This window comes from Bombina bombina, chromosome 6, assembly GCF_027579735.1.
Source record: "Bombina bombina isolate aBomBom1 chromosome 6, aBomBom1.pri, whole genome shotgun sequence".
NCBI classification, from domain to species: Eukaryota; Metazoa; Chordata; class Amphibia; order Anura; family Bombinatoridae; genus Bombina; species Bombina bombina.
Window position 1 is genome coordinate 733,542,633 of NC_069504.1, and position 72,089 is coordinate 733,614,721.

At 39.6% G+C, this 72,089-nt stretch overlaps 1 protein-coding gene across 1 annotated transcript; it reads right to left on the reverse strand.

The window, feature by feature from the left end:
• Window positions 1-37,216: 37,216 nt before the first annotated feature.
• Window positions 37,217-60,031, reverse strand: PBDC1 (polysaccharide biosynthesis domain containing 1). Its single transcript, XM_053717952.1, has 6 exons — window positions 59,963-60,031; window positions 58,069-58,134; window positions 57,169-57,228; window positions 56,937-57,077; window positions 46,581-46,692; window positions 37,217-38,471 (listed from the first exon to the last, which is right to left on the reverse strand). The coding sequence occupies exons 1-6, from the start codon at window positions 60,002-60,004 to the stop codon at window positions 38,371-38,373; spliced, it is 522 nt and encodes a 173-aa protein (XP_053573927.1). The 5' UTR covers window positions 60,005-60,031; the 3' UTR covers window positions 37,217-38,370.
• Window positions 60,032-72,089: the final 12,058 nt, after the last annotated feature.

A 72,089-nucleotide genomic window follows, 5' to 3' on the forward strand; every position in this document is an offset into this window, starting at 1 on the left:
ATCTCCATAGAGGTTTGGTGATTGTCATTAATGTCTAAAAATTCTAGCATCTTCTCCTGTATCTCCATTTTAATGAGGGGATCCGTAATAAGGTAATCTTTGAGCTTCCACATGGGAGGGGAGTGAAGGATAATGTGTGGGCTCGTAATTAAAGTAACAGTGTCATGATCTGACCAGGAAACCGGTAATATATTTGTATAAGATATTTTATCCAACATTCTGGTGCTAACGAAGAAATAGTCTATGCGGGTGAATGATCTGTGTGTGGGGGGGGGGAGTAGAATGTGCATTCCCTATCTTGTAGGTGAGTCGCTCTCCAGGGGTCATATAAGTCGTATTGACTAATGAGTTGTTGGAAAGCCCTGGATAGAGGGTGAGTTGCTCTCTCTAACATAAATATCTTGGGTCCTACCCTATCTAGATCCGGGTTCCATATCAGATTAAAGTCCCCTCCCAATATTAATTCTTCCTGTTTCACAGCCGACACCAACTTTAGTAGTTTTGTCAAGAATTTGATTTGTTTGGAGTTAGGGGAATAAATATTCACTAAGGTGACCAGATGACTATTTAGTTTACAAATATGTATGATGTAGCGGGCTTGGGGGTCAAGTTCCAAGTAAATAGACTCATATTGAATATCTTTGCAAAGATATATAGCTACTCCTCTATATTTAGACTGAAATGAGGCCTCCAGGACTATCGGGAATCCTCTAGCTGTGAGTATAGTATGTTTATTTAGTGTCCAATGGGTCTCTTGTATAAATGCCACATCTATCTTAGATTTTCTCAGAAAGTTCATCAGTAAACTACGTTTTGTAGGGGAGTTGAGACCCTGTACATTTATGGTTAGAAAACGAAGACTTTCCATAGTCATCCAGAACGGAGAAGGGAAAAAAAAAAAAAAGAAGGAAGGGAAGAAAAAAAGAGGATATAAAATTTGGGGGAGAGAATAAGGATGGGGTGGGGGTTTGGAAGGGGCTTGGATTTTCTTCAGACACTAAATACACTGATTTCTTCTCAACCAAGTAATAGGGAAAATCAAAATTGGAATCTAAGTAAGTGTATGATTCAGCTATACATAAGATAATGGTGGATATTATAAATATGTTCAGCAGACAAGAGCCGCTTAATAGTGAATAGAGGTAATCAAGGGGGGGCAGAGAGTGAGAAAATAATACTTCTGCTAATTACAAGTGGCAGAAAATAAGCCAGCGCAGAAGTAAAGCTAATAAAAAAAAAAAAAAGGAAATAAAAGGAAAAAAGAATAAAGAAACGAAAAAGAAAGTGAGCAGAGTGGAGAGCAGATTGATAATATTCCCAAGCTAAAATAATCAATAGGTCGGGTTAATATAGAATAAGGGGTACATAAGGGAAGCCTGGTGGGAATAGAATCTCCTCTGACAAGCGAAGTAGTAGAGCGGTGATAAGAGAAGAATTACAATAGAGCTTGAGGAACAATGTTACATTTGAGCATCATAAAAGGCACTATCTAGACTGTCCGCCTAGGAGATCTCGCAAAAGGTTGGCCTCTTTTGTGGCTTGTACCTATATTTAAGTAAAGCAATAATTGGTATATACATCAGCCATCATATAACAAAAGTAGGCTAAGGGTAGTCACTGGAGGACATAATTGGTGTTAGTTATTAACTAGAGTATCATGGCAAGCTTAAGTGGTTAAGAGGAGTGGAGGAAGTGGAGGGAGTCTTATTAGGCACAAGGGAGGCGAAGAGGAATCATTTAAATGTGATGTCTAAGATGAGTCTTAATATGTATGAGAGGGAAGTTAGTCTTATTCTGATAATTGCTCTTAAGTATCGTCCCCCAGTGACTTACCTGGTACAACAGTAGTCTCAATACATTAAAGATACAATAATTAGAGTATAACATGACTAGTAAATATAATGAAACATTCAAAAACAGAGAAGTCTATCATCTACATTTTTATCTACATTCTGCTGCCTGTCAATAAAAATAAAAAAACAGTTATAAGGTTGTAGTATACATGTGCCTCTAATAGTTGAGCATAGATATATCGATAGAATTCCATCCACTACAAACTCATCTATGGACTCCCATTTTTAAGTGTAGAAGAGATATGAAGTTTATAAAACAGGGATGTGCTGAAGAGGATCAGATCTATTGTATGCATATTAGAGGGTGTAAGTAATTGGAGGAAATATAAAGAAGTCGCCAGTGTGCCATTCTATAAACGGTGCACCTATTGCAAGTGCGAGACATAAGTATGTGTAATGAGTGTGTTCACAGCTGTATGTACCTGTTAACAAGGACACCTACACTGTGCAAAAATCAATGACATGAATTTCTGTGAGGAGAGATAACAAAAATATATGGAGTACACAATTTATAAACAAATAAAAACATAACAGTGTCAAACAGAGTGAAAAAAAGTGGGGCGTACCCCTAAATTCAGACCTGTCTGGCGATAGTGGTTGCAAAGGATAGAGAGCAATGTTTAGAATAATAAGTAAGTGGAGTACCCGTTTGTGAGCTCATCTCATCGAGAGACGTTGAAAGGCCCCTTCAGAGGAGAGGAGAGGTAATAAGGAGCGTAAAGGGTAAGAGAAGTACCCGTATGTGGGCTCATACAATCTCCATGGGCAGTTTTAATCAAATAACCTCAAGTTGAAAAAGGAGACAGTGTGTCAGGGTAAGGACCTTCTGTTCTTTTAACTTGTGAAATGGATCTTCTGGGTAACAGTTGCCATTCTGGTGCAGTTGAATTTAAGGATCCAGAATGTTTCGGGTCCTGGAGGTTCTGATCTGTTGTCTGGGTGAGTTCCAGTGATTGCAGAATCTTCATCCCTTGATCAGGTTTGGAAACAACATAGGAGCGATCTTTGTGCAGGAAGAAGATCTTTACAGGAAATCCCCATCTATACTTTATATTATGGCGTCAAATAAGTTGTGTAAGCTGTTGGAATGTCCTATATTTAGCCAAAGTATGTGGGGAGAGATCTGGAAATAATTGTACTGTATCGTATGGTGCTGTCAAGTTCTTATTTAAGAAGGAGGCTTTTAGAATTTTTTCTTTAAACGTATAGTAATGTAATTGGACTATAATGTCTCTTGGCGCTTCTGATGAGTTTCGTGGACGTAGGGCTCCATGAGCTCTATATATTAAGGACTCTTGTTCTGAAAAGGATCCAATAAGCTCAGTGAAAAGTCCAGAAAGGACGTCGGTCGGGTTGACTTCTTCAGAGACCCCTCTGATGCGAAGGTTGTTGCGCCGAGACCTATCTTCGAGGTCCGCCATCTTTGTCTCCAGGTCAGAGATCTGTTCCGCTAGATTTTGGGAGTATGCAAGAAGATTAGAATGATCCACATGGAGATCCTCGAGCTTGCGTTCCAGCATCTCTGTGCGCTCCCCAAGGGAAGCGATGTCTCTCTTCAGTTCACTCACTGATTGTCTGAGATCCTGTTTGAGAGAAGAGTGGTGAGTGTCCATCTTATCTGCTAGGGCTTTAATGGAGTCAAGAATGTCTGTTTGGGAGACATTACGCAGATCTTTCAATGAGGTAGCAGGTTTGGTGGTTTCACTATACAAAGAGGTAGCATCTCTGGAGTCTTCCTCTGATCCCTCTGGGTCAGAAAAATGTTTACTATGAAAATGATCATTTAAGATCCTTTTAGGATGATCCTGATGCTTTTGTTTCTTCCTCATGTTGTGAGCCATTTGAAATGTGAATATCTTGATCCCAGAGTAGACTCAGTAGCAAGAGACTGAAAATGTATCCGAAGTAAAGATCCTTTCTTGGTGATAAATGAGTCAGGGGGGTATACACCACCCAGCTTCCCTACATCTGAGGGTCTAACACTGCATGTTGGGTATAGTTACTACAAATGTGGAAAGAGTATTCTGGAAGGGATTAGAATGTTCAGATAGAAGACCTCTAATGAAAAAAGAAAGTTGCTAAAAAGTATAGGTTCTACAGATGCCTTTCTATTATACAGCTACCCTCCAAGGGAGTTGCCCCCTATAAGCGAAGTGGGTAAATGGAAAAGTGAATATGACCCGCAGGTATAAATACCATGCAGGAAAGGGAGGAGGGTACAGTTTTACAAGATTTGTTAGATGGGTCTCTAGTGAAACTGAGTAGTAGGTGCTCACTGAGGTGAGACAGCTGTGGAGTTGGCTCTATACTTCCAGAGACAATTTAATTATATAAATATGGGGTGAATATGCTTAGTGCTCTTTAGTATATAAGATGAGGTTGAATATACCTTAGATAAATTAGGCTGCTTTCCCACGTGGCTCTTGTTATACTGTACCACTACATTTTTGAAGATCTCAGAGTGTAAGTGCAGGTGTTTGGCCTCAGGAAAGTAAATGCATAGGACGCTGCACAGTTAATAAGAAAAGGGAAGTAAAATGTCCACCTCGGAGCTGTAGGATGCCTCCACTATATACAGTTAAAGCACTGCTATGTACTTCCTCACTGATGGCTCATAAGTGATCTAATTTAGGCTAGGGAAAGAAAAAGAAGGTAGGCCGTGAGCCTGCAGGGTGCTGTATGCAGAAGGTCTCAAGAGGCAAGCTCAGAGATTATTGGTAAGGTACAGTCTCTGTTTTCTTGTATTTTAGATTAAAGTCAGTGTGTAATATATTGACTGAGTCTTGCACGCTGCTTTGTTGTACAATAAGTTCCCCTAAATGAATATTGGGCAAGAATGGCTGCTCACCTACATCTAATCACAATTGCTGGGGAACTGAATCTTATGAGAGCTTGCGTGACTTGCACTGTGGTTGGAGTTGTATGGGTCCAAAGTCTGAGGATTGGGCTTACAGACTTAGCAGAACAGAACCCCCTTGGCAATATTTAAAAGTACCTGTATTGTGGGTCCCTCAGTGACCAGAGGTCCAGCATGATCTCTAAACTGAAGAGCCTGCAGGGTTTCTTCTGTGTCTCCCGGCTGGACCGGGGAGGGAATAGCCTCAGATGGGTGTCCGGCGAGTGGGCTAGATCTCAATTGGGCTTTAGATGCCGGTCCATTCCCACCCAAGACTCACCCCTATCGGAGTCTGAAGTACAGGAGCCGGAGGTAAAATGGCGGCCGTTCGCGCCGCTCCGATTTATCTGTGTCTTCTCAGCAGGTGGTGGCTGGGCGTCCTATGGACCACAAGAGGGTCTTCTTACTGCAGACCAGTGCTACAGATCTGGTGTTAGCCTCGAGTTCGTTGTAGCGGGCGACCAGGTCTTCTTGGGTCTCCTGCGTTCACAGAGTTTTACTCCGTCGCCTGCTTGCAGAGGGGTTTTCCCCCGGGCTCTGGTCCCAGAGCTCATCTCTGTTGTAGTGATTACAACTCCGGAGAGGAATCTCTACCCTCCGGAGCTGTCGGCAAATCTTCTGCTGTCAGGCCACGCTGTATTGCTCCAGGGGAGTCTTTAGGAACTAGCTCTGGGTTGGGATCTAGTAGCTAGAAAGGGCCACTATCCTCGGTTCTAAAGTGCCTACAGTGAGGTGTAAATGTATAGGCTTATTGATGTTAGCCTCCACAAGTAAAAACTAATACTTTCTGTCAGCTTTTTTAAATGAAATAAACTTATTCGTGATGGAGCTCTCCTTCAAGGCTGCCACTCTGCTCGGCAGTTAACTCCGCCCCCCTGGATGTTTAATTTTAAGTATGTGAGTGTTGGTGCTGTAGGATCTAACAGTTTCTGGAGTATGTTTTCTGGCTTGCAAAATTACAGTGCGGGTAAATAGTTTAATTTCTTTTAAATTTATTTGTTGAGGCTCAGAAAGACAACAGCTTAAGGGGACAATTCTACCCCAATGTGAAATGTAGAATCTAGTCAGTGTGTCATCGTACTCCAGAATTTGTATAATTTATGGCATTTCCAGATTATATGTGGTAGGTCTGCTTCTTTTAATAAACATTGCGGACAATATCCTGTTGCTCAGATATCACAATTTTTATATAATTTTGGTGGAATGTAGGCCTTTTGTAGCAGTTTTACATGTGTATCTCTTATTTCAGCTGACAGGGTAGCTTTTCGTACCTTTTGTATACTCTGTTGGGTTAAGGTTATTGAGACCTCACTCAAACACTCGTAACTCTGTCTATCTGTTGCTAACGTAAGTCAAGGTGTCTTCATTGTGTTCTATCAGTGTTTTGTATGACGGAGATATGGAAGTTACTTCCAGAGCTGACAGATGGAGCAGTCTGTTCATACTATTAGTGGGCATCTTTAGAAAAGCAAATTGATGTGTGTGTGGTATTCCAAACTGAGTTTGCAAATCTACAAATTTACACACTCTTGTTCCTTGATCAACAATAACCTGTGAATTAGTATTTAACCCCAACCTCTTCCAAGTTTGAAATACTTCTATACTAATGCCTGCTGGAAAGTCAGGATTCCCCTGTAGAGGAAGATATCCTGTGGATTGGTAATTGACCTTCACTTTGCAGAAGATTATCCTCCATGCCTGCAATAGTTGTTGCATCAGAGGATAATTATTGAGATATTTATCACCTTGACTCGGTCTCATGTTTGGTAGTGTTTTGAGATACCAGGGTGCAATGGGTTGTTCTTCTAATTGAGGTATACAGTACTTTTGGTTGATTTTGGGGATGTTGGATGTATTGCTGCCTGATGTTTAAAGGGATACTAAACCCACATTTTTTTTATTTAATGATTCAGACAGAGCATGCTCCAATTATCAACTTTTCTTCGTTCTCTTGCTATATGTATTTAAAAAGCAGTAATGTAAAGCATAGGAGCCAGCCTATTTTTGGTCATTGAAACTCTGATGCAAACTATAAAGCAAGTTACACAAAAGATTTGTCATAAAATTTGGAAGGCCTATTTTGAGTGGTGCTCTTCCAAAATTATTTTCTTGGTATTCCTTTATGATTCCTAGAATCCTTAAATTTTTACAGGGTAGACTTGAAAAGGGTTTGTTCACTAATTTCCTAAAGGGTCATATGTATGCTTAGGGCAAGACTACATATGCGGCGATGCCAGTTTTTATGCGGTTTTAGTATCACATATACAGCGCCGTGTATATTTCACCCGTCGCCCGCAATTTTTACTCCCATAAACTAACATAAAACCGGGTTGCAAATCGGTATCACATATTCAGCGCAAGGACTTACACAGCGAAATTTGAGAAATTTTACTCCATTTTCACCTCGCCACACATAGGCAGGCGCAGCAAGCCTTACTCTTAATATATGAGCACAGTAACTCCCGTGACTGCCTGAAAATAATTACTAACACCTAACACATGTGCAATATCTACCTGTCAACCGCCAACCTCCACCACAATAATTGATAAAATATATTAACCCCTAGTCCGCCATTAACCCACATAGCAATATGCCTAATAAATGTATTAACCCCTAATCCGCCATTCACAACATCGCAATCTACCTAATAAAACTATTAACCCCTAATCCGCCATTAACCCACATTGCAATAAACCCAATACAACTATTAACCCCTAATCCGCCATACCCACACAACACAATAATCCTAATAAATCTAGTAACCCCTAATCCTCCAAAAGAAAATGTAGTTTTAAACAACTTTCAAATTTACTTTTATCACCAATTTTGCTTGGTATTCTTAGTTGAAAGCTAAACCTAGGAGGTTCATATGCAAATAACTAATTAAATTACTAAGCCCCCTAACCTAACACCCCCTAAATTAACCCCAAATACCTAAATTAAAAATTAGTAAATTACAAACAATTAAAATAAAAAAGCTAACATTACTTAACAATAAAAAAACCTAAGATTAAATTAATCTAAAAATACAAAAAATAAAAAAGTCTAACATTACATAAAATAATAAACCAAATTATCAAAAATAAAAAATGTAAACCTAATCCCTATGAAAATAAAAAAGCCCCCCCCCCAAATAAAAACACCCTCTAATCTAATACTAAACTACCAATAGCCAGGGCCTTTTGTAGGGCATTACCCTAAGTTAAACAGCTCTTTTCCTTAAAAAATACTAAGTCTCCCCTCTAACAGTAACCCCCCCCCCCCCACCAAACCCCCAAAATAAAAAAAACACTACAAAAATCCTAAACTACCCATTGCCCCTAAAGGGGCATTTGTAAGGGCACTCAGCTCTTTTAAGAGTGCCTAATAAATCCCTAATCAAAAAAAAAAAAAAAAAAAAAAGCCTAAATCTAACCCCCCAAATAGGTACTCACAGCTCCTGAAGTCTGGCAGAGAAGGTCCTGTTCCAGGCGGTGAAGTCTTCTTCCAATCGGCCGACATCTTCTTCCAAGCGGAACCTCTTCCTTCTTCATCCAGGACCAATCCGGAGCGGAGAAGAGCGCAGAGCAGGAACGGTGACCGTGGATCCATGGAGCGTGGAGGATCCTCTTCATATGGCCGGCTCCTAAATTTATATTTCTGATTTTTCAAATAAAGATACCAAGAGGAGAAAAAATGGAGAATAGGAGTAAATTAGAAAGTTGCTTAAAATTGCATGCTGTATCTGAATCATTAAACAAAAAAACATAATTTATGTAAGAACTTACCTGATAAATTCATTTCTTTCATATTAGCAAGAGTCCATGAGCTAGTGACGTATGGGATATACATTCCTACCAGGAGGGGCAAAGTTTCCCAAACCTCAAAAAGCCTATAAATACACCCCTCACCACACCCACAATTCAGTTTAACGAATAGCCAAGAAGTGGGGTGATAAAAAAGTGCGAAAGCATATAAAATAAGGAATTGGAATAATTGTGCTTTATACAAAAATCATAACCACCCCAAAAAAAAGGGCGGGCCTCATGGACTCTTGCTAATATGAAAGAAATGAATTTATCAGGTAAGTTCTTACATAAATTATGTTTTCTTTCATGTAATTAGCAAGAGTCCATGAGCTAGTGACGTATGGGATAATGATTACCCAAGATGTGGATCTTTCCACGCAAGAGTCACTAGAGAGGGAGGGATAAAATAAAGACAGCCAATTCCTGCTGAAAATAATCCACACCCAAAATAAAGTTTAATGAAAAACATAAGCAGAAGATTCAAACTGAAACCGCTGTCTGAAGTACTTTTCTACCAAAAACTGCTTCAGAAGAAGAAAATACATCAAAATGGTAGAATTTAGTAAAAGTATGCAAAGAGGACCAAGTTGCTGCTTTGCAAATCTGATCAATCGAAGCTTCATTCCTAAACGCCCAGGAAGTAGAAACTGACCTAGTAGAATGAGCTGTAATCCTTTGAGGCGGAGATTTACCCGACTCAACATAGGCAAGATGAATTAAAGATTTCAACCAAGATGCCAAAGAAATGGCAGAAGCTTTCTGGCCTTTTCTAGAACCAGAAAAGATAACAAATAAACTAGAAGTCTTTCGGAAAGACTTAGTAGCTTCAACATAATATTTCAAAGCTCTAACAACATCCAAAGAATGCAATGATTTCTCCTTAGAATTCTTAGGATTAGGACATAATGAAGGAACCACAATTTCCCTACTAATGTTGTTAGAATTCACAACTTTAGGTAAAAATTCAAAAGAAGTTCACAACACTGCCTTATCCTGATGAAAAATCAGAAAAGGAGACTCACAAGAAAGAGCAGAAAATTCAGAAACTCTTCTGGCAGAAGAGATTTCCAAAAGGAACAAAACTTTCCAAGAAAGTAATTTAATGTCCAATGAATGCATAGGTTCAAACGGAGGAGCTTGAAGAGCCCCCAGAACCAAATTCAAACTCCAAGGAGGAGAAATTGACTTAATGACAGGTTTTATACGAACCAAAGCTTGTACAAAACAATGAATATCAGGAAGATTAGCAATCTTTCTGTGAAAAAGAACAGAAAGAGCAGAGATTTGTCCTTTCAAAGAACTTGCGGATAAACCTTTATCTAAACCATCCTGAAGAAACTGGAAAATTCTCGGAATTCTAAAAGAATGCCAAGAAAAATGATGAGAAAGACACCAAGAAATATAAGTCTTCCAGACTCTATAATATATCTCTCTGGATACAGATTTACGAGCCTGTAACATAGTATTAATCACAGAGTCAGAGAAACCTCTTTGACCAAGAATCAAGCGTTCAATCTCCATACCTTTAAATTTAAGGATTTGAGATCCTGATGGAAAAAAGGATCTTGCGACAGAAGGTCTGGTCGTAGCGGAAGAGTCCACGGATGGCAAGAGGCCATCCGGACAAGATCCGCATACCAAAACCTGTGAGGCCATGCCGGAGCTACCAGCAGAACAAACGAGCATTCCTTTAGAATCTTGGAGATTACTCTTGGAAGAAGAACTAGAGGCGGAAAGATATAAGCAGGATGATACTTCCAAGGAAGTGATAATGCATCCACTGCTTCCGCCTGAGGATCCCGGGATCTGGACAGATACCTGGGAAGTTTCTTGTTTAGATGAGACGCCATCAGATCTATTTCTGGAAGCTCCCACATTTGAACAATCTGAAGAAATACCTCTGGGTGAAGAGACCATTCGCCCGGATGCAACGTTTGGCGACTGAGATAATCCACTTCCCAATTGTCTATACCTGGGATATGAACCGCAGAGATTAGACAGGATCTGGATTCCGCCCAAACCAGAATTCGAGATACTTCTTTCATAGCCAGAGGACAGTGAGTCCCTCCTTGATGATTGATGTATGCCACAGTAGTGATATTGTCTGTCTGAAAACAAATGAACGATTCTCTCTTCAGAAGAGGCCAAGACTGAAGAGCTCTGAAAATTGCACGGAGTTCCAAAATATTGATCGGTAATCTCACCTCCTGAGATTCCCAAACTCCTTGTGCCGTCAGAGATCCCCACACAGCTCCCCAACCTGTGAGACTTGCATCTGTTGAAATTACAGTCCAGGTCGGAAGCACAAAAGAAGCCCCCTGAATTAAACGATGGTGATCTGTCCACCATGTTAGAGAGTGTCGTACAATCGGTTTTAAAGATATTAATTGAGATATCTTTGTGTAATCCTTGCACCATTGATTCAGCATACAGAGCTGAAGAGGTCGCATGTGAAAACGAGCAAAGGGGATCGCGTCCGATGCAGCAGTCATAAGACCTAGAATTTCCATGCATAAGGCTACCGAAGGGAATGATTGTGACTGAAGGTTTCGACAAGCTGAAATCAATTTTAGACGTCTCTTGTCTGTTAAAGACAGAGTCATGGACACTGAATCTATCTGGAAACCCAGAAAGGTTACCCTTGTCTGAGGAATCAATTAACTTTTTGGTGAATTGATCCTCCAACCATGATCTTGAAGAAACAACACAAGTCGATTCGTATGAGATTCTGCTAAATGTAAAGACTGAGCAAGTACCAAGATATCGTCCAAATAAGGAAATACCACAATACCCTGTTCTCTGATTACAGACAGAAGGGCACCGAGAACCTTTGTAAAAATTCTTGGAGCTGTAGCTAGGCAAAACGGCAGAGCCACAAACTGGTAATGCTTGTCCAGAAAAGAGAATCTCAGGAACTGATAATGATCTGGATGAATCGGAATATGCAGATATGAATCCTGTAAATCTATTGTGGACATAAAATGCCCTTGCTGAACAAAAGGCAAGATAGTCCTTACAGTTACCATTTTGAACGTTGGTATCCTTACATAACGATTCAATATTTTTAGATCCAGAACTGGTCTGAAGGAATTCTCCTTCTTTGGTACAATGAAGAGATTTGAATAAAACCCCATCCCCTGTTCCAGAACTGGAACTGGCATAATTACTCCAGCCAACTCTAGATCTGAAACACAATTCAGAAATGCTTGAGCTTTCACTGGATTTACTGGGACACGGGAAAGAAAAAATCTCTTTGCAGGAGGTCTCATCTTGAAACCAATTCTGTACCCTTCTGAAACAATGTTCTGAATCCAAAGATTGTGAACAGAATTGATCCAAATTTCTTTGAAAAAACGTAACCTGCCCCCTACCAGCTGAGCTGGAATGAGGGCCGCACCTTCATGTGGACTTAGAAGCAGGCTTTGCCTTTCTAGAAGGCTTGGATTTATTCCAGACTGGAGATGGTTTCCAAACTGAAACTGCTCCTGAGGATGAAGGATCAGGCTTTTGTTCTTTGTTGAAACGAAAGGAACGAAAACGATTATTAGCCCTGTTTTTACCCTTAGATTTTTTATCCTGTGGTAAAACAGATACGTGGTTTACCTAATACAATGCCGATGTGGCAAACAGTATATAGGTGAATCGGAAAGACCATTACGTGACCGTATACGGGAGCACATATGGTCTATAGAAAAATATGATTTAGACAGGAATAAAGACCTCCCTGTACCAAAGCATTTTGCTGCATGTAACAATGGGAATTTAGCCCATTTCTCATATATAGGAATAGAGAAGGTTAAACCACATTGGAGGGGTAGCAATATTCAATCTGATTTAATTAAAAAAGAAACAAAATGGATCTTTGAATTAAAGACACTACAACCCAATGGTTTAAATATTGATTTTGATATAGGTTGCTTTCTTAGAGATTAGAATTAATTAGGTCAAGTAATTTAAATTTATTTTTATTCCACGTCTTTTATATATTCTTTACGTTTTAATATCAAACAACTTTTGAAAATCAAACAATTGTCTGAAAATATGAGCACATGTATATGTGGACAAAGGAAAAAGATATGCACAACTATTGTTTGGTTATTGTGCTTAGTATATCCCTTTAAGTACCATTATATATGTGTATATGTGTTGGTCTTGATATATGCAAACATATATTATATAATATTGCGATTGGTTTAATTCCCCCTATTTTTAAGATAATCACTCTTATATGTATAGGTCTATTTAGTGTTTTTATAAAAATTGTTTTAACATTTTAATGGATATATACATATATTTTTTTCTTTTTCTTTTTATATATATATAAGTTGTCTTTACAATAGTTTTATAACGATTAATTGGATGTACTGTGATTGATTTATTTATTTGTTTATTTTAGTATAGCTCTTTGGTCTTGGTGATAACAAATTATGTATCGTTTCTGAATCATGATCATACATCACTGCATATCTTTGTCTTTAATATAGGAAACTTTTTTTCTACTTTCTGCAGCTGCCCTGTTCAAATATGATCGTTACTATTGTATATAAATACTAATTGAGACAGATAAGGTAATATGCTGTATAGCAACAAATTTGCACTCATGAACAACGTATCATTATTTTGTTACTGTTTGATCGCACACTGCCATTACTAACCTTGTCTTTAAATTGCAAGACACTCCTACTTATGGCACTCAACCAATCAACATAAAAGTTATAGGTATAAAAGAACCTACCACACTCTCTTCTGGAGCTTGACAAAGGCCCTGAACGGGCTGAAACGCGTTGCTCCGCCCACTCTGACGTTACGTGACGTAGTCATTACAGACCGGCTTCGATACTGTGAGAATCCCTGAGTGGAGCAGTTACTTGACATCAGCTTCTACATTAAAGAAACATCCGCTTCCACTGTTATCTTTCAGTGTCTGACCGCTGCTGCAGAGACCAAAACACGGTGTAAGTAAAATTGAACACCTTAATTTTGGTTCCCTGCTGTTCTTTTGATTTGGATTCATTGTCATTTCAGCTCCCTTCCAGCTACAATTGGCATTCGACATCTCAGCTGTTAAAGGAGTTTTTTATTTCGTTCCGCTCTGGATCTAACCTATATTAACCCTTGAAGGCTTATGAACTTTCTTTGGATCAAGTTTTATTGTGTATTTCTGTTGTGTTTATGTTATTTCACTTTTTGATACTGCACTTATTTATTTTTAATTGTACTAGCTGATCAGCTATATTTTTTATCTGCATATTTTTTTTATTTTTATTTTGTTTGTTTATTTTATGTAATAAAAATATATTTTTGCACATGTAACAAACGTTGTTAAGTTATCACTAAGACCAAAGGTTGTTTTATAATATTTTAATATCGTTTTTTAACCAAGTAGGTCATATCATATTCATCCAATTTTCTATTTTCCAATTTTAGCAGCAAATCTTTTGTAGCGCCAGAGGTTTTAAAATATCTTATCCTTTTTTTAAGGTAGTTATTTTATTATCTTTTCTAAAAAAGTTCCTTTCCCACCAGTAACAGTTGAGATAATGGAATCCAACTGAGAACCAAATAATTTGTTACCCTGGAAAGAAATGGAAAGTAGAGTTGATTTAGAAGCCATATCAGCATTCCAAGTTTTAAGCCATAAAGCTCTTCTAGCTAAAATAGCTAGAGACATAAACCTGACATCAACTCTGATAATATCAAAAATGGCATCACAGATAAAATTATTAGCATGCTGAAGAAGAAGAATAATATTATGAGAATCATGATCTGTTACTTGTTGTGCTAAAGTCTCCAACCAAAAAGTTGAAGCTGCAGCAACATCAGCCAAAGATATAGCAGGTCTAAGAAGATTACCTGAACACAGATAAGCTTTTCTTAGAAAGGATTCAATTTTCCTATCTAAAGGATCTTTAAACGAAGTACCATCTGACGTAGGAATAGTAGTACGTTTAGCAAGGGTAGAAATAGCCCCATCAACTTTAGGGATTTTGTCCCAAAATTCTAATCTGTCAGACGGCACAGGATATAATTGCTTAAAACGTTTAGAAGGAGTAAATGAATTACCCAATTTATCCCATTCTCTGGAAATTACTTCAGAAATAGCATTAGGAACAGGAAAAACTTCTGGAATAACCACAGGAGATTTAAATACCTTATCTAAACGTTTAGAATTAGTATCAAGAGGACCAGAATCCTCTATTTCTAAAGCAATTAGTACTTCTTTAAGTAAAGAACGAATAAATTCCATTTTAAATAAATATGAAGATTTATCAGCATCAATCTCTGAGACAGAATCCTCTGAACCAGAAGAGTCATCAGAATCAGAATGATGATGTTCATTTAAAAATTCATCTGTAGAGAGAGAAGTTTTAAAAGATTTTTTATGTTTACTAGAAGGAGAAATAACAGACATAGCCTTCTTGATGGATTCAGAAACAAAATCTCTTATGTTATCAGGAACATTCTGCACCTTAGATGTTGAGGGAACTGCAACAGGCAATGGTACATTACTAAAGGAAATATTATCTGCTTTAACAAGTTTGTCATGACAATTAATACAAACAACAGCCGGAGGAATAGCTACCAAAAGTTTACAGCAGATACACTTAGCTTTGGTAGTTCCAGCACTAGACAGCGAAGTCTTCCTGAAGTATCTTCTGACTCAGATGCAACGTGAGACATCTTGCAATATGTAAGAGAAAAAACAACATATAAAGCAAAATTGATCAAATTCCTTAAATGACAGTTTCAGGAATGGGAAAAAATGCCAATAAACAAGCTTCTAGTAACCAGAAGCAAAGAAAAAATGAGACTGAAATAATGTGGAGACAAAAGCGACGCCCATATTTTTTGGCGCCAAATAATACGCCCACGTTGTTTGGCGCCTAAATGCTTTTTGGCGCCAAAAATGACGCCACATCCGGAACGCCGACATTTTTGGCACAAAAGGACGTCAAAAAATGACGCAACTTCCGGCGACACGTATGACGCCGGAAACAGAAAATATTTTTTGCGCCAAAAAAGTCAGCGCCAAGAATGACGCAATAAAATGAAGCATTTTCAGCCCCCGCGAGCCTAACAGCCCACAGGGAAAAAAAGTCAAATTTTTAAGGTAAGAAAAAATGATTGATTCAAATGCATTATCCCAAATATGAAACTGACTGTCTGAAAATAAGGAATGTTGAACATTCTGAGTCAAGGCAAATAAATGTTTGAATACATATATTTAGAACTTTATAAATAAAGTGCCCAACCATAGCTTAGAGCAGTGATTTTTAACCTTTTTTTTGCCGTGGCACACTTTTTTACATTAAAAAATCCTGTGGCACACCACCATCCCAAAATTTAAAAAAAAATCACACATTGTAGCCTAATACAGCATAGATATATACACATACACACACACACACACATACTGTATGTATTGTGCTGTTATGTCATGTCTCCTACAAACTCCCCATGCACTGGGAGTAAAAAACAAGCAAAGTTTAAAAAATATGTCACACTGTTGTCAGTCTGCCGTGGCACACCTGAGGATCTCTCACGGCACACTAGTGTGCCACGGCACACTGGTTGAAAAACACTGGCTTAGAGTGTCACAGAAAATAAGATTTACTTACCCCAGGACACTCATCTACATGTTTGTAGAAAGCCAAACCAGTACTGAAACGAAAATCAGCAGAGGTAATGGTATATAAATAAGAGTATATCGTCGATCTAAAAAGGGAGGTAAGAGATTAATCTCTACGACCGATAACAGAGAACCTATGAAATAGACCCCGTAGAAGGAGATCACTGCATTCAAATAGGCAATACTCTCCTCACATCCCTCTGACATTCACTGCACGCTGAGAGGAAATCCGGGCTCCAACTTGCTGCGGAGCGCATATCAACGTAGAATCTAGCACAAACTTACTTCACCACCTCCATAGGAGGCAAAGTTTGTAAAACTGAATTGTGGGTGTGGTGAGGGGTGTATTTATAGGCATTTTGAGGTTTGGGAAACTTTGTCCCTCCTGGTAGGAATGTATATCCCATACGTCACTAGCTCATGGACTCTTGCTAATTACATGAAAGAAATGTGGGTCTCATATCCCTTTATTATTTCAGAATCTCAATGGAAAGAAAGTCATAGAAATCTTTATTAACAGACAGGCTTTATGTTAAAGCCAGCTGTTGGCATTGCTTGTGTAGAAACAGTGCCTACTCTTGTAATTACATTTGAGGACTTTTAAGATCTTCAAGATTGCTTAAAGGGACAGTCTAGTCCAAAATAAACTTTCATGATTCAGATAGACAATTTTCCAATTTACTTTTATCACCAATTTTGCTTTGTTCTCTTGGTATTCTTAGGTGAAAGCTAAACCTAGAAGGTTCATATGCTAATTTCTAAGCCCTTGAAGGCCGCCTCTTCTCTCAGGGCATTTTGACAGTTTTTCACCACTAGAGGGTGTTAGTTCACGTTTTTCATATAGATAACACTGTGCTCACGCACGTGGAGTTCCAGTGAGCAAGCTCTGATTGGCTAAAATGGAGGTCTGTCAAAAGAACTGAACTAAAGGGGCAGTTTGCAGAGGCTTAGATATATGGTAATCACAGAGGTAAAAAGTGTATTTATATATATATATATATATATATATATATATATATATATATATATATAACTATGTTGGTAATGCAAAACTCGGAATGGGTAATAAAGGGATTATCTTTTCAAAGAATAAAAATTCTGGTGTAGACTGTCCCTTTAAAGGGACAGTCAACACCAGAATTATTGTGGTTTAAAAAGAAATATAATCCCTTTATTACCCATTCCCCAGTTTTGCATAACCAACCCAGTTATAATAAAACACATTTTACCCATTTACCTTGTATCTAAGCTTCTGCTGACTGTCCCTTTATTTCAGTTCTTTTGTCAGACTTGCCTTTTAGCCAATCAGTGCTCACTCTTAGGTCACTTCACGTGCATGAGCTCAATGTTATCTATATGAAACACATGAACTAATGCTCTCTAGTCAAAATGCATTAAGAATATAGGCAGTCTTCAAGGTCTAAGAAATTAACATATGAACCTCCTAGTTTTAGCTTTCAACTAAGAATACCAAGAGAACAAAGCAAAATTGGTGATAAAAGTAAATTGGAAAGTTGTTTAAAAACATAATTTATGCTTACCGGATAAATTTATTTCTCTTGTAGTGTGTTCAGTCCACGGGTCATCCATTACTTATGGGATATATTCTCCTCCCCAACAGGAAGTTGCAAGAGGATCACCCAAGCAGAGCTGCTATATAGCTCCTCCCCTCACATGTCATATCCAGTCATTCGACCGAAACAAGACGAGAAAGGAGAAACTATAGGGTGCAGTGGTGACTGGAGTTTTAATTAAAATTTAGAACTGCCTCAAAAAAGACAGGGCGGGCCGTGGACTGAACACACTACAAGAGAAATAAATTCATCAGGTAAGCATAAATTATGTTTTCTCTTGTTAAGTGTGTTCAGTCCACGGGTCATCCATTACTTATGGGATACCAATACCAAAGCTAAAGTACACGGATGATGGGAGGGACAAGGCAGGAACATTAAACAGAAGGAACCACTGCCTGAAGAACCTTTCTCCCAAAACCAGCCTCCGAAGAAGCAAAAGTGTCAAATTTGTAAAATTTTGAAAAGGTATGAAGTGAAGACCAAGTTGCAGCCTTGCAAATCTGTTCAACAGAGGCCTCATTCTTAAAGGCCCAGGTGGAAGCCACAGCTCTAGTGGAATGTGCTGTAATTCTTTCAGGAGGCTGCTGTCCAGCAGTCTCATAAGCTAAACGTATTATGCTACAAAGCCAAAAAGAGAGATAGGTGGCCGAAGCCTTTTGACCTCTCCTTTGTCCAGAATAAACGACAAACAGAGAAGAAGTTTGCCGAAAATCTTTAGTTGCCTGTAAGTAGAACTTCAGGGCACGGACTACGTCCAGATTATGCAAAAGACGTTCCTTCTTTGAAGAAGGATTAGGACATAATGAAGGAACAACAATCTCTTGATTGATATTCCTGTTAGAAACAACCTTAGGTAAAAATCCAGGTTTAGTACGCAGAACTACCTTGTCTGAATGAAAAATCAGATAAGGAGAATCGCAATGTAAGGCAGATAACTCAGAGACTCTTCGAGCCGAGGAAATAGCCATCAAAAACAGAACTTTCCAAGATAAAAGCTTAATATCAATGGAATGAAGGGGTTCAAACGGAACACCCTGAAGAACTTTAAGAACCAAGTTTAAGCTCCACGGAGGAGCAACAGTTTTAAAGACAGGCTTAATCCTATCCAAAGCCTGGACGTCTGGATTCTCTGCCAGACATTTGTGTAAAAGAATAGACAGAGCAGAAATCTGTCCCTTTAACGAACTAGCGGATAAACCCTTTTCTAAACCTTCTTGTAGAAAAGCCAATATCCTAGGAATCCTAACCTTACTCCATGAGTAACTCTTGGATTCACACCAATATAAATTTTTACGCCATATCTTATGGTAAATTTTTCTGGTAACAGGTTTCCGAGCCTGTATTAACGTATCAATAACCGACTCCGAAAAACCACGCTTTGATAGAATCAAGCGTTCAATCTCCATGCAGTCAGCCTCAGAGAAATTAGGCTTGGATGGTTGAAAGGACCCTGAATTAGAAGGTCCTGCCTCAGAGGCAGAGACCATGGTGGGCAGGACGACATGTCCACTAGGTCTGCATACCAGGTCCTGCGTGGCCACGCAGGCGCTATCAGAATCACCGATGCTCTCTCCTGTTTGATCCTGGCAATCAGTCGAGGTAGCAACGGAAATGGTGGAAACACATAAGCCATGTTGAAAATCCAAGGGGCTGCTAGTGCATCTACCAGCACCGCTCCCGGGTCCCTGGACCTGGATCCGTAACAAGGAAGCTTGGCGTTCTGGCGAGATGCCATGATATCCAGCTCCGGTTCGCCCCAACGAAGGATCAGTTGAGCAAACACCTCCGGGTGAAGTTCCCACTCCCCCGGATGAAAGGTCTGGCGACTTAGAAAGTCGGCCTCCCAGTTCTCCACGCCTGGGATGTAGATCGCTGACAGGTGACAAGAGTGCGACTCTGCCCAGCGAATTATCTTCGAGACTTCCAACATCGCTAGGGAACTCCTGGTTCCCCCTTGATGATTGATGTAAGCCACAGTCGTGATGTTGTCCGACTGAAATCTTATGAACCTCAGTGTTGCTAACTGAGGCCAAGCTAGAAGAGCATTGAATATTGCTCTTAATTCCAGAATGTTTATTGGGAGGAGTTTCTCCTCCTGAGTCCACGATCCCTGAGCCTTCAGGGAGTTCCAGACTGCACCCCAGCCTAGTAGGCTGGCATCTGTTGTTACAATCGTCCAATCTGGTCTGCGAAAAGTCATTCCTTTGGACAGATGAACCCGCGACAACCACCAGAGAAGAGAATCTCTGGCCTCCTGGTCCAGATTTAGTAAAGGGGACAGATCTGAGTAATCCCCATTCCACTGACTTAGCATGCATAGTTGCAGCGGTCTGAGATGTAGGCGCGCAAATGGCACTATGTCCATTGCCGCGACCATTAAGCCGATTACTTCCATGCACTGAGCTACTGATGGGCTTGGAATGGAATGAAGGACACGGCAAGCATGTAGGATTTTTGATAACTTGGACTCCGTCAGGTAAATCTTCATCTCTACAGAATTTATAAGAGTCCCTAGAAAGGGAACCCTTGTGAGTGGGAACAGAGAACTCTTTTCCATGTTCACTTTCCACCCATGCGACCTCAGAAATGCTAGAACTATCTCTGTATGAGACTTTGCATTTTGAAAAGTTGACGCTTGTATCAGGATGTCGTCTAGGTACGGAGCCACCGCTATGCCTCGCGGTCTTAGTACCGCCAGAAGCGAGCCCAGAACCTTTGTAAAAATTCTCGGGGCCGTAGCCAACCCGAAGGGAAGAGCTACAAACTGGTAATGCCTGTCTAGAAAGGCAAACTTTAGGTACCGATAATGATCCTTGTGAATCGGTATGTGAAGGTAGGCATCCTTTAAGTCCACTGTGGTCATATACTGACCCTCTTGGATCATGGGTAGGATGGTTCGAATAGTTTCCATTTTGAACGATGGAACCCTTAGGAATTTGTTTAAGATCTTCAGGTCCAAGATTGGCCTGAAGGTTCCCTCTTTTTTGGGAACCACAAACAGATTTGAGTAAAAACCTTGCCCTTGTTCCGTCCGCGGAACCGGGTGGATCACTCCCATTACTAAGAGGTCTTGTACACATCGTAGAAATGCCTCTTTCTTTATTAGGTTTGTTGATAACCTTGACAGATGAAATCTCCCTTGTGGAGGAGAAGTTTTGAAGTCCAGAAGGTATCCCTGAGATATGATCTCCAACGCCCAGGGATCCTGGACATCTCTTGCCCAGGCCTGGGCGAAGAGAGAAAGTCTGCCCCCCACTAGATCAGTTTCCGGATAGGGGGCCCTTTCTTCATGCTGTCTTAGGGGCAGAAGTAGGTTTTCTGGCCTGCTTGCCCTTGTTCCAGGACTGGTTGCCTTTCCAACCCTGTCTGTAACGAGTAGCAGTCCCTTCCTGTTTTGGAGCGGAGGAAGTTGATGCTGCTCCTGCCTTGAAATTACGAAAGGCACGAAAATTAGACTGTTTGGCCTTTGATTTGGCCCTGTCCTGAGGAAGGGTGTGACCCTTACCTCCAGTAATGTCAGCAATAATTTCTTTCAAGCCGTGCCCGAATAAGGTTTGCCCTTTGAAAGGAATATTAAGCAATTTAGATTTAGAAGTTACATCTGCTGACCAGAATTTAAGCCATAGCGCTCTGCGCGCCTGGATGGGAATCCGGAGTTCTTAGCCGTTAGTTTGGTTAAATGCACAACGGCATCCGAAATAAATGCATTAGCTAGCTTAAGGGCTTTAAGCTTGTTCATAATCTCATCCAATGGTGCTGTGCGAATAGCCTCTTCCAGTGACTCAAACCAGAATGCCGCTGCAGCAGTGACGGGCGCAATGCATGCAAGGGGCTGTAATATAAAACCTTGTTGAACAAACATTTTCTTAAGGTATCCTTCTAATTTTTTATCCATTGGATCTGAGAAAGCACAACTATCCTCCACCGGGATAGTGGTACGCTTGGCTAAAGTAGAAACTGCTCCCTCCACCTTAGGGACCGTCTGCCATAAGTCTCGTGTGGTGGCGTCTATTGGGAACATTTTTCTAAATATCGGAGGAGGGGAAAAGGGCACACCGGGTCTATCCCACTCCTTGCTAATAATCTCTGTAAGCCTTTTAGGTATAGGAAAAACGTCAGTACACACCGGTACCGCATAGTATTTATCCAGCCTACACAATTTCTCTGGGATTGCAACCGTGTCGCAATCGTTCAGAGCCGCTAACACCTCCCCTAGTAATACACGGAGGTTCTCAAGCTTAAATTTAAAATTTGACATTTCTGAATCCGGTCTCCCCGGATCAGATCCGTCACCCACAGAATGAAGCTCTCCGTCCTCATGTTCTGCAAATTGTGACGCAGTATCGGACATGGCTCTCGTGTCATCGGCGCGCTCTGTCCTAAACCCAGAGCTATCGCACTTGCCTCTTAACTCAGGCAAATTAGATAATACTTCTTTCATAACATTAGCCATATCATGCAAAGTGATTTGTAAGGGCCTTGATGTACTTGGCGCCACAATCTCACGCACCTCCTGAGCGGGAGGCAAAGGTACTGACACGTGAGGAGAGTTAGGCGGCATAACTTCCCCCTCGTTGTCTGGTGATAATTTCTTTACCGGTAAAGACTGACTTATTTAAAGTAACATAAATACAATTGGTACACATATTTCTATTGGGCTCCACATTGGCTTTTAAACATAATGAACAAGTAGATTCATCTGTATCAGACATGTTTAAACAGACTAGCAATGAAGGCTAGCAAGCTTGGAAAAAATCTGTCAATAAATTTACAAGCAATTGAAAAAAAAAACGCTGCAGCGCTTTTAAAAACACAAAAAACTGTCACAGTTGAAATAACAATGAACTAATTCAGTTATAGCCAACAATTTTAACAGTAATTGTATGAATTTAGCAGAGGATTGCACCCACTAGCAAAACGGATGATTAACCCCTCAATACCCAAAAACGGATAATCAATTTAAAATTTAACGCTTTTATCACAGTCAAACCCACTGTCACAGGTCTGCTGTGACTGATTACCTCCCTCAAAAAAATGAATTTTGAAGACCCCTGAGCTCTCTGTAGACGTCCTGGATCAAGGAAGAAGACTGTGCAAGAATTTTAACTGCACAACAAGGCGCTAAAAAAGGCCCCTCCCACTCATATTACAACAGTGGGAGACCTGTTACAACGGTTTCTATGCAGAAATACACGTTAGCCATATGGAAAAAAATCATGCCCAAAAAGATTTATCACCAAAGTACCTCACAAAACGAATAACATGCCAGTAAATGTTTTAAAAACAACTTTCCAGTGTTATGCAAAGTTATCACTAAGCCTGCTACCAGTCGCTTCTACTGCAGTTAAGGCTCACACATTTATTTCAGTATTAACAGTATTTTCTCAGACAAATTCTAGTCCCTAGAAAATAACTCAACTGCGCATACATTTATCAGCCTGATACCAGTCGCTACTACTGCATTAAAGGCTGTACTTACATCATATGGGTAACAGCAGTGTTTTCTTAGTCAATTCCATTCCTACACAGAAGTTCCCTTTTCTGAAGTTACCCCACTCCTCAGAATGTGCGAGAACAGCCAATGGATCTTAGTTACGTCTGCTAAGATCATAGAAAAACGCAGGCAGATTCTTCTTCTAAATACTGCCTGAGATAAAAAAAAACAGCACACTCCGGTGCCATTTTAAAATAACAAACTTTTGATTGAAGAATAATTAGGTAAAAAACTCCTATCTCCTCTCGCGACCTCCTTCTTTGTTGAGACTTGCAAGAGAATGACTGGATATGACATGTGAGGGGAGGAGCTATATAGCAGCTCTGCTTGGGTGATCCTCTTGCAACTTCCTGTTGGGGAGGAGAATATATCCCATAAGTAATGGATGACCCGTGGACTGAACACACTTAACAAGAGAAATGGCATGCCCTAATTAAATCATGAACTTTTTTTTGGACTTGACTGTCCCTTTAAAACTTTGCAATGCTATTATTGATATTGTTTGCTTTGGAAAAAGGATATGGCCTTTTTGACAAGGAGAGCATTATGGCAAAAATATAAAATTTGTAAAACTTCATACAAGTATGCAACGAGGACCAAGTAGGAGCCTTACGGATCTGTTCAACTGAAGTCTCATTCTTGAAGACCCAAGACAAAGACACTGCAATGGTAGAATATGCCGTAATCCTTTATGGAGGCTGCTGACCCGCTTCAACATATGCCATGCGAATCAAGTTTCTGAGCCAGAAGAAAAAAGTAACCGCAGTGGCCTTCTGACCCTTGTGCTGCCGAAATTCCTTGGTAGCATGAAGGTAGAACTTTAAAGGGACAGTCAACACCAGAATTTTTGTTGTTTAAAAAGAAAGATAATCCCTTTATTACCCATTCCACAACTTTGCACAACCAACACTGTTATAGAAATACACTTTTTACCTCTGTGCTTACCTTGTAGCTAAGCCTCTGCAGACTGCCCCCTTATTTCAGTTCTTTTGACAGACTTGCATTTTAGCCAATCAGTGCTGACTCCAGGGTAACTTCACGTGCATGAGCTTAATATTATCTATATGAAACACATGAACTAATGCCCTCTAGTGGTCAAAATGCATTCAGATCTAAGTCTAAGAAATTAGCATATGAACCTCCTAGGTTTAGCTTTCAACTAAGAATACCAAGAGAACAAAGCAAAATTGGTGATAAAAGTAAAATTGAAAGTTGTTTAAAACTACATTTCCTTTTTAAATCATGAACGTTTTATTTGGACTTGACTGTCCCTTTAAGGCTCTAACTACATCCAGATTATGTAACAAACGTTACTTATGGGAAGAAGGATTGGGACAAAAGGACGGCACAACAATCTCCTGATTGATATTGTACGTAGACATAACCTTAAGTAAAAACCCCATCTTAGTACGTAACACAGCGTTGTCTGCATGAAAGATGAGATAAGGCAAATCACACTTCAGAGCAGATAACTCTACGAGCAGAAGCAATAGCTAACAAAAGTTTAATATCAAGAGAATGCATAGGCTCAAATGCAGCTAACCAAAGTATTGAAACTTTTGCAACATTGGTCCAATCAGATATAGCTAAATTACAATAGAAAATAAAAAGCTATAGAAATAATGGTACTAAATATAAACCTAACGTAAAGAATCTGTCTGAGAAGCATTATGTTGCTCTTCAAAGCTTGCAGAATCAACCTAACATCATTTTAAAAAGGGCTGATAAGGGTGGTGCGATAGTTGTGCAAGATAATAACGAATATGTACAAGAAATTAGGAAACAACTGGGAGATGTTAATGTGTATAATCCTGTATTTAAAATACAGAAAGAAATTAATATTATTTCAATTGCAGTTAAAAATAATATTATAGGTAAAGATGTAGTATATTTTCTGAAAATTGTAAAACCATGTACCCCAGTTATTTATACACTTCGTAAAGTGCATAAAATCTATCGGTCGCCCTATAGTGGCAAGTACAAATTTGGTATTAACCAATATATCTATATTTCTTGATAAAATATTACGTCCATATGTAGAAATATCAAATTCCTTCATTAAAGAAGCAGGGGATTTTTCGCTGAAACTCAACTCCCTAGATCTCCCTACCACGAAATGTTACATGTTTAGCCTTGATGTAGAGAGTGTATACACCAACATTAAACACACTAGTGGAATAGATTCTGTTAAAACTGTTCTAGAATCGGATAAGAAGTATAACTCTGCTCAAATTATACCAATATTTCTATGAATTTATATGAAGAGAGGTATGTGTTTGCAAACCATTTGTTCACGCGATGTGGCAGTATATCAACAATATTTTTGGAGTATGGTGGGGTGACGTTGGAACCCTGCAACAGTTCGTTAATGAGCTGAATGTAGCTACAAATTATATACAATTTAAGCTTACCTGGAGTGAGGCATTTATTGATTTTTTGGACGTTAGGGTCATTAAAATGGGTAACTCCTTTGAGACAGACTTATTTAAAAAGAGTACAGATCGTAATAGCCTTTTTACAATATGAGTGCCCATCCCCCTTCATTGATTAAAAGTCTCCCTCATAGTCAGATGCTAAGAGTCAGAAAGATTGTCTCTAATGGGAGTCTAGTACACATAAGATTAGAAGAAATGGGAGTAAGATTCAAAGAGTGAGGTTATCCTGAAACATTAATTGATGAAGAAATATAAAAAAAGGGAAACTTAATTCAAGATCTAATTTAGTGAAACCTAAGAGTGTTAATACAAAATTAAATACAACAGATAAAGATGATAGATTGATATTTGTGACAGAGTACAATGCTCAAAGTTCATAAATACAACGTATTAGGAAGCATTGGGGAATATTAACTAACTGTAATCCAAATATACAGGAGTTTAAAAAATGTTCTATGCTCGCCTATAAAAGAGGGTCTAATGTACAGACTAAGTTAGTGAAAGCAGATATAGGGTCTAAAATTAGAAGGGGTGATGGATATATTGGTTCTAAGAACTTAGGATGTTTTCCCTTTTTAGGTTGCTCATGCTGCACTAATATTTCCAAAGGTTCAGTTTTTTACCATCCACACACTGGCAAGAAATATGACATAAAAGGGTTTTTACCTGTTCGACCACTTTTATTATTTACATGGTCAAATGCCCATGTGAGGGGGTATACATCGGAGAGTCCACTAGGAGTGCTAAGGATCGCATAATTGAGCATAAAAGTGACATTCATACAGGAACCTAAAGGCCCCACTAGCTTATAATTTTTTTTTTTTAAATTGTTCACTCTATATGTCAACTTAAGTTTCAAATAATAGATCACATAGTTAAACCACACAGAGGTGGGATTAGGGAGTTGTTGCTTAAGCAAAAAGAATCCTATTGGATATATGAATTATGAACTCTAGAGCCAAAGTGTTTAAATAAAGAGTGGGATTTGTCAGTATTTTTGTAGAATTTTTTCAAGTAAATATGTATGATTATGCTATCTGCTGTTTAAATTTAGCTAAACTTAATTATTTTGTAATTCTTCTGCTCCTTGTCTTTGGATGGATGTATATGTATATATATATATATATTTTATTATTATTATTTTTTTGTATTTTGTTTATATACAGTTTAGGATATGAAGTGGTTAAAATACCTGTTAGCACCACCTAGTGGTATTATGGTATATAAGTGTACACTGTTTGTTAGGCATGGCATGAGTAGGGGATAAGATCCCGAGACGTCGCCTGTTTGCTTGTCTCCTATTATTCTTTGAATAAATAAGGATTTGTTGTCACCTTTGTGTTTTCCTATGATATATTTTGGGTCCTGGGCGGTGACCCATAGATGACGTGCAACACCTGCTTGAGTGCTGGAACATTACTTTTTTATTGTAGGCTCAAATAGAGCCTGTTTAGAACTAAAAGAACAAGATTAACGCTCCATGGAGGAGCAACAGGTTTAAAAACAGGTCTAATTCTATTAATAGCCTTAAAAGGACTGAACATCTGGCAACCGAGCCAACTTTAATGTAACGAAACAGACAAGACAAATAAGTTCTCCGCACCTTGTGGTAAATATGTCTGGTTACAGGTTTTCCAGCCTGAGCCAAAGTGGCAATAGCCTTTTCAGAAAATTCACTAAGCATTCAATTTCCATGCAGTCAGCCTCAGAAAATCTAGATTTTGTTAAAAGAAAGAACCTTGCTGAGGAAGATCCGACCTCTGAGGTAATCTCCTGGGAGAAGCAGATGACATTCTCACTAGATCTGCATACCAAGTCCTGCGTGGCCACGCTGGTGCAATCAAGATCGTTGGAACACCTTCCTGTTTGATTCGAGCTATAACTCGAGGAAGAAGGACCATTGGAGGAAAGAGATATACAAGATTGAATTTCCATGGAACTGCTAAGACGTCCACCAACTCTGCTCGAGGGTCTCTCAACCTTGACCTCTATCTCAGCAGTTTGGCATTGAGATGGGAAGCCATCAGGTCTATCTCCAGGAACCCCAATCTGCAGTGATATAAGCCACCGTTGTGATATTGTCCAACTGGAATCGGATAAAACTGATGGAACGCAACCAGGGCCACGCTATTAGAGCATTGAAAATGGCCCTTAGTTCCAAAATGTTTATAGGGCGCTTCCCTTCCTCTGGCTGCCAAGTCCCCCGAGTTCTTAGAGGACCCCATACAGCTCCCCAGCCTATCAAACTTGAGCCCGTTGTCAGAATCTCCCAAGATGGTCGCAGGAAGGACACACCTTGAGATAGATGATCCTGAGATAGCCACTAAGAGAGAGTCCCTCATCACTGGGTCCAAACGGATTATCTGAGACAGATCAAAATGGTTTCCGTTCCACTGTCTGAGCATACACAACTGAAGAAGTCTCTGATGAAATTGAGCAGAAGGAATAATATTCAAAGCTGCTACCATAAGTCCCACCACTTCCATATATTGAACCACCGAAGGGAGAGAAGTGGACTGAAAGACACGGCAGGAAGTCTGACTTTTTTCTCGATGTTGATCTGTGAGAAAAATCTGCATGGCCACTGAATCTATGATGCTTCCCAGGAAGCACACTCTTGTATTTGGAATGAGAGAAATCTTTTTCAGATTCACCTTCCAGCCATGAGTCCGAAGGTACCACAGTAGACTCTCCATGTGAGAATTTGCTGAATGTAAAAAGGGAGCTTGAACCAAAATATCTTCCAAATAAGGAGTTGCAGCATTCCCCTGTAATCTGATTACTGCCAGAAGAGCGCCCAGGACCTTCGTAAAGACTCTTGGAGCCGTCGCTAAACCGAAAAGGTAGAGCTATGAACTGATAGTGATTGTCTAAAAAGGCAAACCACAGAAATTGATGATGATCTCTGTGAATGGGAATGTGGAGGTACGCATCTTCAGATCTATAGTGGTCATAAACTGTCCCTCCTGTACTAAGGGAAGAATAGACCTGATAGTTTCCATCTTGAAGGAACTCTCAGAAATTTGTTAAGACACTTCAGATCTAGAATGAGAATCTGAAACTGTGGGAAAAAAACAAATTTGAGGAGAAAAATCAAGTCCTGGCTTCTCCCATTCCTTGGATATAATATCCACCATGAGAGAAGGGATGGGAACACCTCCAGAGTCTTAAACTTAGTTTGATAAACCATATCCAGCTTGTGAACCCTTTTTTCCGCAGCGGGACGTTCAAAGTAGATAAAACCTCTTTAAGCAGGTATTTTAAATGTTCAAGCCTGAACCTAAAATTAACCTCCTCTGAATCTAATAACTTTCTTCCTTTAACTCATCTAATGGAAAGGTAACTCTCAGGCGCTACCGAGAAATGATCTTAGTCAGAATATTGAACATGACTAACCATAGAAGCTTCCAGAGTGATACTGGTCCCAACCTCAGAGGTGCAATGTTTCACCTTCAGCGCAGCCAAAACTGCAGATTGTAATTGCGCTGCAAAATCAATAGGGAGGACTATAATCCCTGATGAAGTATGGGGAACAGTGTTGCAGGGGGACTGCATATGAGGGGCCTGGGGAAGGAGACTGAGATAAAAGTACAGCTATATCAGGGTTAACAGAATCCTGCAAGGTCAAAGGGTCTAGAGAGTTAACCTGGACTACAGGGGATAATGCAGGAGTCTTAGCATTAAGTCAACTAGAATGACACTGCAATACAAAGGCCAGGCATACAGAGCACAGTTGAACAGGGGACACAAACTGTGGACAGTCTGCAAAGCATACTTTTATTTGGTTCCAATAAGGAAGCAGGGTTTACCGCCTCATGGGAGAAATTAGATTGTGAGTCCTCCATTATCTATAGGCAGTAGCGCTTAGTAAAGTATGGCAACCTTAAAGGGACACTGAACCCATTTTTTTTTCTTTTGTGATTCAGATAAATCATGCACTTTTAAGCAACTTTCCAATTTACTCCTATTAAAAAAAATGATTTGTTCTCTTGCTATCTTTATTTGAAAAATAAGGCATCTAAGCTTTTTTTTTGGTTCAGCCTCTGGACAGTACTTTTTTATTGGTGGATGAATTTATCCACCAATCAGCAAGAATAACCCAGGTTGTTCACCAAAAATGGGCCGGCATCTAAACTTACATTCTTGTGTTTCAAATACATATACCAAGAGAATGAAGAAAATTTGATAATAGGAGTAATTTAGAAAGTTGCTTAAAATGTCATGCTCTATCTGAATCACGAAAGAAAAAAAAATTGGGTTCAGTGTCCCTTTAACCCCTTAATGACAAGTGACGTACCAGGTACGTCCTGCAAAAACTTGCAGTTAGTGACAATGGACGTACCTGGTACGTCACTTGTCTAAGAGAGTGCTGGAAGCGATCGCAATCGCTTCCAGCAGCTCTCAGGGTATTGCAGTGATGCCTCGATATTGAGGCATCCTGCAATACCCTTAGAAAGCATCCGATGCAGAGAGAGCCACTCTGTGGCCCTCTCTGCACCGGTAGCGATGCGGCCGGTTCGTTGGTGGGTGGGAGCGCAACTGGGAGGCGGGTGGGCGGCCCATCGCTACCCGGCATCCGGCTCCTGTTAGTGCAATGTGCACGCCGGGTGCCGGGAGCGTGCGGGTGCGCGCGTGCGCGTGCGCGTGCGCGCGCGGGTGCGCGCGCACGCCCGCGATCACCTACCCACACTGACACCAATGAGTGGGAAGAGGGGGGGAAATATATATATATATGAGGATCTGGGAGGGGGAGGGGGTTGGGGTATTGTGGGGGGGCTGCTACACTACAGAAAAAAATAAATTAGTAATAAAAAATAATTAAAAACACTTTTTTGGGGGGCAAATTGGGTACTGGCAGACAGCTGCCAGTACCCAAGATGGCGGCAATTAGGTAGGGGAGAGGGTTAGATTGCTGGGGGGGGGAGATCATGGAGGTTGGGGCTAAGGCAGGAGTCCATCACAGCTAAAACATTTTATTTTTTTTTTATAAAAAAAAATAAAAACTCCTTTTATTTAGTACTGGCAGACTTTCTGCCAGTACTTAAGATGGCGGGGACAATTGTGGGGTGGGGGAGGGAAGAGAACTGTTTGGGAGGGATCAGGGGGTGGGATGTGTCAGGTGGGAGGCTGATCTCTACCCTAAAGCTAAAATTAACCCTGCAAGCTCCCTACAAGCTACCTAATTTAACCCCTTAACTGCTGGGCATAATTTACGTGTGGTGCGCAGCAGCATTTAGCGGCCTTCTACTTACCAAAAAGCAACCACAAAGCCATATAAGTCTGCTATTTCTGAACAAAGGGGATCCCAAAGAAGCATTTACAACCATTTGTGCCTTAATTGCAGAAGCTGTTTGTAAATAATTTCAGTGGGAAACCTAAAGTTTGTGACAAAATTTGTGAAAAAGTGAACTTTTTTTTATTTGATGACATTTGGCGGTGAAATGGTGGCATGAAATATACCAAAATGGGCCTAGATCAATACTTTGGGTTGTCTTCTAAAAAAAAATATATACATGTCAAGGGATATTCAGGTATTCCTGACAGATATCAGGGTTCCAATGTAACTAGCGCTAATTTTGAAAAAAAGTTGTTTGGAAATAGCAAAGTGCTACTTGTATTTATGGCCCTATAACTTGCAAAAAAAGTAAAGAACATGTAAACATTGGGTATTTCTAAACTCAGGACAAAATTTAGAAACTATTTAGCATAGGTGTTTTTTGGTGATTGTAGATGTGTAACAGATTTTGGGGGTCAAAGTTAGAAAAAGTGTGTTTTTTTCAATTTTTTCCTCATATTTTATATTTTTTTTTATAGGAAATTATAAGATATGATGAAAATAATGGTATCCTTAGAAAGTCCATTTAATGGCGAGAAAAACGGTATATAATATGTATGGGTACAGTAAATGAGTAAGAGGAAAATTACAGCTAAACACAAACACTGCAGAAATGTAAAAATAGCCATTGTCATTAAGGGTAAGAAAATTGAAAAATGGTCCGGTCATTAAGGGGTTAATAAAACAACCCCCAGCAATACTTTATTCAGTGTGTCTCACCAACTCCTGTCTAACCGGAGTTATATGGATCCACTGACTGTCACAATACCAAGCACCAACGCAGATTTAGAGCGGAGTAAAAGCATGCCGAAAAATAGTGGTGTCACACCCCTCTGTATGAGCATTTCCTGTATTAAGTGTTGGGCATGTAATAAACACTTTTTGCCATTGCTGAACAATCCTTACCAATAAAGCCCTAATATACCAGAATGGCAAGTAGCCCAAAGTAGCTGTGCTTGTCAGCTTCACCTTGCTTTGATAACTAAGAAGCCACCAATAAGCATTGCACCCACGCATTCAGCTCCTACTAGGAGCGCCATAAAAAGGGTGATCTCACTGCACATAAGTCTGCCCACCAGAGGCTATCGGCATATTCTTAAAGTGTTCCCTGAGCCCTTTGGACAAGTACAATGACCCCATAATTTGGTAACCAGTCCTTATATAACTGGGCAACAAGCCATCAGAGGGGATTTCAGGGACAAACCCATCATAGGACTTCTAGAATCAGGCTTCCCTCTGCTGTCGTGCAGGCACAGAAACTTCCAGGTCTGACAGCAAAATCCTTCATCTGAGAGGGACCTGTGACACAAAAGTAAATCAGTGTAACCAACTAGAAGGGGGTAGCATCAGTAACTGGAAGGAGGCATGGGAAGCTTCCCTGCGACATCCAGTAGCTAACCTTCACCAAAACTCTACTAAGAGAATTACATGGCTACTAAACACTTCCAAGTCCTGCCTTGCAGGAAACAATCCATTAAGGAACTTAGATTTAGTCTTCAGCAGAGCACCTCTCTCTGCCAACCTCCATGAGACTAGGCAAAGAACTACTGAGAGGATAGGGGAAGTGGAAGGGATATTTAATGCTTTGTTCGGGGTATCTTGGCATCCTCCTCGTGCCCAGGTGATGTACTTCCATAAGTAAATGAATGAATTTGTGGACTCTCACTGCCATTAAAAAGAAATATAAAACTAGATGATTCTGTCTACAGTGGTAGAAAACTCTAAAACAGTAGAGGTGTTGAAAATATATGAGCTACTCTTGAACATCATATGTATAGACGTCTAGAGAATCGCTAGTCTAAAGAAAACTAAGCTACCTCTGTAATCATGAGGAATATCCGTCATCTTATTGTTATCCATGACATAGATAAATATTATATTCTCACATCTAATTATACATCACTTATGTATCAGTACATGGACCTTTGCTACCACCTAGTGGGGAGAATCTGTATAGTTACTATTCTTCAGTACAATCCACTGTTGGTCTTTAAACCATGACAATACAAAATAACCTGAGAAAAGTTTTATCTCTGAGTGATAGCAAAGAGAAAAAAATAAACTATCAGCTATATCTTGTACAGATGACATGAGAACCTGAGAGTAAAGAAGACATGGCGGTCCATTTATCATTGTGCGGACGGACATGATCCTCTATAGCGAACCATGTCCGCCGCACATCGATAAATGCCGACAGCATACTTTGTCTGTATTTATCATTGCACCAGCAGTTTTTGTGAACTGCTGGTGCAACGTCGCCCCCTACAGATTTGGGGCCAATCAGCAGGGGGTGTCAATCAACACGATCGTATTGGATCAGTTTGATTTTTGGAGATGTCTGTCCGCCGCCTCAGAGCAGACGGACAGGTTATGGAGCAGCGGTCTTTAGACCGCTGCTTCATAACTTGTGTTTCTGGCGAGCCTGAAGGCTCGCCAGATATACACGACATCAAGCTCCGTTCGGAGCTTAATAAACAGATCCCATACAATATAAAATTAGCCATGAATGCAGAAATTTTTTTGTGCTTCTAGAAAATAATATAATCTCATACTCTAGCTACAGCTCTATCTTACAAAATGTTAAGCTTAAAGAAATTATACTGATACACACACTTCGGGTTAGATTACGAGTGGAGTGCTAACAGTTACGAACGAGCGAGCAGGAGTTTATCGCAGGGATTTGCGTGCGCTGGGTTTTCCACTTATATTACAAGTTGAAAGTAAATGAGATTGCTTGAGAGCAATTGAAGTTAACATTCATTGGGATAGCGCAACCTTTAGAGCTCTGGTTAACTGTTTCACAAAACATATCAAAAATACATTTAAAAGTTGCACAAACCTCATAAAATTATATTTGAAAGTACAGTTACACCAATGTACTGTAATTCCCCCATCTACACTAATTTATTTTGCTTCCGCCTGGGGGAGATCTACTGTAAACCCCCTTCTACACTATTTATTTTGCCTTCAGCTAGGGGGGTTCAAAGAAGGTGCCCTGCTGATCCTCTCCAAGTGAACATTGGGGAATGAGGTTTACAGGGGATTCGCCCCCTTAAACCCCCCCAGATGGAGGTAATAAAAAAAGATAGTGAAGATGGGGGAAATTACAGTGCATGCTATATATTTTTGATGCGGTGACTCCGCACTCTGAGGGGATTTATGATCATACATCAGGCTTTACCCACAGCCGCTTGGGTAATGTCCGATTTACCTGGGTAATCCTAGGATTAAAAAAATTCAAAAACCTTTATTCTTTCACATATAGGGTCCCAGCAACATATACAATGTTTCAAGCCTGCAATATGCTCTTAGTCATGTACACTTTAATTACACAGGTAATTAATATACCTACACCTGTTGTCCATTAACCCATTCCATGAAAACACAGCTATTACAACAGCGGCATCTTGTGGATGCAAATAATATTGCATCAATATTTATTTCTTATGTTTCCTAAATGAAATAGGTAAGTGACATCTGTATAAAAATTAAAAACAACATAAAACCTATATACACAATTAAAAGAGGAGCATAAAAATTTAACCCAATGTCTGACTTTACCCGCAAAATATATATAATTTTTGTTTTACATATGTATTTATCTGTGTATATATGTATTTACAAAAAACAACCAGAGAGATTGCCGGGTGAGAAAAGGGTTAATGCAGTGTTCATGGAGACAGACAGTCTAGTAGATTGGAAACAAACTTATGGTAAATCCAATTCAAAGGGATATACTGTCACTGAGTAATAATGACATCCAGGGGCATTCAAATCCACACACGTAATAAGCCAGCAGTGTAACAGCAAGTATCAAAACAGAATACCTTTGTGTGTAGAAATCTCAACAGCTGTGTGCTCCAACCTGTCTCCGATACACATACCAAACTGCCAGCAAGAAGACCGTGCTTCATCCACAGGTGGTCCAGATGGAATAACGCTGCACAAGTGTGCTGCTTCGTCCGCTCCACGCTGAAGCCGGAAGTTCCACTCTCACCCTGTGATCCAATAGGACGCCGAAAGGTAGGAGGCTCGTCTGTTGAGGCTTGTCACTCATCGGCAATTACAGGTACCGATACGTCCTCGGTCTCAGAGAGTTCCAATCATAGCCAAGCTCAGCGGCTTTCACTGAGGAAGTTGTGCTGCTTAATGGGCATAGGAACTTAAACCCAAAGAAAGAGATGAAAGCAGCAACATTATATATATATATATATATATATATATATATATATATATATATATATATATATATATATATATATATATATATAAATAAATAAAACGTAGCATTTATTCTTGTAACAAGTAAAAAAGTCCATGGAGGGACATAGGTACATAGAGGAAAAAACAGTATACGTGTTTCGGCTAGACGCCGTATTCACTACTGCTAATACATGTATATATGTATTTACAGACATGTATACATTATAACAAAAATACAAGTGCACTGATACTGAAAAATATACAATCACCAAATTAGTCCTTCAGATGAATAAAAAGTTTTATTCCTCAATGATCGTCAACATAACAGTTTCTCAAAAGAAAAAAGCAGGGACATAGCGTAACTTTGTAACAAGCTTCCAATATATTAAACAGGTAGTAAAGTACTCACATTTATCAGTCACGATAGCTCTGTGCCAGTTGGCATATTCAGGAGATGCCTTCAGCATAATATTTTTCCTCTAACTTACGTTTCCTCCATACTATCTGACCCTTCAGATGCTAAAGAAAACTTACCAAAACAAATCAAAGTAGTTGTAATGGCACCCCTTTCGTCTGGTAAAACTGTAGATAAAGCATAGACTCTGCGTCTTACCCTGTTATTTTTTTCCTGGGTATACAAGCTCTATGTTTTAGCTTTAGAGAGTATGTACTGTATATGTAACATTTTCTTTGTTGCATTTATTAGGGTATTTTTAAATAATTAAGATTTGTGGATAGGTGTCCCTCTGTCAAACAATGACCAAAGCGGGAGTTGTTCAAGGCAGGAAATAACCATTAATGAAGCCTTAGAAAATAGACGCATGCATCAATATAAAGCAGAAATCAGAGTGACTTTTGAAACAAGAATTATTTTTTATGTTTTTTAATGCAAAAACAAAAGTCTATTCATGTTTAATTGCTAGGATTTTATATATACAATGGAACATTTGCATCTCCCATGTCATTTAAAGGGACAGAAAACCCCCAAATTTTCTTTCATAATTCAGATAGAGCCTGTGATTTCAAACAACTTTCCAATTTACTTCTATTAACAAATTTTCTTAATTCTCTTGTAATCCATTGCTTAATGAGCAGCATTGCACTACTGGCAGCAATCTGAACACATCTAGTTAGCCAATCACAAGAGACAAATGTGTGCAGGCACCAATCAGAAGCTAGCTCCCTCTAGTGTAGGATATGTGTGTATTCTTTTTCAACAAGGGATACCAAGAGAACAAAACACATTTTAAAATAGAAGTGAATTTAAAAGCTTCTTAAAATTACATGCTCTATCTGAATCATGCATGTTTAATTTTGACTTTCCATCCCTTTAAGTTCCTCAAACACTAGCACAATTCTGTGTGTAAAATTAATAAATAAAAAAAATAAAAAGTGCACTAATATAGTATTGCAGGTGTGTTGTAACATCTGCAAATAGTAAGGGTTTAAAGGGACAGTCTACACCTTAGTCATCTTAAAGTCTTACCTTAGATTAAGCTGCAAATAGCCTCCTGCACCCTTTCTAGATCATGCAGCAGGAACAGTAAAAAAAGTGATTTTAAAATGAATATTGTTTCTGGCCATCTTGAAATGGTTGCCAAGCTCCACCCACTGATGACATCATGATATGGGCTACATCTAGGCATTCTGCTAAATAGCATTGACAGTCTGTTGAATCCAACTAGTGAGCCTTTTGTGATTGGATGCCATATGAAGCCCAGATTAGGATGTCATCAGTGGGTGGAGCTTGGCAGCCATTTCAGGGGCCAGAAACAATATTCACTTTAAAATAACTTTTTTTACCATTCATGCATGATATAGAAAGGGTGCAGGAGGCTATTTGCAGCTTAATCTAAGGTAAGACTTTAAGATGACCAAGGTGTAGACTGTCCCTTTAAGTATATATTACACATACACACACAGTAAATAAAACTTGGACCAGTTTGCAATTGGTCTTGTACCAAAAAAGACAGTCGTTGTGCTCCTTAAAGAGACATGAAACACAGATTATAATAAAAATGTTTAATTATGTGTAGTAAAAAAACATATGCAATTTATTTAAATACTTAAAGAATTAGACATGTACAATGCAGACTACACCAGACTAACCCTGCTAAATATCTGTCACTAAATTTGTCTCAGCATATGCAATATAAAAACTGCCTGGCGGTACTGTAACAAAATAACAGGGTCTAGCCTTGTCTACTTAAGTAAGTCAGTCTATATTGGTTTCTCCAAATAGGGCAAGTGATGGTTTTGGTAGTTGAACATGAAACCCAAGATTTCTCTTTCATGATTTAGACAGAGCATCCAATTTTAAACAACTTTCCAATTTATTTCTATTATCTAATTTGCTTAGTTCTCTTGGTATTCTTTGTTAAAAAGTATACCTAAGTAGGCCCAGGAGCTGGGAACTAGCTGCTGATTGGTGGCTGCATATATGTCTCTTGTCATGGGCTTACAGATGTGTTCAACTGACTCCCAATAGAACATTTCTGTTCCTTCAATAAAGGATACCAAGAAAATAAAGCCAAATTGATTAAAGAAGTAAATTGGAAAGTTGCTTAAAATTGGATGCTCTATCTGAATTATGAAGGAAAAATATTGGATCAGATATCCAGAAAACTTTCCAATTGTCTTACATTATCAATTTGTGCTAAGTATTTTTATAAGCACTTTTTGAGGCAACATCTTTTACTGAGCATATACAAGAGTTCAAATTATATATGGATGAGTCTGTAATTGGCTGATGGCTGTCACGTGGTACAGTGGGAAAGGAAATTGAAACCATTTTCAGTAAAGAAAATCTACTTATAATTTAAAGTTCAGAGTAAGTGCTATTGCATTGTCTTTTTGCTGTGCATTTATAGATTATGCAACTCTTCTGTATTTAATAGTCCTTTAAGCAATTGCACCAAACAGGTTAACGTATTCAGAAAGTTTCAAACTCAGCCAATCTGTTAATTTGTTGCAAGACTACCAAAAAGTCTTGTTGTTATTACAAGCTATTTTATGTCCCATTAAACTTAAATGCACACAGCCACTGCCAACATGATGTAGATGAATACCAAATAGACAGAAAGAAAATAGGATTAATTAAATCTCCTCCCAGGACCCTATTGTCTTAGTTCTTGGTACAAGGTTATCAAATCTGCTGAGTCTCATACTGTCTTAGGTGCAGGCGTTATGTGACGAAAAACGGCGTCATTAAATCCTTCCCTATTCCGAGCTATTTCAATGGCGAAAAACTGGATCCGAGTAGCTACAGGTGGGAAATAAAAGAAATATTGAATCAGTCACATGTACAGAATGTTTAGTAATCCACAATGATCACATTGGATCAAAAATGTTTACCGTGTTTATGAAACACTAACAAAACATAAGCCATCCAAAGTAATACTTGATAAAAGTTCCTTATAACAGGCAGAAAATATAACAGTCACTGTTATCTGCTTGCAGTTCCAGATGTAGACTACTCTGTTCATGCTGCATGGTATTTTCTTTATATATATATATATATATATATATATATATATATATATATATATATATATATATATATATATATATATATATACACACACACATACATATATATATATATATATATATATATATATATATATATATACACACACACACATAAATATATATATATATACACACACATACATATATATATATATATATATATATATATATATATACACACACACACATAAATATATATACATATAACACACACATACAGAGAAAGTCCAGCGCTCACTTACAAGCTCTCAGCTAAGATTAAAAGCAAAAATGGAAGGGTTAGTTGCAGCATTTGGCCAAATGAGACAAGCCCAGGTACCTCGTCAAGGTCCCTTCCAAAAACCTGGGAACCTAAAACAGCCAGACAATGCAAGCTCTCAATCCAACAAACTAGGAACAAGTGATGGGTTCACAGGCTTATGTAATCACCCTAGACATATACAAAGCACTCTCATACCGGACCGGGTACACATCCCATGCTGCAACATGCTCAGTCCTGGGCACTCACTGTCACAAGCAGTTAACCCCAGACAGGTCTGGGTGCAAGGACCATAGGGAAAATTACAAAACAAATTAATACAGCACACAGAGAAAGTCCAGCAGTCACTCACAAGCTCTCAGCTAAGATTAAAAGCAGAAATGGAAGGGTTAGTTACCGCATTTAGCCAAATGGGACAAGCCCAGATACCACAACAAGGTCCATTTCTGCTTTTAATCTTAGCAGATAGCTTGTGAGTTCTGGACTTCCTCTGTGTGCTGTATTAATTGGTGATGTCACCTTTAAAAAAAGGGTTGTTTGTGCCTGTGCATTGTATAGGAACCAATATAAGGGCTCTCTAATAGTGCCCCTACACCATCAGCAATTAAGTACATTTGTTTCTCTGGACCTCTTTGCATGTGATGCATCCATACACTTCTTGGTGAAATCTCAAACAGCTAATGTGCATAAATGACAAAGGATCACCAGTACTTTATCCTTGGTCCCCTAGAATATGAGCAAGCAGAACAAACAGATTGGTAAGAAACTACTACACAATAGACAATGCGAGGCCACTCTGAACTATAGGAGGTAAAAACCTTTATTTCTATCATATTCACAATAATTAGGCCAGTTCTGTGTACCCCAGGCTATTATTAGCATTTTCAGTGCAGAGGACAGCACATAAGTGTCTAAAGCTTTACATACTGGTTTCCTCATTCCCAGGGTACATGGACATTGTATGGCATCAACACACTGGGGATATTCACAATAAGAAAGCACTGAAAGGCAATTAAATGTCACCAATCTCCTATCTTGGTCCCCTCAACACTTTGTGGACACACACAACCAAGGTTAAAAATAGAGAATATACGCTTTTAAAATCAGTATTTGATGGGGAACAGGGTTTTCTAATACAGCTCCTCTCTATTTTCTCCTTGTGTCCTTATTTTAAAAAGGGGGTGCACCTCGTTACCACTCGCTGTATCAATCAAGGATACAGATACAAGATAAAAATGATTATTTTTATCTTAGATTCACAGTAAGTAAAGCAAGAATGGTTGATGAAGCAGGCATTCCAATACAGAGCTTGACAGTGTACAATAAAAATTGAAAGAACAGATTTGGTTCCTTCATTAGCAAATTAAAGCTTTTTCCACACTATATGAAGAAACAAGAGAGATAAGTAAATAACGGACAAAGTATACTGTTCCTAAAAAGGAAATTTATGCTTACCTGATAAATTGATTTCTTCTACGATACGAGTCCACGGATTCATCCTTACTTGTGGGATATTATCCTCCTGCTAACAGGAAGTGGCAAAGAGCACCACAGCAGAGCTGTCTATATAGCTCCTCCCTTGACTCCACCCCCCAGTCATTCGACCGAAGGTATAGGAATAAGAAGGAGAAACTAAAAGGTGCAGAGGTGACTGAAGTTTGAACACAAAAATATAATCTGTCTTAAATTGACAGGGAGGGCCGTGGACTCGTCGTATCATAGAAGAAATCAATTTATCAGGTAAGCATAAATTTCCTTTTCTTCTAATAGATAAGACGAGTCCACAGATTCATCCTTACTTGTGGGATACAATACCAAAGCTTCAGGACACAGATGAACGGGAGGGACAAGACAGATACCTAAACAGAAGGCACCTCTGCTTGAAGAACTTTTCTCCCAAAAAAAGCCTCAGAAGAAGCAAAAGTATCAAATTTGGAAAATTTGGAAAAGGTATGAAGGGAGGACCAAGTCGCAGCCTTACAAATCTGTTCAACAGAAGCATCATTTTTGAAAGATCATGTGGAAGCCACCGCTCTACTAGAATGAGCTGTAATTTTGTCAGGAGGCTGCTGTCCAGCAGTCTCGTATGCCAAACGGATGATGCTTTTCAGCCAAAAAGAAAGAGGTAGCCGTAGCTTTTTGACCCCTACGCTTTCCAGAATACACAACAAACAAAGAGGATGTTTGACGGAAATCCTTAGTTGCCTGTAAGTAAAACTTCAGGGCATGAACCACGTCCAAGTTATGTAACAAACGCTCCTTCTTAGAAGAAGGATTAGGACATAGAGAAGGAACAAAAATTTCCTGATTAATATTCTTATTTGAAACAACCTTAGGAAGGAATCCAGGTTTAGTGCGCAAAACCACCTTATCAGAATGGAATATAAGATAAGGCGAGTCCCATTGTAACGCAGAAGAGATAGCAACTAAAAAACAGAACTTTCCAAGATAGAAGCTTAATATCTATGGAATGCATGGGTTCAAACGGAACCACTTGAAGAACATTTAGAACTAAATTCAAACTCCATGGCGGAGCAACAGGTTTAAATACAGGCTTGATTCCAACTAAAGCCTGACAAAACGACTGAACGTCTGGGACATCCCTAGACGCTTGTGTAGTAAAATTGACAAAGCAGAAATCTGTCCCTTTAAGGAACTAGCTGATAAGGAACTAGCTGATAATCGCTTCTCCAATCCTTCTTGGAGAAAGGACAAAATCCTAGGAATCCTGATCTTACTCCATGAGTAGCCCTTGGATTCGCACCAATAAAGATATTTACGCCATATCTTATGGTAAATTTTCCTAGTGACAGGCTTTCGAGCCTGAATCAAGGTATCAATGATTGACTTAGAGAATCCCCGCTTAGATAAAATCAAGCGTTCAATCTCCAGGCAGTCAGTTGCAGAGAAAGTAGATTTGGATGTTGGAACGGACCTTGAATGAGAAGGTCCTGTCTCAGTGGCAGTTTCCACGGTGGCAGAGATGACATACCAAGTCCTGCGTGGCCACGCAGGCGCTATCAAGATTACTGAAGCCCTCTCCTGTTTGATTCTTGCAATCAGACGAGGTAGGAGAGGAAAAGGAGGAAACACATAAGCCAGGTTGAACGACCAAGGTACTGCTAGAGCATCTATCAGTACTGCTTGAGGATCCCGTGATCTGGACCCGTAACAAGGAAGTTTGGCATTCTGATGAGATGCCATCAGATCCAATTCCGGTGTGCCCCACTGACGAATCAATGCCGCAAACACCTCCAGATGGAGCTCCCACTCCCCCGGATGAAAAGTCTGACGACTTAGAAAATCCGCTTCCTAGTTCTCCACTCCTGGGATATAGATTGCGGATAGATGGCAAGAGTGAGTCTCTGCCCATCAAATTATCTTGGAAACCTCTATCATTGCTAGAGAACTCTTTGTTCCCCCTTGATGATTGATATATGCTACAGTCGTGATATTGTCCGACTGGAATCTTATGAATTTGGCCGAAGCCAGCTGAGGCCACGGTTGAAGCTCGTTGAATATCGCTCTCAGTTGAAGAATATTTGTTGGTAGTAGGGACTCCTCCTGAGTCCAAACACCCTAAGCCTTTATGGAATGCCAGACTGCACCCCAGCCCAAGAGGCTGGCGTCCGTCGTCACTATGACCCATGCTGGCCTGCGGAAGCACATTCCCTGGGACAGATGATCCTGTGACAACCACCAATGAAGAGTCTCTGGTCTCTAGATCCAGATTTATCCGAGGAGATAAATCAGCATAATCCCCCTTCCACTGTCTGAGCATGCACAGTTGCAGTGGTCTGAGATGCAAGCGAGCAAACGGAACTATGTCCATTGCCGCTATCATTAGCCCAATGACCTCCATACACTGTGCCACTGATGGCCAAGGAATGGAATGAAGTGCTCGGCAAGTAGTTAGGATTTTTGACTTTCTGACCTCCATCAGAAAAATTTTCATGTCTACCAAGTCTATCAGAGTTCCTAGGAATGGAACCCTTGTCAGGGGAACTAGTGAACTCTTTTGTATGTTCACCTTCCACCTGTGAGTACTTAGAAAAGCCAACACGATGTCCGTGTGAGATTTGGCTAGATGGTAAGTTGATGCCTGAATCAAAATATTGTCCAGAAAGGGCGCCACTGCTATGCCCCGCGGCCTTAGAACCGCCAGAAGAGACCCTAGCACCTTTGTGAAGATTCTGGGAGCTGTGGCCAACCCGAAAGGGAAGGCCACAAACTGGTAATGTTTGTCCAGGAAGGCGAACCTGAGGAACTGGTGATGATCTTTGTGGATAGGAATGTGAAGATACGCATCCTTCAAATCCACGGTGGTCATATATTGACCCTCCTGGATCATTGGTAAAATTGTTCGTATGGTCTCCATCTTGAACGATGGGACTCTGAGAAATTTGTTTAGACTTTTGAGATCTAAAAATCAGTCTGAAGGTTCCCTCTTTTTTGGGAACCACGAACAGATTCGAGTAAAATCCCCGCCCCTGTTCTAATTTTGGAACTGGGCAGATTACACCCATGGTATATAGGTCTTCTACACAGCGTAAGAACGCCTCTCTTTTTGTCTGGTCTACAGACAAAAACGTGAAAGATGAAAACTCCCTCTTGGGAGAGAATCCTTGAATTCTAGTCGATACCCCTGGGTCACGATTTCTAATGCCCAGGGATCCTGAACGTCTCTTGCCCAAGCCTGAGCGAAGAGAGAAATTCTGCCCCCTACTAGATCCGGTCCCAAATCTGGGGCTGCCCCTTCATGCTGTCTTGGTAGCAGCAGCGGGCTTCTTGGCCTGTTTACCTTTATTCCAGGTCTGGTTAGGTCTCCAGACTAACTTGGATTGTGCAAAGTTTCCCTCCTGCTTGGTGGCGGAGGAGGAAGTAGAGGGACCACCTTTAAAGTTTCGAAAGGAACGAAAATTATTCTGTTTGGTCCTCATTTTAACCGTTTTGTCCTGAGGAAGGGCATGACCTTTACCTCCAGTAATGTCAGAAATGATCTCCTTTAGTTCAGGCCCGAATAGGGTCTTACCCTTGGCTAAAAGCTTGGATTTAGATGACACATCAACAGACCAAGACTTAAGCCATAACGCTCTATGCGCTAAAATGGCGAAGCCTGCATTCTTTGCCGCTAATTTAGCCATTTGAAAAGCGGCATCTGTAATAAAAGAATTAGCTTGAGAGCCTTAATTCTATCCAATATATCATCTAATGGGGTCTCAACCTTAAGAGACTCCTCTAGAGCCTCAAACCAAAAAGCTGCTGCAGTAGTTACTGGAACAATGCACGCTATAGGTTGTAGAAGAAAACAATCCTGATGAATAAACAATTTCTTTAGAAGACCCTCTAATTTTTTTATCCATAGGGTCTTTGAAATCACAACTGTCCTCAATAGGTATAGTTGTACGCTGCCACAAATCCCGAATGGTGTCAGATATGGGAAACATTTTCTTAGAAGTAGTAGGGGGAGAGAACGGAATGCCTGGTCTATCCCATTCCTTAGTAACAATGTCCGAAATTCTTCTAGGGACTGGAAAAACATTAGTGTAAGTAGGGACCTCTAGATATTTATCCTTTTACACAATTTTTCTGGTGGGATGACAATAGGGTCACAATCATCCAGAGTCGCTAAAACCTCCCTGAGCAACAAGCGGAGGTGTTCAAGCTTAAACTTAAAGGCCGTCACATCCGAGTCTGTTTGAGGAAACATCTTTCCTGAATCAGAAAGCTCTCCCTCAGACAGCAATTCCCCCACCCCCAAATCAGAACACTGTGAGGGTACATCGGAGATGGCCAATAAAGCATCAGAGGGCTCAGCATTTACTCTAATACAGGACCTACTGCGCTGACCCTGTAAACCAGACAGTTTAGATAATACCTCTGTAAGGGTAGTAGACATAACTGCAGCCATATCTTGCAAGGTGAAAGAATTAGACGCGCTAGAAGTACTAGGCATCGCTTGAGCGGGCGTTAAAGGTTGTGACACTTGGGGAGCATTAGTTAGCATAACCTGATTGTCTTCTGACTGAGAATCATCCTGAGACATATTTGAGACTTTTATCACCTAAAATATGTTCTTTGCAATGTAAGGCCCTTTCAGTACATGAGGGACACATTTTAAGTGGGGGTTCCACAATGGCTTCTAAACACATAGAACATTGGCTTTCCTCAATGTCAGACATGTTAAAACAGGCTAGTAATGAACACAAACAGGCTTGAAAACACTTTATTTAGTGAAAAAAAAGAATCTAAAAAACGGTACTGTGCCTTTAAGAGAAAAAAAGCGTACAATTTTTCCAAAAAATGCTCTAAAATGATATAATAATCCCAATTTTAGTATATATGTGTCTTATCTTGTCAGCTAGGATTGCACCACAAGAAAGGAATGCTTAACCCTTAATGGCCAAAAACATTACTCAAAAAAACGTTATAAACATTAACTAATCAACGCTGTGCACCTCGCCACAGCTCTGCTGTGGCGCCTACCTGCCCTCAGGGGTCTGTAAAAACACTCTAACAGTTCGATTAGGCCAAATCTTCTCTTTTAGGTCCACCGGAGCTGGAGCTTGCTGCTTGCATGGGGAATTCAACTGCGCATCTGAGGCGCGAAATTAGGCCCCGCCCATCTACATAGATGTCTCACTGCCTTGTAAAAAACGCTCTAAAGCGGTCGAGAACCTAGCCATGTGGGTTTCCATATACCCAGGATCTTAAAAAAAGCCATGTGAACCCTCCAGTGCCAACAAAATAAAACATTTGCTTTACACAAAAAATGCCTCCAAACATAAAATCGTGTTGTCCCAACAAACATTATGTCATCAGCGTCAACCATTTTTTCAGCCCAAAACATACAGATCCCAGTAATACCCTTCTATTCACATGTTGAATTACTGCTTACCCCTTCCCTTATGGGAATACTGTCAGCCAGTTCTGAAATACCACAGTCTCTCCAGAAAAAAATGACTGAACATACCTCAATGCTGTGGCAGGAAAAACGTTCCTCACACTGAAGTTTCTTAAGTACTCCTCAGCCATTCTGTGGGAACTACTCTAGATCTTAGTGACAACTGCTAAGATCATCAGTCTCCAGGCAGAAATCTTCATCCATCTGCTGCCTGGGCAAAAATAGCACTCACCGGTACCATTTAAAATAAAAAAGTCTTGCTTGAAGAAAATAAAAACTAACATTTTATCACCTCTCTCACTTTACCCATCCTATTACTTAGTATAGGCAAAGAGAATGACTGGGGGGTGGAGTCAAGGGAGGCGCTATATAGACAGCTCTGCTGTGGTGCCCTTTGCCACTTCCTGTTAGCAGGAGGATAATATCCCACAAGTAAGGATGAATACATGGACTCGTCGTATCTAGTAGAAGAAAATGTATAAATTCATATGCCGACTTAAATGTTTATGTGAGGATACACATGCCCTTAGTACTTAAATCCTACATCACAAGTTCATAAAGAATGGATATCCTGTAAAACAGGAGGATTTTTTAAATAAACACTATTTGCCCACTCTTTCGAGTGAAGGAGATTTGTTTCCTATTATTTTTTTTAATTTATTTACACAGATACTCACAAAATATAGTGTTCTCCTCTGTATAATCCTTGGTGCTATCCAGTCGTAATAATGTCCCATAGTTGAAATCTTCCACCTCTTTCTCAAACTGCATGCAGAAGGGTCGCCATTTCTAGAACAGAGACACAAGTCTGGTTTAGGCGACAGTCATTAACCCCTTAACTGCTGAGCCATTTGACACCCCTGTGCTGGGAAAATTTTGAGTTTTTAATGCTGCTCATATTTAAGCCCTATTATAGGGTTATTTTTTGTTTTTTTTAGTGAGACACGCATAAATATAATATATTGTGTTTTTTTGCAGATTTAAAACTGTACTATTTTATGTATATATATGGACTGCAAAATTTACAACAAAAGTATGGGGGGGGGAAATGCATATTTGTATAAAAAAAAAAATTATGCTTAACTGTTTTTTTTACCTGTTAAATTTATTTCTCTTGTGGTGTATCCAGTCCACGGATTCATCCATTACTTGTGGGATATTCTCCTTCCCAACAGGAAGCTGCAAGAGGATCACCCACAGCAGAGCTGTCTATATAGCTCCTCCCCTAACTGCCACCTCCCAGTCATTCGACCGAAGACAAGCAAGAGAAAGGAGAAACTATAGGGTGCAGTGGTAACTGTAGTTTTAAAAATTAAACAACAACTGCCTTAAAATGACAGAGCGGGCCGTGGACTGGATACACCACAAGAGAAATAAATTTATCAGGTAAGCATAAATTTTGTTTTCTCTTGTAAGGTGTATCCAGTCCACGGATTCATCCATTACTTGTGGGATACCAATACCAAAGCTATAGGACACGGATGAAGGGAGGGACAAGGCAGGCGCTTAAACGGAAGGCACCACTGCTTGTAAGACCTTTCTCCCAAAAATAGCCTCCGAAGAAGCAAAAGTATCAAATTTGTAGAATTTAGAAAAAGTATGAAGCGAAGACCAAGTCGCCGCCTTACAAATCTGTTCAACAGAAGCTTCATTTTTAAAGGCCCATGTAGAAGCCACCGCTCTAGTGGAATGAGCTGTAATTCTTACAGGAGGCTGCTGGCCAGCAGTCTCGTAAGCTAAGCGGATTATACTTCTTAACCAAAAAGAAAGAGAAGTTGCTGAAGCCTTTTGGCCTTTCCTCTGTCCAGAGTAGACAACAAACAATGCAGATGTTTGACGAAAATCTTTAGTAGCTTGTAAATAAAACTTTAAAGCACGAACCACATCAAGATTGTGTAATAGACGTTCCTTCTTTGAAGAAGGATTAGGACACAGTGATGGAACAACAATCTCTTGATTGATATTCTTATTGGATACCACCTTAGGAAGAAACCCAGGTTTGGTACGCAAAACTACCTTATCTGCATGGAAGATCAGATAAGGGGAATCGCACTGCAAGGCAGATAACTCTGAAACTCTTCAAGCCGAAGAGATAGCTACCAAGAATAGAACTTTCCAAGATAAAAGCTTGATATCTATGGAATGCAGAGGTTCAAACGGAACCCCTTGAAGAACTTTAAGAACTAAATTTAAACTCCATGGCGGAGCAACAGGTTTAAACACAGGCTTGATTCTAACTAAAGCCTGACAAAACGCCTGAACGTCTGGAACATCCGCCAGACACTTGTGCAAAAGAATAGACAGAGCAGAAATCTGTCCCTTTAAGGAACTAGCTGACAATCCCTTCTCCAATCCTTCTTGGAGAAAAGACAATATCCTGGGAATCCTGACTTTACTCCATGAGTAACCCTTGGATTCACACCAATGAAGATATTTACACCATATCTTATGATAGATTTTCCTGGTGACAGGCTTTCGAGCCTGAATTAAGGTATCAATGACTGACTCGGAAAAACCAAGTTTTGACAAAATCAATCGTTCAATCTCCAAGCAGTCAGACGCAGAGAAATTAGATTTGGATGTTTGAAGGGACCTTGAAGTAGAAGGTCCTGCCTCAGCGGCAGAGTCCAAGGTGGAAAGGATGACATGTCCACCAGATCTGCGTACCAAGTCCTGCGTGGCCACGCAGGAGCTATCAAAATCACTGAAGCTCTCTCCTGCTTGATCTTGGCAATCAGACGAGGGAGCAGAGGAAACGGTGGAAACACATAAGCCAGGTTGAAAGACCAAGGCGCTGCTAGAGCATCTATCAGCGCTGCCTTGGGATCCCTGGACCTGAACCCGTAACAAGGAAGCTTGGCGTTCTGACGAGACGCCATGAGATCTAGTTCTGGTTTGCACCAAAGTTGAATCAACTGTGCAAACACCTCCGGATGGAGTTCCCACTCCCCCGGATGAAAAGTCTGTCGACTTAGAAAATCCGTCTCCCAGTTCTCTACTCCTGGAATATGGATAGCTGATAGATGGCAAGAGTGAACCTCTGCCCATAGAATTATTTTTGAAACCTCCAACATTGCTAGGGAACTCCTTGTTCCCCCTTGATGGTTGATGTAAGCTACAGTCGTGATGTTGTCCGACTGAAATCTGATGAACCTGACCGCAGCTAGCTGAGGCCAAGCCTGAAGAGCATTGAATATCGCTCTTAGTTCCAGAATGTTTATCGGAAGGAGTGTCTCCTCCTGAGTCCACAAGCCCTGAGCCTTCAGGGAGTTCCAGACTGCACCCCAGCCCAGAAGGCTGGCATCTGTCGTTACTACTGTCCAATCTGGCCTGCGGAAGGTCATACCCTTGGACAGATGGACCCGAGATAACCACCAGAGAAGAGAATCCCTGGTCTCTTGATCCAGATTTAGTAGAGGGGACAAATCTGTGTAATCCCCATTCCACTGACTGAGCATGCAGAGTTGCAGCGGTCTGAGATGTAGGCGGGCAAACGGCACTATGTCCATTGCCACTACCATTAAGCCGATTACTTCCATACACTGAGCCACTGAAGGGCGAGAAGTAGAATAAAGAACACGGCAGGAATTTAGAAGTTTTGACAACCTGGATTCTGTCAGGTAAATCTTCATTTCTACAGAATGTATCAGAGTTCCTAGGAAGGAAACTCTTGTGAGAGGGGGATAGAGAACTTTTTTCTTCGTTCACTTTCCACCCATGCGACCTCAGAAATGCCAGAACAATGTCCTTGTGAGACCTGGCAACTTGAAAAGTCGACGCCTGTATCAGAATGTCGTCTGAGTAAGGGGCTACTGCTATAGCCCGCGGCCTTAGGACCGCTAGAAGGGACCCTAGAACCTTTGTAAAGATTCTTGGTGCCGTGGCCAACCTGAAGGGAAGAGCCACAAACTGGTAGTGCCTGTATTGGCCCTCCTGGATCATAGGAAGGATGGTTCGAATAGTCTCCATCTTGAAGGATGGGACTCTGAGAAATTTGTTTAAGATCTTGAGATCTAAGATTGGTCTGAATGTTCCCTCTTTCTTGCGAACAACAAACAGATTTGAATAAAAGCCCTGTCCCTGTTCCTCCTGCGGAACTGGGTGGATTACTCCCATAACTAGGAGGTCTTGAACACAATGTAAGAATGTTTCTCTCTTTATCTGGTTTGCAGATAAAAGTGAGAGATGAAATCTCCCTTTTGGGGGAGAGGTTTTGAATTCCAGAAGATAACCCTTGGACACAATTTCCAATGCTCAGGGATCCTGGACATCTCTTGCCCAAGACTGGGCGAAGAGAGAGAGTCTGCCCCCTACTAGATCCGTTTCCGGATCGGGGGCTGCTCATTCATACTGTCTTAGAGGCAGAAGCAGGCTTCTTGGCCTGTTTCCCCTTGTTCCAAGCCTGGTTAGGTCTCCAGACCGGCTTAGACTGGGCAAAAGTTCCCTCTTGTTTTGTGTTAGAGGAAGTTAAACTGCGCCACTCTTGAAGTTTCGAAAGGGCTGAAAACTAGACTGTTTGGTCCTTAATTTGTTGGACCTGTCTTGAGGATGGGCGTGACCTTTTCCTCCAGTGATGTCAGAAATGATCTCCTTCAGTCCAGGCCTGAATAGGATGTTGAAGGGAATGTTGAGAAGTTTAAACTTTGAAGTCACGTCAGCTGACCAGGATTTAAGCCATTGCGCCCTACGCGCCTGAATAGCAAAACCTGAATTTTTAGCCGTTAGCTTGGTTAAATGAACAACGGCATCAGAAACAAATTAATTGGCTAGCTTAAGGGCCCTAAGCTTGTCAATAATATCTTCCAACGGGGTTTCAACCTGTAGAGCCTCCTCTAGGGACTCAAACTAGAAAGCCACGGCAGCAGTGACTGGGGCAATGCATGCAAGAGGCTGGAGAATAAAACCTTGTTGAATAAAAATGTTCTTAAGGTAACCCTCTAATTTTTTTATCCATTGGATCTAGAAAAGCACAACTGTCCTCAACAGGGATAGTGGTACGCTTAGCTAGAGTAGAAACTGCTCCCTCCACCTTAGGGACCGCCTGCCGTAAGTCCCATGTAGCGGCATCTACAGGAAACATCTTTTTAAAAACAGGAGGGGGAGAGAATGGTACACCTGGTCTATCCCATTCCTTAGTAATAATTTCAGAAAACCTTTTAGGGATTGGAAAAACATCAGTGTAAGTAGGTACTGCATAGTATTTATCCAATCTACATAATTTCTCTGGGACTACAATAGTGTCACAGTCGTTCAGAGTTGCTAAAACTTCCCTGAGCAATACGCGGAGGTGTTCAAGCTTAAATTTAAATGTAGACATATCAGAATCAGATTGAAGTATCTTCCCTGAATCCGAAAAATCACAGATTGAAGCTCCCCTGCTTCAGCTTCATTATATTGTGAGGGTGTATCAGAGATAGCTACTAAAGCGTCAGAGAGCTCTGTATTTATTCTAGTCCCAGAGCTGTCTCGCTTTCCTTGCAATCCTGGCAGTATAGATAATACCTCTGTAAGGGTATGATTCATAACTGCCGCCATGTCTTGCAAGGTATACGCAATGGGCGCGCTAGATGTACTTGGCGTCCCCTGAGCGGGATTTATAGGATCTGACATGTGGGGAGAGTTAGACGGCATAACTTCCTCCTTGTCAATTTCTTCTGGTGATAAATGTTTTAAAGCCAGAATATGGTCTTTGTAATCTATAGTAAAATCAGTGCATTTGGTACACATTCTAAAAGGGGGTTCCACAATGGCTTCTAAACATAATGAACAATGAGTTTCCTCTATGTCAGACATGTTTAAACAGACTAGTAATGAGACCAGCAAGCTTGGAAAACACTTTAATAACTGTGAACAAGCAAAAAATAAAAATGGTACTGTGCCTTTAAGAGAAAAAAACAAATCACAGAAACTGCTAAAACAGTGAAAAAAGCAGTATATCTTACAAAATTTTTACAGTGTGTATAATAGGCTGAAAGAGCATTGCACCCACTTGCAAATGGCTGATTAACCCCTTAGTTTCAAAACCGGATCAAAAAAACGATATAAACGTTTTTAAACAGTCACAACAAACTGCCACAGCTCTACTGTGGCCCTACCTGCCCATACAACGACTTTGGAAGGCACAAAAACCCCTTAGAGAGGTCCTATATGTCAGGGGACTCCTTCAGGGAAGCTGGATGTCTCAAGCTGCAAAAACTAATGGAAAATAGGCCCCTCCCAACCTGTACTCACAGTGAGAGGGCCTTAAAAAACTATCCCTAGGCAAAATCTAGTCAGCCATGTGGAAAAACTGGGCCCCAGAATAAAGTTTTATCACCAATATGAAACAAACGTTTATACACCTCAAGCAAACGTTATATCTATTCAGTAATGTGAGTAAATAATAAAAATATTACCCTTTACAGCAAGCATGATACCAGTCGTTATTAAATCACTGTAATCAGGCTTACCTTAAATAAATCCGGTATTGTCAGCATTTTCTAGCTTATCATTTCTCTAGAAAAATTTAAAACTGCACATACCTCAGAGCAGGAGACCCTGCACGCTATTCCCCCAGCTGAAGTTACCCATCTCTTCAGTTATGTGTGAGAACAGCAATGGATCTTAGTTATAACCTGCTAAGATCATCAAAGACTACAGGCAGACTCTTCATCAACTTTCTGCCTGAGGCTAAAATAGTACAACTCCGGTACCTTTTGAAAATAACAAACTTTTGATTGAAGATAAACTACATTAATGCACCACATCTCTCTAGCTGCTTCCCTTGTCGAGAGCTGCAAGAGAATGACTGGGAGGTGGCAGTTAGGGGAGGAGCTATATAGACAGCTCTGCTGTGGGTGATCCTCTTGCAGCTTCCTGTTGGGAAGGGGAATATCCCACAAGTAATGGATGAATCCGTGGACTGGATACACCTTACAAGAGAAAAATGTACGGTCTTAAACAATACTGTGTTTTTTTTGTTTTGCTTTTTCTAAACTGTATAGTCAAATGAAGAAGTGCTTATTCTCATATAAATATAAATAATTCCAGGGAAGCTTTTACAACAATTTGTGTTATGACTGCACAAGCGGTATATAAATAATTTCAGTGAGAAACCCAAAGCTTGTGAAAAAGTTAATGATTTTTTTTCCCTAGATCAATACCTTGGGTTGTCTACTTTAAAAAAAAAAAAAAAAAAAAGGATATATAGTTATAAGTTATAAGTATATAAAATAACCAAGGCTCTATTTCTGTTTAAAAAATGCTAAATATTCACCAGCATTTTTTCTGCCAAATTCCCGGTAGCGAAGGGGGTTAAAACTGTATGCTCTATTTACTTCGGCTATGAAATTTGCTTTGTTCTCTTGGTATCTTTTGTTGAGAGAGCAGCAGTGGGAGCTGGCTGACCACATTGAATGAGCCAATAACAAGAGGTATATATTTGCAGTCACCAATCAGCAGATAGTTCCCAGAAGTAAACAGCTGCTTCTAAACCTACCTAGTTATGTTTTTCAACAAAGGGTACCAAGAGAACAAAGCAACTTGGTAATAGAAGTAAATTGGAAAGTTTATAACAATTGTATGAAAGTTTAAATTCATACTGTCTCTTTAAACCATCAGAGATTAAGAAAGACTTGATATCAACCATTGGAAAAGTATAGCAGAAAAATATAACAAAACATCAAGTTTAAATCCCCCATAAACAATTCTACAAATATAAATAATGTGTTTGTTTATTTTGACTGTAATTTACCTCTGAAGACTGATTTTCGACTGTCCACAAAGAAGCTGGTAGACATAAGGCAGATTTGACAACACAGACGTTTACCTGACACTGCAACATGATGCATTTGCTTGGATCAGTGGAAGATTTCAGTTATATCTAGTTCTAACTGACCACAGCAATAGAGATACAAAATATACTCAAGGACCTTTTCTAGGGATGTATTCCTGGACTGCTCTGAGATAGTAGCAGTTACATACCAAAGCCAAGGCACAATGTATAATTCTGAAATGTGGTGTATGTCAAAAATAATATTTTTCCATTTAAAAGACAAACTAGATTAAAAATGCATGCTGGAAAGTGCACTGTTTATTCTCATTGGTTTATAGAGATTCTAACAACTCTATTGTTCAGCAGGACAAGAAAAATAGATTTATTCGCTACAGGAACTTCTTAAACATAACAATGTAAGGGCCCAGTTTTTAGATGAAACAAGAAAAAAAAAAAAAAAAGGATATACAATGTTTCTGCATTTTTTAAAATAATCTAATTTAAAAATACTAATTTGAAAGTTTTTTAATATAGCATACATTCACATAGTGCCCTTGATATTAAAGTAACTTAAAGGGACACTGAACCCATTTTTTTTTTCTTTCGTGATTCAGATAGAGAATGCAATTTTAAGTAACTTTCTAATTTACTCCTATTATCAAATTTTTCGTTGTTCTCTTTCTATCTTTATTTGAAGAAGGCATCTAAGCTAAGGAGCAAGCCAATTGGTTCAGGACACTGGACAGCACTTGTTTATTGGTGGGTGAATTTATCCACCAATCAGTAAGAACAACCTAAGTTGTGAATCAAAAATGGGCTGGCATCTAAACTTACATTTTTGCTATTCAAATAAAGATACCAAGAGAATGAAGAAAATTTGATAATAGGAGTAAATTAGAAAGTTGTTTAAAATTGCATGCTCTATCTGAATCACGCAAGAACAAATTTGGGTTCTGTGTCCCTTTAAAGACAAACATTCAAGCAGCATATACAAATGTTAAGGTTGTGTGTTCTAAGTTAGAATGTAACAGGAAATGTATATTTGTGCACAGTTAATAATTCGAATAGACTGTTAACTGGCTGATAAGAGCAAGTCCCACAATTCTATTTGTCTGTTTATTTTCCGGTCAAAGGAGCAGAGATCAACTTCTGTAGATGAAAATGTTGGATTCATGGAATAAATTTCCAATTGAGGTGGTAAAAAACAAAGACTGTAAAATAATTCAAAAATGTCTGGGACATGTATAAGGCTATCCCTAAGACAAATATGGGTGGACTTGATGGACCTTTTTGGTTCTTATCTACAGTGAAATTCTATGTTTCTATAAATAAAATAGCTTGAGTAATGTGCTGTAAATTAGCATCTGGAACAGTAGATTTGTTATAAATACCAATATGTGAATGTAAAGTTTAATAAATAACTATCGGTATCTAAAAATACTCTTAAAAACAGGAGCACTTTCATTCATTAATCTCTACAATGAAGCTTCTTTTTAAAAATGTTTTATTGAAAGCAGACCAGCGATCCTCTACCTGCAGCTCATGCTGTAGTTAGCAGATCGATGACGAATCCAGCTTCCTACAATCGTTGCTTGCCCCCCCCCCCTTTGGCGTCTTGAGGCACACAACGATTGGAGGAAGCCGGATTCGTCATTGATTAGCTAAATACAGCAGGAGCTGTTGGTGTATTTTTAAATGTATTTTTAGATACCGGGCACCTATTCATTAAACTTTACATTCACTTTAAATGTTGTTCATTATGAAAAATAAATAATACTTTAAAGGGACATTATAAACTCATTTTTTCTTTGCATAAATGTTTTGTAGATGATCTATTTATATAGCCCATAAAATAGTTTCTTTAAAAAAAAAAAAAAAAAAAAAAATGTATAGTTTTGCTTATTTTTAAATAACGTTGCTCTGATTTTCAGACTCCTAACCAAGCCCCAAAGTTTTATGAGAATACCGACGTATACCTACTCTAGCTTGCTTCTGTTTGTGTAAAGGGTCTTTTCATATGCAAAAGAAGGGGGGGGTGTCTTATTTCCCACTTGCAGTGGGCTTTCCAGCTACCTTTTCAACAGAGCTAAACTGAGAGCTTCTAAGTAAGTTTTTAAACAGTTTTATACTGGATTTTTATATCAGTATCTGTGCATCTTATTCTTTATAGTAGTGTCTATTACATGCAGTTATATGAAAATGAGTCTATACTGTCCCTTTAAAGGGACATAAAACCCCAACATTTTCTCTTTCATGATTCAGACAGAGCATACAATTTTAAACAACTTTCAAATTTACTTTTATCATCAATTTTTTTCCCCCCTGGTTATCCTTTTTCAAAAGCAGGAAGGTAAGTTCAGGAGTGTGCACGTGTCTGCAGCACTAGATGGCAGCAAGTTTTACAATGTTATACATTAGCAAGAGCACTAGATGGCAGCACCATTTCCTGTTCTGTAGAGCTCCAGACATGTGCACGCTACCTATCTCGATATCTCTTCAACAAAGTATAACATGAGAACAAAGCTTATTTGATAATAGTAAATTGGAAACTTTTTTTTAAATTGTATTCTATATCTGAATCGTAAAAAAAAAATGTTGGGTTTCATGTCCCTTTAAAGTGAAGGTAAAGTTAACTATATCTCACAATGTACTAACACTTGTCCCCCAAATTGAATATGAGTTTCATTCATCACTTTTTGAAATTCTAATTATAAAGACAGTTATTAGCGTTTTTACTCACAATTCTTATATCGTCAAATTCAACCCGTAATTTTTTTTTTCTTCTTCTATGGTCACGTTTTATTTTTTTATTGAAATGCTGGCCGTTAGGCGGCCGTCAACCGACGTCATCCGCCTCTCATATGCTATGCGCATGCGTTCATAATTTGCGGTTGTTCAGTGTAATACAAGCGCGCTCCTGCCTTGCTGAGAAAAAATGATGCCTGCGCATTGGAAACCGGTTAGAGTAATATTCGTTAAATCCTCGTGAACGCACATTGTTGACACATACAGAGCGGGCGGGACTGCTCTATACGTCATTGTCTCTAAAACAAGGAAATGGCTGTTGGGAGGAGTCAGGGACGAAACGGTATGGAAAAATAAAAGTAATTTATTATATCTTTTGAGGGGGAAAAGTTTGCGACTGATTTATTTAGAATGTGGCTTACTCATTAGTGTGTACAGATTTCTAAAACTTTACCTTCACTTTAAGTTATTACACCAAAGTTAAGCTATATGCAGTGTCTGGTAACTCCCGTATACTCATCTAGACGCATATCACCTCTTTGGCAGCAGAAGACTTAAGATCATCAGGATCCAGTACATCTATTTGAAGCTCAGGAAATTGCTCCCGGAATGTTGTGTATATAACATCATCTAATCGGGTAAGTTTCAGAAGTCGGGGGTCCACAGATGAAATTAGCTGGGGATTACACACAGAGTGTTAAATGAAAAACAACCTTTCATTAATCTTGTGAGAAAAAAAAAATATATATATGTTACAAACAACTTACATTAAAGTACACCTCTGCATGTTGATATGCTTTCATTGCCCAGATCATCTCCACATTAGGCTGAAGAAATACAAATATATAACATTAAAATTATACATATCAAACCTCTGTTTTCCGCTGTAATATAAAATTTGTTTTCCCTGTTATGTGCTTCCAATTACTTTTTTTTTAAAGATGCAGCCAAGTATAAAGTGTATGGGAAATTGGCCCTTTGGGTTTATTTTTGTATATGAAATGGGTGATTTTGCTCACTGTAAACACAACCTGATCAAGCACTCCGTACTACAGAAAGTACAGGCATCCTTATCTTATCTCTCTCTCTATACACTCCTTATCTCTTTGGCCATACAAAATGGGAGATACTTAGAGAGAGCAATTGAAAATAAACATTTTAGTGTGTGTCTCTCTCACCCCCACTGGGCTGCTGCTGTCGATTCTTCTTTATGTAGTTTTTCTTTAGAGAATAGAATACAAAAGTATTCATATTTTCAGTATAGGTGGCAATTTTAACCGCAAAAATCTGCAATTTCAAATGTCAAAATAAAGGTAAAGGAACTATGTGTAATACACAATAAGCAGGTAAAATTGATCATTAAAAGTGTGTGTGTGTGTGGGGGGGGGGGGGGGGATTAACTGTATGACTTCCTGTTGGTGTTATTGCAAAAAATATATATTTATATTTCTGTATATCTCACCTACTGTCACAGACACATGGTCCATATCAGCAGTTATATGCCCTTATTTGGCTTTAGTTGAATAAAGCTTAATTATGAGGATACATTCTTAATTACTACTTCTCTGTTAATCTGCTAAATGTACACTCTGTTACTTCCATTTATCCATAGTAGGGTTTGTCACATCTATCTGCATGTGTTAATTGTTCTCAAATGCGATACTTACATCATTCCCATAAGCCTCTGCAGGAAGGGACAGAGCTTGAGCAACTGAGAGTGCCTCTGTGGCCCCCTGAATGAGAGAAGGTAAAAACAAAATATTTAGGATTACTGTTTTTCATTGCATTCTAAACACACAAGTACAAAGATTGTTTATTGGCACACAGGTTGACAAGTGTATTTGGAAATTTTGGAGCCAGGGAATGAGATTATATATATATATATCTACAAGTTATATGGTTTGTCTGTTACACTGCTTGGATTAGCTGGGGATTCTGTCAATCATTTTGATATATACATGTGATATGTTTGACTTTGCCGTAGCACTTACTAATGACGCAATATTCACTATGTATAGGATTGGCTAGACATCTTGTCAATCAAAATTTGTATGTGTGTTTATATGGATTTAAAAGTTTTTTTTATAGAAAGATATTGCTGTTTGAAGATCATTTAAAGTATCAACAATTTGTTAGTTTACTATGCTCTATCATAGATTTCTTGGACATTGCATACATACCATTGGGGAGGGGCTTGGATATTTAACAATTGCTATATAAAGAAGCTTATAACCATACATTGCATAGTGCCTGAAGAAGAGTTGTGATCCTTGAAACGCGTAGTGGTACTTGTGAACTTTCAACCAGCCATTTTGTTCGCACAAGTTGTTGGTTCAGATTTGTTTTGTTTGCTGTTATTTTTACAGTGCAAGTATTTTTTAATTGATTTATATTTTATGTATGTATTGTGAGCTATAGATTTCCAAATATACTGTGTTGGGATAATACTTGAAATGTTTTTGTATTTTTAAAAATTGTATGCAACATTTTATTGCTTAGTAAATAAATTTGAAAACTTCTTTGTCAAACAGTTTATTTTTCATATTTGATTTGAAACAGCTGTCCTTTTTATTTTTATGAAGTTTCAAGTTAGATTGTCTTTTTTTTCGCAACAGACAGATGCTTACTTATAATATGAAATTATATTTTATATATATATATATATATATATATATATAGTATCATATATGTACAAACATCTTGAAAGTGCATAGAGGTGCCATATTTAAAGAGATATTCCCTTAGGGCAATATTTGTTACCCTATAAGTTGGGTGCTCTCTAAATAGTTTTTATTCTTATACATTTCATTTATATAATGGATATGTTCAGTGCTATGGAATTTTGCAAAGCTATACAAATGAATTATAATAGTAAGTGTCATTACACCGTACAGGGCTGCAAAATCTGCTGAAGCATTATTAAAGAGATATGAAACCTAAAACATTTCTATGGTTTGTATCTTTTGTTGAAAAGCAGGGACGTATGCTTAGGAGCCAGTCCATTTCTGGAGCACTATATGGGAGCAGTTTAGCAAGAATGTTATCCATTTGCAAGAGCACCAGATAGAAGCACTATTCCCTGCCATGTAGTGCTTCAGATGCCTACCTTGGTATCTCTTCGGCAGGAATATTATTAAAGCAAATTTGATAATAGAAGTAAATTGGGGGGGGGGGGTTAAAATGGTGTACTCTGTATGGATCACAAAATAAAATTTTGGGTTTCATATACTTAAAAGGAAGTTTTTTGTTTTCATTGTTTAGTCTTTAATAGTACTAGAATTTATTCAGCTGTAATTCGATATTATACAATAATATTTATTTATTGTGGTATATATATATATATATATATATATATATATATATATATATATATGTGTGTGTGTATATGCAGAAAGCACTAAACTGTAATGCCGATTGCATAAAGGTATAACGAACTAGGTGTTAGTATACCAACCACACAACTACTGTTATTGTCTGTCCCTTAAAGACATGTGATTAACAGAACCCAGACAATGTAACGTGGATCTGAAATGACCAAAGTGTCGCTAGTCAACTTCTTACCAGCGATCCCAGACCACCCATTCCTCCACCTGGCGCTGCCATCTTGACAACCTCTAACCTTTAATCTCCTCCCACTGTATTGCGCAATTTCCGTCTCTGCCAATACGACTATTTCTTACTCATGATAACTTTGTACAATTATCGAAAATTGCGTTCTCTACTGCGCATGTGCTAAGGTCTCAGTAAAGTTTCAGTATTCGGTGCCAATCAGCCGTTTTTCTTCAAGTTGTTCCTTGTTGTGTTGACAATGACTACAATAAACGGATACACGTGCAGAGCAGAGCTGTCTTCTTCTTATCGTTGAATACACAGGGGGAACTAGTGTCTAATGTGTTAGGACAGTAGAAGTTAACACAATAATGTTATTTACATCAACCCAAGGCAGAATTGTTCGCATACATATTTTTTACTTGTTCTAAAAAACGATGTTTAATTATATATCGTTGGAAGGTTAGCTTTGTAGTTTCTTTTAACAAATAATTCTTTATGAAGGAGGGTATTAGGGTCCAAAATAACACAAATAATTAAAAAAATGTCTTGCCCCTTTTTCATTACAAATACTAGCTTAGGTACATTTTCTGTAAACAAAAATTAGTTATATTGAAATAAGAAATTACCTAACGTGTTATAGGTCTTTTTTGTCAAACTATTTACTATATAAAACAAAAGTAAAACAACCCTGACACAGTTTGTGTTTCAGTAAACCCCAAAACGCTATCTTATCTGGAGACAAATGTATTTACTACTATTCCTTCTAGGTTTAATCAGTTATAAATGTCTGAAGTTTCAAGTCCTTCAAAAATCACTTCAACATGCTAATCCTATGAAGAAATTATGGCTCAACAAAATGAACCTTTAAATAGACATTGAAAATATACTGTAAAAGTTAAAAAAATTAATGTGATATTGTTTGTTTATGTATATTTTTAATATGAAATATTAATGCTAATTAAAACCCATATCCAATCAAATTTTCTGAGTTTACAAGATTATCAGACTTTATCAGCATATCTCTCTATATTTACACAAAACCCTTATCTTTTCTCTCACTTATACATAGTTGCCAACATTTGAAAAAAAATTCCAGGGACACTTTTCAACTATCAATTACCTGTATGAAAATTGTTAACACACCCCTGCCCTAAGGTTCTGCCCACTTTGCCAAACCCACATAATTAGCATAGTTTAGCCCGCCTATTATAGTGCAGATTATATACTGGTATATACTGTATATATATATATGAAACTAAAAGGTATAGAACAAATGAGGGAATATGCACTATAGCCATATTTTTAGTGCTACTTAGTAGATCACTGTTATAGTTGTTGCTGATCAAAATATTAATTTCTCTATTAACAGAAAGTAGTTTAGATCTTGATCATTATCTTTACACCTGATTTATTATTTTGCAAAAGATCATTATCACCCAGATCTGTACAGTGTGTATTAACCCTTCACTAGAAGCAGCTCATTATCACCAACATCTGTACAGTGTGTATTAACCCTTCACTAGCAGCAGCTCATTATCACTTGGATCTGTACAGTGTGTATTAACCCTTCACTAGCAGCAGATCATTATCACCCAGATCTGTACAGTGTGTATTAACCCTTCACTAGCAGCAGCTCATTATCACCCACATCTGTACAGTGTGTATTAACCCTTCACTAGCAGCAGCTCATTATCACTTGGAACTGTACAGTGTGTATTAACCCTTCACTAGCAGCAGCTCATTGTCACCCAGATCTGTACAGTGTTTATTAACCCTTCACTAGCAGCAGCTCATTGTCACCCAAATCTGTACAATGTGTATTATTAACCCTTCACTAGCAGCAGCTCATTATCACTTGGATCTGTACAGTGTGTATTAACCCTTCACTAGAAGCAGCTCATTATCACCCACATCTGTACAGTGTGTATTAACCCTTCACTAGCAGCAGCTCATTATCACTTGGATCTGTACAGTGTGTATTAACCCTTCACTAGCAGCAGATCATTATCACCCAGCTCTGTACAGTGTGTATTAACCCTTCACTAGCAGCAGCTCATTATCACCCACATCTGTACAGTGTGTATTAACCCTTCACTAGCAGCAGCTCATTATCACTTGGATCTGTACAGTGTGTATTAACCCTTCACTAGCAGCAGCTCATTATCACTTGGATCTGTACAGTGTGTATTAACCCTTCACTAGCAGCAGATCATTATCACCCAGATCTGTACAGTGTGTATTAACCCTTCACTAGCAGCAGCTCATTGTCACTTGGATCTGTACAGTGTGTATTAACCCTTCACTAGCAGCAGCTCATTATCACCCACATATGTACAGTGTATTAACCCTTCACTAGCAGCAGCTCATTATCACCCAGATCTGTACAGTGTGTATTAATCCTTCACTAGCAGCAGCTCATTATCACCCACATATGTACAGTGTATTAACCCTTCACTAGAAGTAGCTCATTGTCACCCAGATCTGTACAATGTGTATTATTAACCCTTCACTAGCAGCAGCTCATTGTCACCCAGATCTGTACAGTGTATTAACCATTCACTAGCAGCAGCTCATTATCACCCAGATATGTACAGTGTATTAACCCTTCACTAACAGCAGCTCATTGTCACCCAAATCTGTACAATGTGTATTATTAACCCTTCACTAGTGATTCCCCTGGCCGTCGGAAGCCTCTGCAGACGTCAGAAATGATGAATCCGGCTTCCTCCAATCACGGCTCCCCCCCCCCTGGGGGAATCTTGGCCTGATGTAACGCCGTGATTTTAGGAATTGTCATTTTGGACCCGTGAAGATGGCTTGCGACAAGCGGAGGAAGTGCTGGAGCGGCTGCCAGGATTAAATGGTAAGTTTTTGAAGAAAACAAGTGAAATGTCAATTTTGATGAATTAAAGTGCCCTTGTTTTTACTAGGATTATTAAAAACCTGGCACTAATTCATCAAAATTGACCTTCACTTTAAATACTCCCCCTACTTCCCTCATATCCCAGTCATTCTGCCAAGGGAACAAGGAACAGTAGGAGAAATATCAGGGTATAAATGGTGCCAGAAGAACAAAACAAAAATGTAGGTCCGCCCATCAGAGAATACGGACGGGGGCCGTGGACTCTCCTCATACAGAAGGAAAGGAAATGATCTGGTAAGCATAATTTATGTTTTCCTTCTTAATATGAGGAGAGTCTACAGCTTCATTAATAAACTTGTGGCAAACATATACCCAAGCTCAAAAGGACACTAAATGAAAACGGGAGGGTAAAAAGAGAGGCAGATCCTATTCTGAGGGCACCACATCTTGCAAAACCTTTCTCCTAAAAGCTGCCTCAGCCGAAGCAAAAACGTCAAACTTGTAAAATTTTGAAAAGGTATGTAAGGAAGACCAGGTAGCCGCCCTACAAATCTGATCCAAAGAGGCCTCATTCTTGAAGGCCCAAGAGGAAGCCACAGCTCTAGTTGAATGAGCCTTAATCCTCTGAGACGGCCTATGTCCAGCTGTCTCATAAGCTAAGTGAATAATGCTCCTCAACCAAAAAGACAAGGAAGTGGACGAGGCTGTCTGCCCCTTACGCTTCCCAGAATAGACAATAAACAAGGAGGAAGTCTGTCTAAACTCCTGTGTAGCCTGAAGATAGAACTTCAAGGCCAGAACCACATCCAAATTATGAAGTAACCGCTCCTTCGAGAAAGAAGGATTAGGACACAAGGAAGGAACCACAATCTCCTGATTGATGTTGCGATCTGAAACAAACTTGGGAAGAAAACCTACCCCAGTATGAAGAACAGCCTTATCAGCATGGAAAACTGCCAGAAGAGAAAAACAAAATTTTGTTCCGCCCATCGGAGTATACGGGCGGGGGCTATGGACTCTTCTCATACAGAAGGAAATTAAATTATCAGGTAAGCATAATTTATGTTTTCCTTCTTAATATGAGGAGAGTCCATGGCATCATTCCTTACTGTTGGGAAAACTATACCCAAGCTCTAGAGGACACTGAATGATAACGGGAGGGGTAAAAGAAAATGTCTAACCTAATAAGAGGGCACCACTGCCTGCAAAACCTTTCTCCCAAAAGCAAAAACGTCAAATTTGTAAAATTTTGAAAAAGTATATAAGGAGGACCAGGTAGCCGCCTTACAAATCTGATCCATAGATGCCTCGTTCTTAAAGGCCCAAGAGGAAGCGACCGCTCTAGTGGAATGAGCCGTAATCCTTTGAGGAGTATTAGATAGAGAGAGAGGGGCTAAGGGCAAGTGGGTTGAAAATAAATAAAAATTATAGGACAAAATAATCTAGTAATACCAATATGTTAGCCCTATAATTTAAGAGAAAGGCTGGAAAGATACATGTGTATGTACCATTAATAGCAAAGACAAAGAGAAATCTTGCAAGAAAAGGGCCAGGCCTGCCTTACTCTAAATAAATATCTTGACAGATACCCACTGTTTTAAATTATCAAAATTTTGTAGTAAGATTATGTGAGAGAACAACACTCGGTGTCATAGGGTAAATGGAACCGCAAATACCCAATAGGAATTGCTTATGTAGTTAAAATTGTCTAAAAAAAATACCATTCATACTAAAAAACTTTATTGGAGACAAATGTGAAGTCCAGCAGGACTCAGACAAACACTCACACATACACTGGTTAAAAATAGCTCAAGCTCCTATATATAATTTGAAAGATCCAATATATAGCGAGGGGAACAGAAATAATGTTATTACAGCAGTCTCTGCAAATGATACTCCCAAGGGTATCCTTTATAAGTCAATGCTGTAAGATTCCTTAGAATATCTATTGTGTGCAGACTAACTTAACACAGTAAATTATGGACCATTAGATGGTGTATTGCAATGATAATAACCAGGATTTATATTCATATAACAATTTTTTTTCTTACAGCATTGACTTATAAAGGATACCCTTGGGAGTATCATTTGCAGAGACTGCTGTAATACCATTATTTCTGTTCCCCTCGCTATATATTGGATCTTTCAAATTATATATAGGAGCTTGAGCTATTTTTAACCAGTGTATGTGTGAGTGTTTGTCTGAGTCCTGCTGGACTTCACATTTGTCTCCAATAAAGTTTTTTAGTATGAATGATAAGTACAGCCTTATCAGTGTGGAACACCAGAAAAGGAGGCTCACATTGCAAGGCAGACATTTCAGAAACTCTGCGTGCCGACGCAATAGCCAATAGAAAAAAAACCTTCCAGGACAACAATTTAATATCAACCAAATGCATAGGCTCACACGGAGCCCGTTGCAAAAACTTAAGAACAAGATTCAAACTCCAAGGTGGAGCGTTAGATCTAAACACAGGTCTGATTCTGATCAGAGCCTTAATGAAGGATTGCATGTCAGGGAGCTCTGCGAGCCTCTTGTGCAGCAAAACAGAAAGGGCAGAAATCTGTCCCCTCAGGGAATTGGCAGAAAGGCCCTTCTCCAGACCCTCCTGGAGAAAGGAAAGAATCCTGGCATCCTTGACCTTATGCAGGGCGAAACCATGCTCTTCACACCAGAACAAGTAAGCTCTCCACACCTTATGATAGATGCGATGAGTAACAGGCTTACGAGCCTGAATGAGAGTGTCAATAACCCTCTCAGAGAAACCTCTCTTGGCTAAGACTAAGCGTTCAATCTCCACGCAGTCAGCCTCAGAGAATCTAGATTTTGATGAACAAAAGGACCCTGTTCCAGCAGATCCCTGCGACAAGGTAATGTTCCATGGAGGAGATGAGGACATCCCCACCAGGTCCACGAACCACATACTTCGCGGCCATGATGGAGCAATCAGTATCACTGATGCTTGCTCCTGCATGATGCGGGCCACTACACGAGGGAGAAGTGGTATCGGCGGAAAAATGTAAATTAGATTGAACCTCCAAGGCACTGCTAATGCATCTATTAGCTCCGCCTGAGGATCCCTGGGCCGCGACCCATATCTGGGTAGCTTGGAATTGAGCCGGTACGCCATGAGATCTATCCCTGGCGTCCCCCATCTGTTGCAAATCTCTGCAAACACTTCGGGATGGAGAGACCATTCCAACTTAATGAAAGGATTGTCTGCTGAGGAAATCCGCACCAGTTGTCCACACCCGGAATGTGGATTGCTGACAGCGAGCAGTTGTGGGCCTCCGCCCATTCCAGAATCCAAGGTACTTCCCTCGTTGCTAGGGAGCTCCTCGTTCCCCCCTGATGGTTGATGTAAGCCACCAAGGTTATGTTGTCTGATTGGAATCTGATAAACTGGGATGAACCCAGAAGAAGCCAAGCCTTCAGAGCATTGAAGATCGCTCAAAGTTTTAAAATGTTGATCGGGAGGAGGGATTCCTCTCGAGTCCACAGGCCCTGTGCCTTCCTGGCACCCCAAACAGCTCCCCATCCTGATAAACTTGCATCCGTAGTCACAATCTCCCAGGATGGTCTCAAGAAGGATGTCCCTTGGGACAGGTGATCTGGACAGAGCCACCAAGAGAGCGATTCTCTCGACCAGTTGTCCAGAGAAATCTGTTGAGACAGATCCGAATGATCGCCGTTCCACTGTCTCAGCATGCACAGCTGAAGTGGTCTGAGATGGAATCTGGCAAAAGGAATGATGTGCATGCTGGACACCCTGAGACCAATCACCTCCATACACCGAGCCACAGAGGGCCTTAAGGAGGTCTGGAGGGCAAGACAAGCGGAAGTTAGCTTGTAACATCTCTGGTCTGTAAGGAATATCCTCATGGATATGGAGTCTATTATAGTACCCAGGAATTCCACCCTGGTACTGGGAATAAGAGAACTCCTTTCTAAGTTTATCTTCCATCCATGACATCGAAGAAGAAATAGAAGAGCTCTCAAATGGTTTTCTGCCAGACGACAGGATGGTGCTTGAACCAGAATATCGTCCAAGTATGGCGCTACTGCTATATCTCTAGTTCTGGCCACTGCAAGCAGAGCCCCTAGAACCTTCGTAAAAACTCTTGCGCAGTAGCTAGACCAAACGGAAGTGCGATAAACTGGAAGTGCTTGTCCAGGAACGCAAACCTTAGAATCTTGAAGTGTTCCTTGTGTATAAGAACATGAAGGTAAGCATCCTTCATATCTATCGTGGTCATGAACTGTCCTTCCTAACCTAAAGGAAGGATGGACATTTTTGTCTCCATCTTGAACTCGGGGACAGCTAGGAATTTGTTTAAGCACTTTAGGTCTAGAATCGGGAGATAAGTTCCCTCCTTCTTTGGGACCACAAAAAGGTTTGAGTAGTATCCCAGACCTCTTTCTGCAAGAGGTACCAGTACAATGACTCCCAGGGAGGAGAGCTCCCTCACGCACCCCAGAAAGGCTTCTCTCTTTTCTGGCCATGAAGACAGGTTTGACAAGAGGAATCTGCCCCTGGGTGGATAAGACTTGAAAACTATCCTATATCCCTGAGCGATGACCTCCAGGACCCTCGGGTCTCACATGTCCCCAAACCATGCGTCCAAAAAGAGTGACAGTCTGCCCCCTACAAGATCCAGAGCTGGATCGGCCTTAATGCCGACTTTGTCTCGGTGGGCTTCTTGTTTTGCTTGGATTTAATCCAGGACTGAGCTGGCTTCCAAGTCCCGTTTGATTGCTCGGGCTTTGCGGAGGGCTGCTGACGTTAGGATTTATCCAAACGAAAGGAAAGAAAATTAGGACCTTGTCCCTTGGGTTTGTTCTTCTTATCCTGCAGTAAAAAGGCACCTTTGCCTCCAGTAACCGTGGAGATAATTGAGTCCAGGCCTGGACCAAATAGAATCTTTCCCTTAAATGGGAGGGAAAAAAGTCTTGACTTCAAAGTCATGTCCACAGACCAGAACTTTAGCCAGAGTGCCCTACGGGCTTGAACAGAAAAACCTGAAGCCTTAGCATTCAGGCGAACAATCTGCATATTTGCATCACAAATAAAAGAATTAGCCACCCTTAAGGGAAAATCAAGAACAAATTCTTTCCCATTAATTCTTAATAATGTTCGCCATCTTTAAGGGAATCGGGAAAGTCTGTGGTACAACCCTGTCCTCGTAGACCTTATCTAATTTAGGAATCAAAGGTTCCTCAGGCAATTTAGGCTCTGGAACCTCTAAAGTAGCCAAAACTTGCTTTAGCAGAAAGCGTAAATGTTCAATCCAAAATCTAAAGTCTGGTTCCTCCGCAGCTGGAGGCTTAGAGGCATCAGATTCTGACCCAGAAAGAGCACCCTCTGAAATATCAGAGGAGTCTTCATCATTGGTTAATCTTGTATCAGATAAATCCAATAAGATAGTAGATGACCCCTAGGAAGGATAGCAATATTTGATCTTTTGCTTGCGCTTAGCTGGGCGAGGTAAAGCACTAAAGGCCACAGACACTGCAGTTTGCAACTGCTCAGTAAAGTCTGGCGGGAAAAGGGCCCCTCCAGATGGAGGATTAGGAGTGCTATGGGAAGCTGCATGTGTATTGGGAGATGAATGTAGGGCACCTCACTGGACCGAGACTCCTCAGTGGTGGACGGCTCAGTGGTATCAAACATATTAACTTTCTTTGACATTATTAAAGAAGTACTACCCTCTAACACATCAGAATCCTCCATAGCTTGCGCTTATAAAGCAGACTATTGAATAATAAGATAAAACATCACCTTTATACCCCCAATGGCTGGGGCACTCACCACCTCCTATGACCCAAGCCAAACAGAGAAACCGCTTCTTCTCCGGTAAACCGCACGGTCAGGAAAATAGGAAATCAGTGTGACCACACCCGGACATGTGGTGCGCAATGCAGGACCGTCCCTGCTATAGGAAAAAAAAGTGCATCAAGCCTTTCATGCTGCACAGCTTTCAAAAACTAAAGTAAAACCTGTACGTTCCAACATCTGCCCGAGTCTCATCTCACACATGTCTCGACATAATCATAATAAAATAAATGTATGTGATTAATCCCCCCTGTTCAATAATCCCCCTCCAGAGATATAAACCCTTGATTCCATACAGATAAAAGGAGCCACATTGTGACCCTGTCTTCTTGCGTTATCATATGTGTATAAAAAAATGAAACGATCTTATTGAAATCTATGCACAGCCTCTGAAGTTTTACAGTCTTATAGCATCGCTCCTGACATGGAGTTGAGTGATAGAAAGAAGGCAGTGAAACTTGTCAACACTGATTGCTTAGGAGCTGTTAATACGAGTCTGGATGGTTTCGCAGAAAGACTCCCCATGCATCTCCAAACCCTATCTTTCGTCAATGCTCTCACTGAGAGGCTAACAAGACTACTTAAAACTCCAGTCCCATTTTGAAGGGTAGATACCCTCCATAAGGAACTACTCTGTATCTTCTGACACTTCTCTGCCAATCTCCTGTGACGAAAGGCAAATAATGACTGGGATATGAGGGAAGTAGGGTGAGTATTTAAGCCTTTGGCTGGGGTGTCTTTACCTCCTCTTGGTGGCCAGTTTCAGTATTTCCCAACAGTAAGGAATTATGCCGTGGACTCTCATATTAAGAAGGAAAGAAGAGAACAGCAGGTACAGGAAGAAAAACAATAGCATGAAGAGTAGTAACCATTCTATTGTAGGTGGTCCTCATTAGTTTAATGTCCCTTTAAATAATATATATTTTTTTTACCACATTTACCACCATTGTAATTGAGGGGTTGGCAGCCATTACAAAAAATAATACGGACTTACTGGACTTTTAATTTAATCTTTTTGATTTTTCTAATAATAGGATGGAAATATAGTAATTCTGTATAGTGAGGAAGAAGATAGTTTCTAAAACCGAGTTTTGTAAGGTTATTCAATAATCCCATTAACATTTTAGTGATTATAATGTAACAAAATAACATCCTTATATGACAAATGTAAAACTGTAAATATATTGCAGATTTCCGAGACGGGTGATTAGACAGGGGGAGATTTGAAAAATCTGATTTTTTTATTTTATGTTTAAATAATTTTTATTGACAGAATACAGATTTTAACATACTTTATAAATCAAATACAATTTAGAATATGCCTCTATGCCCTTTGAGAGAACTTAACTATGCAGCAGAAAGAAAGAGGAGATCAGTCCACTGTAGCGTCACCGGTTATTTTCCATATCAGCTCCCCCTTCCTCTCTATATCTTCCCGGGCATTTGAGGAGTTACATTACAAATACCATGAGAAATTTGATAATATTACATTGTGCCCATCAATAGATAAAAATAAAGAGGGGAATAGAAAGGGGGGGGAGGGGGAAAGGGTAAAGGAAATGGGGAGAGGGGGGAAGGAAGTATCGCTGGGCTCAGTGACATCCATTTATATTTGGGTAGCTCGTTTCTACCTTTAAAGTAATTGCTGTGCATAATCCATGGTATTATATAGACAACTATTCCTTAGCCTATACTGCTCTACTTATCCAATAAAACCAGATCTTGTTAAACAAATCCCTATTATTTAATATGTCATTTGCAGACTCAAACATAGTATATATGTATTGGATTTTATTATATATCTCTGGCCATGAGGGAGTACTTACTTTCCAATATTTTGCAATACATATCCTTGTGATTGTGCATAAGATTCTAATAAATGTGTTGATGTGTCTGTGGAACCTATCTATATATTCGTGCATGAAGGGCTTGTTGTATGGTGAGAGTAAAATCCTCACCCAGTAGCTGGCCAATGAAGGCAGACAGTAATCTCCATATCCCTCACACCTCCCCACACTCCCACCACATATGTATGTAGGAGCTTATTTCCCCGCAACCCCTATAGCATAGATTGTTCCCATGTGGGTACATGTGGGAGGTTCTCACTGGGGTCAAATACCACCTAAATATAGTCTTCATAGTGTTTTCCCTTAAAGGGACACTCAATCAAAATGAAACTTTCATTATTCAGATAGAGCATACCATTTTAAACAACTTTCCAATTTACTTCTATTAACAAAATGTGCACAGTCTTTTTATATTTAAACTTTTTGAGTCACCAGCTCCTACTGAGCATGTGCAAGAATAAGTGTGTATGCATTTGTGAATGGCTGATGGCTGTCATATGGTACGTGTATGCATTTGTGATTGGCTGATGGCTGTCACATTGTACAGGGGGAGTGGAAAAATACATAACTTTTAAAATTGTCAGAAAAATAATCTTCTACTCATTTGAAGTTCAGACTAAGTGCTATTGCATTGTCTTGTTATCTTGCATTTGCTGATTATGCAAATCTACTGTGTTGACTGGTCCTTTAAGTCTGCACTGACTAGCCCTTTGTCTGCATTTTGAAATATTCTCTCCCATTCCTGTGTCTCTCTGATTATATTTAGCTCTTTTTTCCCAAGCTAGCATTATGGAAAATGTGGTCCTATTCGGAGGGGATTGTAGAGCTAAATAGATTCTGGATATGGAGTGTTTGGTTCTAGAAGGACTACTACCACACCATTCCAGAACTGTGCAAGTCTGACTTACTCAGGGATTTTTTTAGAAATGCCTGCAGGGAGGTAAAGGTACCAGTGTAGTTTGTTCGGTTGTATTTTAGTCTTTAGCTGGGAGTATGAGATCAGTTTCCCATTATCTGTTATATCCGCCACCCTGTATAACCCTTTGTTTTCCCATTTTTTAATTTGAATGCGGGAGTCGTCAGATAGGAGGTATCTAATTGGTGTTAGTAGGGAATATTCCAGAATAAGGTCCCCTCTTTTCACAGCATTCGTCCATATGTTCACTGTCAAATCTGATGTGTGAGTCCTAGGAGATGTCTTATTAGAGTGTAATACCTGTGCGTCCCATTGTAGCGAGTCTCTATCCTCCCATTCCCCCAGTTCCGCCTCTAGGGAGACCCAGATAGCTTCTTCTGATCTCTTCAAAAGCATTGAGTCTTGTGACAATCTAGCTGCCCAGTAATATTCCATCAAATTTGGAGCCCCCACCCCCCAGAGTTTTGTGCCTATGTATTATCGGTTTTGCTATCCTCGCGGATTTCGACCCTCTGATATAAGCCAAAAGCTCCGACTGTAATTTATCTATATCTGGCTTGATAATCTTAATGGGCAATGCTCTAAAGAGGTATAAAATATGTGGGAGAATAATAATTTTAACCGATGCCAGTCTCCCCAACCAGGAGAAGCTATTTTTTTATTTTAAAGGGACAGG

Coding starts and splice junctions, on each gene's coding strand:
- PBDC1 (XM_053717952.1), bottom strand. CDS start 60,004: ATGGCAGCGCCAGGTGGAGGAATGGGTGGTCTGGGATCGCTG. Junction 58,135..59,962: donor TGGGTGGTCTGGGATCGCTG/GTAAGAAGTTGA, acceptor TCTCTCATTCAG/GGGGCCACAGAGGCACTCTC. Junction 57,078..57,168: donor ATGCAGAGGTGTACTTTAAT/GTAAGTTGTTTG, acceptor TGTAATCCCCAG/CTAATTTCATCTGTGGACCC.